Raw genomic sequence first — 72,089 nt, forward strand, 5'->3', positions numbered from 1 at the left:
TGAGAGCAAGCAGGCTATCCGTGCCCAAGCGCATACGTGCACCCAAACACAGGACAACTTCTTCGATGCCGCAGCGTGCAGAGTTTTGTACACGAAGTGAAAGACATCCAGCGCAAATATCTCCGCGCGATGACGGCAAATGACGAGCGCACAAGCGTACACAACACAGCGGCAAATTCGGAACCTTGCCAATTCGAACGTGCCGAGACCCAAGCAGCGTAACCATCCATCGTTTCTGTTCTTCGCTCCCGATGCGTCAATCTCTCTTCCTTGGGGTCTTGCTCCACTCTTGAGTACAAATCAAGAGATATTTACGGCGAATTAACAACATTTACAACACGACTCGAGAAATGCCGGCTGACTACACATGTGCAGCTCCGTCCGCCACTCCTAACGGACGCGCAGCGCGCACTGCCCCCACTCTGAGCGCGGAGAACCGAACAGAATCGTTTTCGTTTTCGCATTTGTGCTCTAGTCTACAATGAAATGCAAAGCAGTGCACTGCGATGCGTCCATAAGGTCTAGTACAGGGATAATTTGGGCTGGTTGGTGCATGTAATGAACGCGTAAATAATGAGTTGTGTCATAACATTACCCATGCATAAAGCACATGGAACTAATGGTGTTGCATTCTAGGTCAAAAAGAAATAAAGCTTGAATCGTTACATCTCGACACCGGGCATTCTTTCTTTCCGTATTATTTTTTTCTTCTTTTTGACAGTATACACAGTACTAGCACGGTAATAGGTCCTTCATCATCAGTCGCCTTCCAGTAGTTTACACACATGTCGGTGCATGTTCGCGTTCTTTATTCTACCGTACAAGAACGAGCGCGCTTACCGGTCTTGTTTCAAGATGAAGCGCCAAATGTTTGCGATTACATCTTATCGCAAGAATTAACACATGAACAGTGAAGATTATGCGTAATCGATTTGTCTCAATGAATGGGCAGTTATTGTCAGAGACGAGATGTTTTGTAAATATCAAGGGAATAAGTTCAACCAACTACATTACAGTTCAGCAGTGCCCTTTGACACTTGGGTTAATTGCTTGCCGCATTCGAAAATTTCCTCCGACCGTTGAACTTGGATCTATAGGCCACCAGTCCCCTTCGAGACCATTTATTGCCAAATGTAAACGCAGTTACGGTCATTATACCACTCCCTGCGTTTCGGTACTGATTTAGAGTGCGCACAATTTTCGGCGTATAGAGCACCCATGTCATTCCCAGTGCACCAGCACCTGAGTGCCGCAAGCTTCTTTACGTATGCACGTATGTCCCCGGCTCTTCAGTCACTTAAACATATATGCTGTGTTATTAACTACAAAGCGCTTAATTTGAGAACATTACGAGAACACGCATATATTTGCGCATATGATCAGCGTTACAAAGCCCATATGCGCGGCAAACTGCGACCGGAATAGAAGATGCGTATATATATTTATACGATCTGTTATTGCAGCTTTTGGTACAAGGCTAGCTCTCACATTTTGTACGCATCATCATAATGCGTACAGTTTGCGTGTTCAATAAAGTATTGTTAGCTGAAACTTTATGAGTACGAGCGCTCATTCAGACAGCTTAAATTTTCTCACAATGTACGGATGTTCACATAAAAAAATACGGAATTCTCTCTGTTTCGTCCAAAACAGTGTATAGCCGTTATATGGTTACAGTGAAAATGTCCGTAAAGCTGAATACGGAGAGCACTTTCCGTATATTAACGGCAGATTTTGCCGTATTTTTGAAATATGACATACGTTCCATATTTTTATCTGCAGTTATCCGTATAATGACAGAAATCCTCCGTAAACTTACGGAAATTTTTTACAGTGTACTTTCAGCTAACATTGTATAATTAGCAATTATTGTGTATAAGCTCATGATTTATTTCCTTATTATTTGTTGTATAACCCACTCCCCTCTCTAATGCCGAAAGGCCCTGAGCGTAAGTAAATAAATAAATAAATAAATAAATAAATAAATAAATAAATAAATAAATAAATAAATAAATAAATAAATAAAAATAAATATGAATTGTAACGACTACAATTTATTAGAAATGACTAAAAATGCGTATTAATGACCAGTAATGACCTAATAATCACTGAAATGACTTGTAGTGACTACTGATTACTCTGACGTGACCAATATGTCTAACAACGACTTGTAATGACCACAATTGATTGCAAATGACTAAAGATGCTTCGTAGTGAGCAGTGATAACTAAATGAAAGAAGTGAAAGAGAAGAGGCAAAGAGAACGAGGTGAATGATAGGGTGATATAGAGCAGGCTTTCGCCGTCCTCTTCTTAAGAGAGATCTTTAGTTACCCTGTAATTTTTTGCGATTGTTTGTTGTCGTATAATGTGTGCTTTGAAATGGCTCACCATCGCGCTTGCGCAAGCTGCGCTAGTTGGCATACATATTCGTACGTCGTCAAAAAAGTTGAAAAGCCATGCAGTGTGTGTTATCGCTCGTCCTCGTCCTCTATTCCTACTGTTCATTTCAGCATCTGCGTGAATAACCTTAGGGAGGGCAAAATAATGACGGCAAGCAGGTTAGAAGACTTCGGCGTCTCCATAAACGTAGTGTTAGGGTGTTGTCTGTCCACTGCCGCGTTTTGATTTCTCTTCTCCGTTCTCTATGTATTTTACCTAAAGCGGATGTAAATAACTCATTCGAGATATGTGTTTCTTTAACACCTTGGGAAGAAAACACACTTGTCGGGAACCTAAACGACCGGATAATAGTAAATATAGTTCGGTATTCATAACAGGTGGTGTCTTTATTACTAACTATATCGCACACTAAATTTGTAAACGTGGAAATTTCAATTATCCGCTTTATGAAGTGTTTTTATTTGAGAGAAGCATATTATTGTGGGCAAGGAAAACCGCACTAGCTTTGCTACTAACATTATGCAACCTCTCCTTTATATGGCGAGCAATATCACAATTTACATCGCAAGAAGGTGATAGGCGAAAAAAGTAAGATCTATAAAAACCATTGGTAACGCTGGCAATTCTTGTCTAAAGCTGCATTTAATTAGTGCGACATGTACTCAATTTATTACAGGAAATTTTATGTGCTTCTACTGGATGGCCTTCAGCAGCTTGGTACAAAACCATACGAAATGTGAAGATGCATTCTTCAAAAAATGCAGTGGTATAAAAGGATCGTTGTATAGCTACCCGTCTGTAAATTACCGCTTCAACTGTAGCTTTTCGAACACTATTTGAATAAAGATATTCGGTATAACAACCGTTTGGGAGGAGGCGTACATCTTGAAGTACAACAGCTACAATGATCGATTACAACCTCAAAACACAGCAGAAAATAGCTAAACCAGACTCGTATCAAACAAAATTGGTGAAACTGTGCCATCCTACTATGGGTGGCTGCGTTTCCGTTACGTGAAGAAAGAGGCGAAAATTTTCCAGGTAAAGCTCTCTTCGTGAAAAGTGTTTTGCAATGAGGTGGTATAAACTTCATGTGCAATATGATTTGCAGGGCCGATCCTAACTTTATTGGGGAGTAAAACTTCAAGCAGCGCAAAGACGAGATGAACCAAATCAAACAGGTCGAGCGCTTGAGTTTCACTCAAAATGAACCAAGTCGCTCAAAACGAAGTTGTTGCTGTATTGGAGAGTTAGTTGGTCTCTGAGTGTCTTATTCATAATGCCGCGCGTGTCACCATTTTTTTTTATTTACAGAATACTGTAGGCCAACATGCGGCCCTCGTGGGAGAACCTTTGTAATTTAGGCGGTGTTGATAAAAAATACAAACATTACAAAGGAAAAAACGAGCGTTGACAAAGTAAAAAGAACAATGTACAATGGAAGGGCTGACGTGAGGTACAACACAATCAATGAGCGTTTCTCGCGGAAAAAAGCGGAGTGAAAAAAGAATTTTGATGCAAGTAATGCAGTCTTTTCAAGCGCAACGCTGGGAGGATAGACAGTACTGGTCTTTTTTTAGCGCAGATTAACATGTTTTAGGGCCAACACACCAACGCAGGTTTATTACAAATCCAGTTTTTCAATGACATATGGTACATTGTTGGAAAGGTATACACCGGCGGGCAGGGTGTTCTATTCATTGATTGGTCATGGATAAAAGGAACAAAAAAAACAATTTGTTTGTGAGAATGGAGGTTTTCTTGATGTGGTGGCAACTACTGATAGGCCTGGCTGATAGTGGCGAAAGAGAGAATGAATGATCAAGTTTCAGTTCACGTTTCTGGAGGCGGAAAACAACCCGAGAATCCCAACGATGTTTCTTTGGGATTCTCGGGTGCAAATATTATCTTCAGACATTAAATGAGGTAGGGAGTCACAACGTTCATAACAATTAAATGCGAAGACGACAGCATGTTGCTATCAGCTCCAGTTAACTATGTTGCTTTGTTGACGGGTCACAAACGACGCAACATATTTTAAGCGTGGTCTTACCATTATTTACCACTAGAAGTTTCCCGGATGGAGGTGAGTGTTTCAGCCTCTGTCATTGAAGACAGATTTTACGCCAAGCAGACGCACAAATATTATTCATCTGTTGCAACCGGCTAAAGCAGTTCATTTTTGCACTTAAATATTTAAAAGAGTCTGCTTCAGGGACTGTTGATTGTTTGTGTATTCATATGCGACATGATGTTTAATTTGTTGACAATGCACATAAAATCGTTTTTTACGGCGAAGCTGTTTATGGCTAGGGTTCGCAGGATTTGTCGTGTTGGCCAACAAATCCGTGTGCGCAAAAACTCAGCACCCGAATTTTATGCAAAATTGCTTCTTGTTATGCATAAACTAATACGTCTCATCACGTGGATATGCATTTCGAGTGGCTTAGTTATCAAAAGGTAATATTTTTAAGGTCAGTAGACTCTCAGGAAGTTACTTATTTATTGTTTCTTTCATGGGCGGCTTTGATCCATTCATTGTCTTACGTGACGAACAGATTTCTCGTTGGGTGGGTTGAAAAATGGGGGTATGAGCCATTGCATTGCTGAATGAAAGTGTTCCACGCCAGCTCTCTGAATTTTCACTAATTGCGCCGATTATTCAACTCGGATCTTCATGAAAGTGCATCTATCGGATGTATCAACCTACGTGGACCACCGGGATACCCAATTCCGAGGTAGGGCTCCATTTCTTCGGTAATTATATCCGATTTTATGATCCACGAGGAGCGCCCACTGGCATCGGCTTCAGCCGAGGGAAGCGGTAGGCCTACCCTGAAGCCGCATCGAGCCGCAACTAATTACAGACCAATCGCTAACTTGGCAAGCGGACACTGACCGAATATGTCAACCGCTATGAGAATTGAGGAAGATGGCGAGGAAATTTTGTCGGATCAGCTCACGAGAGCCCAGGGGTGGAAAACCTCCGGCAAGCAGTTGAAGCAAAGGAGCAACGCAAGCCAAGATGGCGCCAAACCCGCAGTTGATGTCAGCAACACAGGTGGCGGTATAGCCTCCGTCACAGGATGAAGCGAGTAAGCAAGGACAAGCTGCTCAAGGGCGCCAGAATGCCAGACTTCCCGCGCGAAGACGTGAAGATGGTAATGCGGCCACGCGGTGGGCTTCAAGTGAGCGATGTGGCCCGGGTCAAAATCAGCCGAGCCATTACTTGGGCGGCGCAAGTCGATGCAATTGCAGCAAGAGAAGATAGTATTTGTCCAAACCATCAGCAGAACATAGTCGTCGTGAGTACCTCGAAGAGGGAACATGCCGACAAGTACGCCATGGTGAAACGCATCGACATTCGAGAGACGTTCTACGAGGTGAGAGCTGATGAAACGGTGCCTCACGCATCCCGCTAGAGGACACCGCCCAAAAAATTCAAGACCTAGTGGTGCACAAGCAAAACCCGATGACGTTGCAGCCAAACCAGATTGGCAAGACCAGCTCCACGGTGATCGCCTTCGAGGGACCCAAGGTTCCCAACTACGTGCGTTACGGGAACATGCTCGTTGAGCGCTCTTTGCACCGCAAGGAGATCGACGTCTGCTACCACTGCGGCCGCGTCGGACGCCGAATGGACGTGTGCCCTAATCCACAATATCACATCTGCCGGGGGTGCGGCATCGCGAACCCGGACAAAGAGCATGCATGCGTGCCCAAGTGCGGCCTGTACGGCGTCAAGCACCTCACCGGCGACCGGGCCTGCAAGGCAAAATTTAAGACGGTCACCTCGTGCGGCGCCGTTCTCCTAGAGTCCTTCCCTAGAGGACTCTAGGGAAGGACTCTAGGGAAGGACTTCCCTAGAGCGAGCGATGGTCTTCCGTCGCTCTAGGGAAGGACAGAGAGTTCTTACCCCTCAACCCTACCCCACCTCCCTCCTCTAACCAAAATGCCGCAACACGTAAAGAGTGCGGCGAATGTACAGAACTCAAAAGACTGATCGAAAGGTAAAACGCTCAGATTCAGCAACAGAACGTGCATATCAGAGCACTCATGAGTAAAATAGATGCACTAGCTAGCGGAAGCTCGGCGACTAAAATAAATAAACGAGCGCGGCACCCGAAGACGCTAACGAGAAACGCAAGGTGCCTTGGAGGGCCTCTCCTCGCCCCGCCAAGAGCGTAGAGGAGAGACGCAGCCCATGCAACAAGCATTGAATGTTCAAGTGGCGTTGGACGCTGAAACCACCGCTGCCTGCGAGACGACAGCAGCGGCACCACACACGTCACATCAACAACAGCAACTGCCGCAAGCGGGCAAACTGGCAGCGATACTCGCAGCCATCAGTCAAATCAAGGAGAAACTCGGCAATATGAATGCCAGGCTAGAGGCCTTAGAAGGTCAAATAAAGATCTTGTCAGTCAAGCAAGAACGATTGGTGGCGATGATAGCAACGATAACTGCGAAGAACAAGTTCGCAGCTCTAAAGAAAGAAGGCGCCAATGAAGTCCAGGAATCGATTGCGTGCAGGCACGGTCGCATCGAAGCGCCAAAGGCGGATGACGCAGACGCCGTACAGTAAGAAGCAAATCCGCAGTGGGGAAACAACGATCATTTACCAGCGGAATTGCAGGGGCGTCCGCACCAATGAGGCCGAGTTACAACTTCACACAGATGGGCTCGACTAGAAAGCGGATAAGATTGCGTTTCAAGAGGCGCACGGCAGAGCTAGACTCCCTGGATATGAGACCTACACGGATCCGACGGAAGGCGGGACGGCGTTACGAGTGCGCACAACATTGCAGCCACCCAGCACCTCGCGGCACAAAAGGGCTGGGAACACACGCTGGTCGAGGTTCACACAAGGACGATTGGCAGTGCCGGAAACCTGTTTGTGATGAGCGTATACTGCAGGCCGTCACAAAGGCAGAACGACTTTGAAACAACAGTGAGCCAGGCGAAGAGGTTGGCGGGGAACAGGACGCTCCTGGTCCTAGGCGACTTCAACGCTCCTCACATTAAATGGTATTACAAATACCAATCTAAACGATTCAAGGCTCTAGGAAAGGCAATGGAGGACTAAGAAATGGCGTTTTTTAATTAACCAGGCGTCGTCACCCGAAAGGGAAGCAGGGTCAACGGTGACACCACACCGGACCTGTAGTGGATGGCGGGTTCCCTAGAAGTAGCCTGGCGGAACGAAGACGTAGACCTGGGCTCCGACCACAGCATCATAAGTATAACGATGAAGGGACCAAGGTTCCGGGCAGCCCTCGGCAAAGCCCGGATCACCGGCTGGGACCGAATGCGCAAGCACACGGACGAAGAAAACGAGACCTCCGGAGAAAACGTGGAGGATGGCAGACATCAAACCTACGCACAATGGGCGCGAGAAAAAACGATCGCGCTCGACAGATGTATTCAAAAAGCAGTGACAACGATGGAGACGCCCTTCGTCGACGCCAAGCTAGCACACATGTGGGCGGCGCGGCACTCGCTCACGCGAAGATGTAAGCGTCAACATCGAAACAAGAAGCACGTCAAGCGCATCGCGCTCCTCAACAAACAGATCGCTGAATACGCAACCAAGCCGTGCCGAGAGAACTGGATGAGTACGTGCGACGGGCTGCAGGAAAAGCTGTCGACGCGCAAGGCCTAGTGTCTGCATAGACATCTGATCGACCTGTTGAGCAGCAAGACCGCAACCAACCGCAACCTCACATAAGTTCTGAACGCTTACGATGGCAACGACCAAAGGCTCATTGAAGACCTCAAGGCGATCTACCTCAAGACGGAGAGATGGCGATTTCCGATACCGGAGGAGTACGGGGGATCAGAAAATCCGGCATTGGATGAACTGTCCCCAATCACGGGGTTATTAACAGCCATAGACGTAGGTAATAAGACGAGCGCACCCTGAACGGGTGCCATTACATACAAGTGACTCAACAATATGAGCGATGCGGCGGCATGCGGGCACCTGGGTCGCATCAACCGAACCTGGGAAAGCTCGAAGTTGCCTGCAAAATAGAAAGAGACCGAGGTACGGTTCACACCGATACCCGGCGAACCTCTGACGATCGAGAACATTCGCCCGATCTTGCTCGCGTCCTGTGTGGGCAAGGTCATGGAACGTATGGTTCTCAGCAGACTTCAAGCACACCTGGACGAGACGAGTCAGATGCCGGCGACCATGTATGGGCTCCGCCAGCACCTAAGCACCCAAAAAATCCTGATCCAATTACACGAACTAGTGATTAAGAAAGCGACGAGGTACGCGCCCCGCGGTGTACTGCCTTTGGACCTAAAGGGGGCCTTCGTCAACGTGTACCACGCCAGCGTGCTGTAGCACTTGCGCAAGACGGGGTGCGGCCGCAAGAACTACGGCTATATTAAAGAGTTCCTAACCAATATAACAGCGACTATACCGATAGGAAAGGAACGGTCCCACCCTATGCAGCTCGGATACAGGGGTACCCCACAGGGGTCGGTCCGGTCGCCTCTGCTTTTCAACCTGGCCCTTCTGCCCCTGCTCGAACAACTCAGTCAGATCGAGAGCGACAACTGCCATCCATGACTATGCCACGGCCTGCGGCCCGAGCGGCGCTCCACAGAAATCGGAGCTGCTCATGGCACAGCCCGGAAGGCCACAGTAAGAGCCGCCGCCGATCATAATTATCACCGTTGACGGCAGAGAGGTTAAGCCAACGCAGCAGACCCGGATACTGGGTTTGCATTTGCGCAGCGATGGCAAGGCGCACGCAGCCGTCAACAAAAGCAAAACCACATCAGAGCAGGTCTTGCACATAATCCGAAGAGTCGACAACCGGAACAGAGGGATCAAAGAAGAAGACGCACTGTGCCTGGTGCAGGCATTCGTCGTGTCACGCGTAACGCACACCGCCCCGCACCTCCAGCTTACGAAAGTGAACCGCGAGACGCTGAACACGAGGATGAGGAAAGCAGTCAAGTTCACCATGGGCATCCCAATCTACACGTCAACGCAGAAGCTACTGGACATGGGTGCCCACTACTCGGTGAAAGAGTTCTTGAAGCACACCAATCCCACCAGGGAGTAAGGCTGAGGCGCACAGAGCACGGCCGGGCCGTCCCACGCAAGCTAGTATGGCAAACTGAACAGCAACCGACAACGGAGCCGCTCCCCACAACGTGGAGAGACATTATTAAGACCAAGCCCCTCCCCCGGAACATGCAGCCGGGGAGGAACGACGATAGATGCTCTGCGCGGGCCAAGGCACTAGCTCGACACCTGGAAGAGGACCCCGAGGTTCTCTACGTGGACGCCTCGCTTCCCAAGCACGACACCAGGGCAACGGCCGACGTCACCACCATCGTTAAACTGGTAACAGGCGCGTCGATACGGACGACGTATACAGCCGAAGGAGAAGAAGTGACCGTGGCCCTCGCACTCGCACAACTGGGGGCGAGGACCGTGGTCACAGACTGCAAGACCGCCTACGCCAGCTATCGTAAGGAGAACATCTCTGCCGCGGCACTAGCGCTCCCCACCAAACTCAGATCACCGGGACGGGCCGTTGAGCTTGTGTGGGTCCCGGCTCACTCGCAAGTTGAAGGCAACGCACTCGCCGACCACTATGCCCGAGAACTGTCAATCCGGGCCGAGGACGAGCCAGGGCTACCGCACCCCGTGACAAATTAGAAATACATAACCGAAATGTACAGAAGCAGCAGATGTAGGCTTCCCTGTCCGCATCCGCAACTCAGCCGAAGGCAGCAAATGATCGTGCGACACGATCGGCAGCACGCGATCGTGCGATCGCGCAAGCGGGGTGGCTAGCGCATCCCGTGCGCTTGCACAAGATGTTCGCAGCAGCGCATGACACTTCATGCGAGTTTTGCAGACAATCAGAAAGCACTCTTGCACACATGTTTGCAGAGTATACTAAGCTCAAGAACCCCCCACCATCCCTACCCCGCCCCTCCCCAGCCCCAACCCCCCCCCCCTTCTTCGAGCGATAGGAGACCTTGTTGTCCGGCTCTGGCCGTGACCTACCGACCCAGCTCGCGGTGGCGGCTCGTGGCCAAAAACTGCTGGACGCATATGAGACCTGAGAAGAAGGTTCCACCCCGTCTGGTGCCAGCGCGCACCAACCTTTACTAAGGGCTCAATAAAAGTTGATTCGCTCTCTCTCTCTCTAGAAATGCTTACGCACTTATTAACAGAGGTGATACGAGAATATATGTGCATTCCTATTGTCATAATGATCGCCGATTACGACACACTATCTGTCCGTGCCTCCATTCCAAATTCTGTGCCACCTGTGTGTAGTGTGCTAAACAGCTTCGCTGATAATCGCCTTTCACAGAGTGGAATGGCTCATGTTTTTTTTTTTACAGCGGAGCGGTTTCATGCTAAGCTTTCAGCGTTTCGTGATGTGCGTGTGCAAAAACTATCATCATGTGGGCCCCGTTTACGGCGGTGTGAGCCTGTAGGGGAGCCTGTAGAAGAGCCTTCTCTCCACCTTGCGGATTTCCGCAAAACTATTAAGTCAGAGCCCGTAGGGGGTATGACTATAGGTGAACGACGTAGATATCACGGATATCTTTCATCACGGTAAAACTTTCATGAATTATCTTTCAACAATGATATCAATGTTGCCGTACGGTTTTTTGAGAATATTGTTGAAACCTGTATTAACCAATTTGTTCCCCTGAAAACAAAAAAAGAAAACTATTAATTCACCATGGATGACAAGAGGACTACTGCATTTATCTCGTCGTGTTTCGCGATTGCGCAAATCTAAGAGAAATGGTAATCCTGACAAAATTACTGAGTTCAATGATGCCAAGAAGGAACTGCGCCAGAGACTAACATCTGCCAAGGATTTCTACTATGCTGTTACTTTGCCAAAATTTATGAAAACAAACCCTCGTATGTTCTGGAAATCGATAATGCCAAGTAACAGCACAACTAACAGTTTAGTTGTTCAGGACGTGGCAGTTTCAGATTCACTCGCGATTGCTTCCGCTTTTAACACGTATTTTCATTCCGTGTTCACACAGGATAACTCTTCACTTCCACCTTTTAGCTGTGACTCATACCCTCCTATTGAAGACATCGTCGTCTGTAGCTCAGGTGTTCTGAACATGATCCTCCATTTAGATACTAAAAAGAGCTGTGGCCCAGATGACATACCCAGTTCTTTCCTCGTTCGCTACTCCCTTTGGACAAGCAGATACCTCTCCGTTATCTTCCGTAAATCATTATCAACCTCCACTGTTCCCCAATCCTGGAAGCTTGCTACGGTCATTCCGATATACAAATCCGGTAACGCTCAACTTCTGCAGAACTACAGACCCATTTCATTAACTGCCCACTCATGCAAGTTACTCGAACATATAATTTTTAAACACATCACGGAATCTCTTGAAAGCCACAATATCCTATCCAATTACCAACATGGTTTCCGTCGCGGATATAGCACCACTACCCAACTGATCTAATTCACGCACGGTATTTGTCAGTCACTAGATTTAGGCGGACAGATTGACGGCATTTTTGTTGATTTATCCAAAGCTTTCGACACCGTCCCACACCCAAAACTCCTCTACAAGCTTAACTCCATTCTAAATAACCCTTCTCTGGTTGGTTGGATACATAGCTTCCTAACCCAGCGTTCTCAGTCTGTGCAATTTAACGGCTCTCTTTCCTCTCCTGTCAGTGTTTCATCCGGCGTCCCACAAGGTTCCGTTTTAGGCCCACTTCTTTTCTTATTATATATTAATGACTTGCCGCATTGCGAGTCCGTTAGTATTCGTCTTTACGCTGATGATTGCGTCCTCTATCATAGTATTAACACACCAATGGATCATGATTAACTTAATGACTCCTTTGCAAAATTTTGTAGGTGGTGCATGGAATGGCAAATGAACATTAATTTCTCTAAAACTGTTTCCATGTCCTTCTCCAGACGCCCATCTCCATCACTTTTCACGTACACTTTCCATAGTCAAGATTTAAAAAGAGTAACCGAATTTAAATACCTTGGTCTTCATTTCTCCCATGACATGTCATGGTCGAAACACATTGACATCATATGTAACAAAGCTTTTAGACGTCTCGGTTACCTCCATCGTTCACTACGTAAGGCTCCAAAGGATACCAAACTGATGACGTATAAAACACTTATCCGACCTATTCTTGATTATGGCTGCATCATATGGAATCCTCATAAGAAATCCGATATTAAAAAGTTAGAATCAGTCCAAAAGAAATCAGTGCGCTTCATTTTTCGCAACTATAGCCGAGATTTTCGCCCTTCTTCCCATTATACAGCTACAGGTCTTACAGTTCTTTCATCTCGTCGCCGCTTAGAATGCATAAAATTTTTACACACGCTTATTCATTCTGAGCGCCTTGATACACTAAATAATTATTTGAACTTTAGTCCACCTTCTATCATTAGGAGTTCTCATAATCTCAACCTTATCCCTTTCTTTTGCCGAACGGAGATGTTCAAGCACAGCTTCTTTCCACTGGCCATTGAACACTGGAATGCACTGCTTGGAAGCATCCGCTCTTTACCTATGCAAGAATTTTTGAAAGCAATTACATATACTTGATATTCATATTTATTTTTGGGCGTGTATCTCGTTTTCTTGCTTTCCTTTTTTTTCACTACCCACTCCTGCAATAGCCTCCCCGAGGCTGCAGTATGTATAAATAAATAAATAAATAAATAAAATAAAAAAGTACGGCGAGCCGTTCGGTGGTGTGCACACCATATTAGGCGGCGAACTGCCGTAACTGCCTCTGGTTCATGCTAACAAGGTGCTTAAGCGTGCACGTGGTCACAAGGTGTTCAGCTCAGAGGTCAAGTAGCATCCCTTCTCCTACGTCTAGTTGCGGCAGCTTGTGCGTCAGAAGACCGTTGTGTTCTTGACCATCTTCACGAATGCCCTCCAACTGAAAGAGGCGCGTCATCAAGATTGAGTTCGCCAGCGCCGATCGAACATTGGTCGTTGCACCCGGTGCTGTGCGACTCTTCTACTCTAACCATGACGTTGATGCGTTCAATACCAATGTTGCCATACAGGATGTGGGAGACGCACACCAGGCCAGAGCAGTTCAGGTGTACCTCGGATAGAGGTCCGACGAAGTGTGCGTTCGCGCACAGGTCAAGGTGGCCGGAATGACGGATGTCGAAATTGGTAATTTATCCCATACGATACTGCTCACTCGGGGCAAGCCCTACATGGTGACGTTCAATATCGACGCGAAGGACTGACTCGTGAACGCTGCCATCAGCGTACTCGAGACCCAGTACAGGGAAGGCGACGGCGCGATGCAGTGCTCATTTGGGTTATGTCTGATGTACCATGCACACACCGCCGTCTGGCTCCGATGAAAGTCAAAGCCCTCGCGCATGCTGCTCTGAGACGGGGGATCAAGATCATGTCCGATTGGGCGCCCATCGAATTGCGTACCTTCACCCTAACCATAGATACAAAGACTGGGCTGATTTGCCAATGAAGAATGTAACCGGTGGTTCAAGCTAGTGCGGTCACCGTACAGACAGGGGACGTAATCCTTTTTTCCACCGTATACGTTGATCCCGGAATATCAACAAGGGACCTTGAAGAATTTATGAACGACGCATTTGGGTGGACCCTCCCTGTGGACCCCAATCCCATCGTCATAGTGGGTGAATTCAAGTCGATATGTCTCGTCCCGAAGGAACGCGGTTCTTGGCGTCTCTCTTGGGAAGGTTCGACCTCCAAGGTTACACCAAGGGCAACGTCTCCACGACGGGTCATCGGTTTTGCATAGACCTAAAGTTCCCTAAGATCTCCAGTGTCGTCCCATAGCCCATGGCCGTCTATTATAGCGACCATAAAACAATAATTACTGTGGTCTCGAGATAAACATTAACACAAATAAACACAAAAAGCGCCTAATTGTGCAGTATTCTTTTGTTGTTTTACTTTATTGGATGTATAGTGATATACAGCTGCACTAGTGATACACTTCCATGTAGTGTAATGGCTCTGAATTTTATTCACTAAGTTTCATTTCACAGGTATCGCACAAGTATAATCGCAGTAAGACTTTTGTCCAATATTACTTGGTCATTACCATCGTTGATTACATTGCAAAGTAAGCAGTGATCCTCGAACAATTTTATACTTGAACTTCTGGTAATGTATGCTGTTATGTATTCAATGTGCATTGGGAAAAGCACCGGTCCAAGAACGCTTCCTTGCGAAATTCTGGAGTTCAACGGGGCCTTCAACATCGACGTGTTGTCTGCGCATGCTCAAATATGCAGATATATAATTGCTAGATTAGGTGCAAAGCCGTACTAGCATAGTTTTCTTATCAAACCAATATTATAGACTCTATCGAAGGTTCTACTAAAATCGAGGAATATAACATCCACCTTGACGCTTTTATCAAGAACTGGGTCAAGAGCACGAACGGTGGAGAAAAGCTGAGTTGTAGGCCGCCCCTTGGCAAAGACATGTCGGAGTGAGGAAAACGTGTCATGTTTCTCAAGGAATACTGTCATGTAGTCTGAGATAATATGCTCTAGAAGCTTGAATGATGTAACCTTTATTGATATTAGGCTATAGTTTCGTAATAATGCGGGGTCCCCTTTGTTAAGTACGCGCACAAGACGAATGGACCGCCAATATAATGAAACGAGGCCGAAAGATAAAGATCAGCGTAAAATTACAAGGAAAAAATGACCAAGCCACTAGCATAACAGCAACGACAAGCATTAGGAATACCATCAGGACCGCACGCCGTTATAAAGTGAAACTGTTAGCCTCCAGTGGGTCGGGATTTGTTGTGGCGTACTTGCTACAAAAACGGCATCTGAAAACTAAGGGTTGTGTTTGACTTTCCGCGTAACATGATTATGTTTTCTCGAAGAATCGAATCACAATCCGATGCTAATATGTCTGTAGGTTGTCTGCAAGTCCTACTTTACCAACTTTTTGACATATTTCTATTTAACAAATTCAGTTCATTGAGCAACGCACTTGCGCCAGGCGGACGGCGCCACAACAAACGGCAGCTGGTAGCTTTTGCGTCCGAATTTCCGCGTGCGAGAATTGCTTTGTCGTATATTCTGTGGAGATGGGTTTGCGCAAGGCAAACTCTACGAGCGAATGTCAGAAAAGGGGACGATGCTCTTCCACTACGTCACGCACAAAGGTACTACGCAGCGTTCCTCGACTCTCTCACACGGAATAGAGGAAGACCCAGAGTGACATCGCAAACTTAAACGGATTTAATGACCCAGTATTCAGCCCATTGCGAGTCATGACACTTACAGGCAAAGGCTCACCGCAAGATTGATCAAACTAGGGCAAACTGGGAAGTAGCCCACCAAGCGCGAGAACGAGAAGTCGCAGAAGCGAAAGTTCCACGTAATCACCTCGTTGCAGGCATGTGGTGCATCTGCAGCGGCGATGAAGCCCTAAGCGAAGAGCTCACGGGTGGAGAGGGCGCCCGGGAGCTGCAACTCGGGAGGCCAATAAGGGCCCGACTCACTGACACTTGCTCGCGTGGTGACTCCCCCTGAAAAGGGGGAAGCACGGTTTGCGCGGGAAGCACGGTTTGCGCGCTAGCCTTTTCCGTGATGTTGCCGTTACGGCGGCGGTTCCCGGAAATCGAGCTGAGCACAAAGCGCGAGCTGGTGGACGAGGCGCGGAAAGGCACCTGGATCCACACAAATCGCATTACAATCCGATACTAACATATCTACACCTTGTGTATAACTCGTACTTTACGAATTTCACATTGGTAAATTGAATTAGTTCAATGACGCACTTGCACTAGGATGAGTGCCTACATTGATGAGGATGTATGCTGTGCTGACGGTACCGCCACCTAGTGGCCGCGCCCACCCCGAGAGACCTCGAACGGCCGCTGGAAAAGGGCTTTGTCTTTCAGCTTCGACGTAACAGAGTAGTTTTTTTTTTCGTATATTCCAATAACCCCAGGATGTCATGGCTGCAGCTTGTGTGTAAGTCGGACTTCGGGCATTTTCTGATGCAATTTACTTTTAAGCATTATTTTAGTACAGAAGGCACTTGCGCTTGCCGGAAAGTCTAGAAAAAATTACGATGTATGCTGTACTTCCACACACGTCGGTGCGTGCATGACGTACCTACATCGCTTGTGGTGCTAGTGCTTGTGTAACGTCGTTGAACGTCAGTTTTTGTGGTGGTAGTTGTCTAGCGTCCAACACCAGTTTCGCTGTACATCCACTTTTACGTGGTGGAATGGAGGCGAAATTTTTTTGTTTAAGATTTAAAAGTATAGAAAATACATATTCGTATGTTATAAAATCAGACCTAACGTTTTCCATATTGCCAGCAACAACTTTAGAGTACCATTTAGACTCGGAGAAGATAGAATGAAACTAATAATGAAGTTCGGATTCCTGTTGGCGCTTATCCCGAATTATCCGTCCAAGAATCTTCAAGTGATCAATAGGGAGGCTCTTCTGAGGGTTAAAGTGGCTCCATAATTTTTTGAGGGTAAGTTTCAATAAATTTTATGATGCGTGGTAGAAATAAAATTGCGCACATGCTCTGGTTTTTTCATTGTTTATTTGAGCTCTTCGAATATAGGACGACTTTTGAAGCTTTTGGCAACTTTTGGCAACGAGGTTGATTATATTCTAATTAATCGAATAATCTTTCATTGAACCTTCTTAATTTTGTTTGTAATTAATTTTTTATACAAGAAGTGGAAAATGTATTTCAATTTTGCCCAACAATAGTTTACGTAATCGCCAGAGAAGACATCCAGCTCATTCATGACAATCGTAAACCGACTCGTCATCTGTTTAAGAATAATATTGGACATATTTGTATTCTTTGGGGGTGCTATTGTAATAAAGACCAGTTGGACATGTGAAACACACAAACTGATGACCAAATATCCCCTCCTGAACAGTTATGTCCACGTCTCTTTGAGACGTGGACATAACTGCTAAGATATTCCCTGGAGCTGGTGGTACCTATCATCAGCTACAGGGAATATCTCGGCATCTTGCGATACCGCCTTTGCTATAAAAGCAGACTACCAGCCACCCGTCCTTTCACTTGGCAGTGGTGACCACGCTGCTTGGCACCCAGTTAAAGGTTACTGCGTGTTCTTACCACAGGTTAGTTCCCATTCTACATATACATTTGCATTTATATTCATACAGTGTCGTCGCCACTGCTAAGCTTGAGTGTGTATTTGCTTGTTTCGCGCATCAATTGCTGTATATTAGGATTGCCGATAGGGCTAAGGAACTCGCAAAGCTGAAGGAAGAGATAAGAGCTGAAGTGCTCAACGAAATTAAACAAGAATTCAAAGCTTTCAAATATGCATCAGAACGTGACCTTAGGAACAAGATCCGCAAGGTGCGCTATGAGCAACGCCAAATGAGTAAGAGTATTGACTTTTTGCATGAGTCAATCGAGGAAATGAGATAAAAGCTTGATTCTGAGCTCTCAAAGAATGCAAGTCAGGCAAAGGAAAATGACGAACTGTGCGCTAAATGAGCTGTTTAGGAAGAAAAAGCAGGTGAACTTTTAATGAGACTCACGCATTCGGAGCAGTACTCACGAAACGCTAATCTGGAAATACAGGGCGTTGTAAAGAAAGAAAATGAGGACATTCCTACTATTTTGTCTAATATAGGCACTGCAATGCATGAGACAACCAATTCATCTGACGTTGAGTGTTCTCACCGTGTTCCAACACGCAACCCGGATAGAACGAACATTGTCATTCAGTTTAAATCTAGAGCTAAACATGACGCCACCTTGAAAAAAGCTAAGAAGACAAGAATCACGAACACAGACCTACGATTGGAATCTACATGTCCCGTTTACGTGAACGAACATTTGTGCCCAGTGCTAAAGAGGCTGCTTGGCATGGCAGTGAATAGGAAATATGAGCATAAATGGAAATCTGTGTGTACCAGCAACGGGAAAATCTCTGCAAGGGAAAGTGATACCTCTGATGCTGTGCAAATATCGGAAGAACGTGATCTTGCTAGGATGACGTCTGCTGTTTCTGACCTGACTGGGAATGCTCACTAAATATTGCCATGGAATATCATGATTTCATCTTACCGCATTGTCTACAATTATAATCTAACTCTAGCATTCCCGTTCTACACTTGAATGCTCGATCAGCAGTCAACAAACAAGAAATTATTATTAATTTTTAAAATCCTTTTTCTTTCAAGTACGATATCACTATGCTAACCGAAACATGGTATCATGACAGCAGAGGTCGGCTGTGCCTTGATGGCTATGCTGATTGCGTTTTAAATCGAACTGATAGGCGAGAGGGGGTGTAGCAATCTATGTCTCGTCGGGATGGAACTGTGAAGAAGTATAAGAATTTTGTAAAACAACAAACGACTATGAAATTTTAACACTTAGACATTTAAACATTACTCCGATATAATTTCAGTCATATATCGCCCGCTAAATGGAAATATTTTTGGCTTTCTAAATTTGTTTGATTATTTACTGGAATATGTATCTGCTAACGAATTTCGACTTGCCTGCGGGAGAGACTATAACCTAAATCTTCTTGAAAATACTGCTGCTACACTGGATATCACTAATAGACTTAGCTGTACGGGATTTGTAAACCTAATTAGCACACCAACTCATGTTACTTTTTCTTTGTCTACATGTCTTGACATTCTTATCACGAATATTGACACTGTTGTAGAGCATACTGGAACAGTAACGTCGGACGTCAGTGATCATTGTCCTGTGTTTATGGCATATCGTGTCAATGCGAGAAAATGTTGTTCAGAGTCAAGTGTGTTTACTATACAAGATATAACTGATAGAAATATGGATATTTTAGAACCCACAGTTTGCAATTATGACTGGTCTTTCCTATACGAAATAAGTTATGTAAATGCCGCGTATTCCAAGTTTATGTCAGCGTTTATACAAATCTACAGCACACATTTTGCTTGCAAGAAGATTAAGCAATCCACAAAAATAAGAAAACCCTAGATTACACAGGAACTTCATAAAATGATAAAACACAAAGATAAACTGTACCATAGATTTCTTACAACACGTTCACCTGAAATGCTGACACTGTTTAAAAAGCAGAGAAACAAACTAAATATGGAACTTTGACGCGCTAAGGATGCTTATCGTGAGCATCTGTTTGCAAACGCCACTGGTAAACATCCTGAAACCTTGTGTAGCAGTATCAATAAGGTTCTTGGCCGCCAAAAGCAGTCTACCTCACCAGACAAGATAATCTATATTAACAATGAAATTTCAGACTTTAGCACTCGCAAACCATGTAAATAAGCATTTTCCAAGTATAACCGTGCCACAGCAAACTCGGCTTAATACGTCATCGTTTCTTCCAGTTTCTAACAGCTTATTTTTCAATCTCACTAGTGAATTTCAGGTATTTAGCACTACCATGAACCTAGTAACCTCTTGACATTGATGATATTCAAATAAAACCTATAAAGTATGTTTTAGAATACATCACTCCCGATTTAACGCATATATTTATTCGAGCTTTGCAGTCTGGGGTGTTTCCAGAAAAGATGAAAATCATCAGGGTAACTGTACTTTTTAAATGAGGCAACAGAAACGACATGTCAATCTCAATCATTCCAGTATTTTCCAAAGGATTAGAAAAGATTAGTTTTTCTCGCTTATCAAACTTTTTCGTCAGACACAACACTCTATCTAGTGCTCTGTTCGGCTTTCGTAAAGGCCGGTCAACAGAAACTGCTTTGCTCACACTTAAGGAACATGTACTAAAAACATAGAAAGAAATCTCTTCACATTGTCATTATTCATTGATTTCAGTAAGGCATTCGATTGCAGAAATCATAAAACTTTGCTATGGAAATTATCACAGAATGGCAATAGAGGTACTCCATTAGCATTAGTTGAGTCTTACTTTACTAATCGAAAAAAATCAGTATGCATAAAACACGAGAATCATGTTTTGTTCCTTTACTAAATGGCGTGCCAGAAGGGAGCGTACTAGGTCTTATGCTTTTTAACCTCTACATTAACGACATTACTAATATTAATACAAATGTAAAATTTATCGTGTATGCCGATCACACTAATCTTCTCATTTCTGGTTCAAATTCCCGAGAGGTAATGGAAAAATGTAACTTTCAACTTACTAAGCTATCTGAATAATCAGTCGCTAATTGCCTAAAAATAAACCCTATGAAAACTAAAGTAATGTTATTTCGCGAAAAAATAAAGTTATTACTACTAATAAATCATGAGTAATAACTTAATAACTCATGATCATGAGACTGAAATAATCAGAAGAATAAGAATGTGCTGGGGTGCGTTTGGCAGGCATTCTCAGGTTATGAACAGCAGGTTGCCATTATCCCCCAACAAAAAAGTGTATAGCAGCTGTGTCTTACCAGTATTCATGTACCGGGCAGAAACCTGGAGGCTTAGGAAAAGGGTTCAACTTAAATTGAGGACGACGCAACGAGCTATGGAAAGAAGAATGATGAGTGTAACGTTAAGGGATAAGAAAAGAGCAGATTCGGGGAGGGAACAAAGGGGAGTTAATGACATCTTAGTTGAAATCAAGAAAAATAAATGGGCATGGGCAGGACATGTAATGAGGAGGGAAGATAACAGATGGTCATTAAGGGTTACGGACTGGATTCCAAGGGAAGGGAAGCGTAACAGTGGGCGGCAGAAAGTTAGGTGGGCGGATGAGATGAAGGCGTTTGCAGGGACTACATGGCCACAATTAGTATATGACCGGGGTATTTGGAGAAGTATGGGAGAGGCCTTTGCCATGCTGTGGGCGTAACAAGGCTGATGATGATGACATAGCAAAACCACGATCTGATTATGAGGCACGCCGTAGAGGGGACTCCGGAACTTTGGACCACCTGGGGTTACTTACCAGGCACCAAAATTTAAATACATGGGTGTTTTTGCGTTTCACCCCCATCGAAATGCGGCCGCCCTGGCCGGCATCCGATCCCACGACCTCCATGCTTAGCAGCCCAACACAATATTCACTAAGCAATAACAGCAGATAAATACGAGGAAAAGACAGTGCTCGCTCTGCTCATGGCACTTGCGCCGTCCACTGTCAAGTGGCTTTTGTACGAAATATAATGTACTACGGAAGCACACATTGACAAGCTCTAATAACTTGTTTTCTTCACTTTCATCTATCAGGGACTGTTCTTCCGCTCCTACAGTCGGCACAGCCTTCCACCATGACAGAGTTGGCGTAGTCCCTTGCTCTGAAGTGGTCCGATCAAAGGCCGTAGCCGTTATACACCTGCTGCAATGTAAGCCCTGCCAGGACTCCCCACTAGCATCAATTGGCCTGATGTGCATCTGAAAAATAGGCCAAACACCGCGTGGCGATGATTAAAGAAGACTTAAAAGCGAAAACAAAAATGAGAGTATGAAGAAGTGACTTAAAAATTTTGACTTTCTACGCAAATGTTAAAAAGGGAAGCGAACCTATGTCGTCACACAGCCCAGTCCAACTTCGTGTCATTCAAAACGCAAACGTCTTTTGTTTTTTTACTTTGCTGTGTGCAGGACCGTATAAACGTGGTAACGTATTAACAAAAAAACTGGTCACCTGACTGTTTTCCAGCGTAACCAGTTTGTGCAGCAAGCATTCAAATACCCCCGCGAGATATGTATTGATAGTCTTCTACGCGTGAAAGATATTAACAGTGACCGCTAGCATACCAAAGCAAAATTTCCGTTCACATGTGAGCTAGCATCAATCGGCCAAATAAGTTCAGTTTCCTACAACACCACAGCAAAATGCTCGACGCCAAGCCAAAAAGGATATTCACTTATAAACAAGCGCGGAGCATATGTAGGTTCCTCCTATACTTGTTTTGATAAGCACGCCGCTTCTTTTTTCATAACGACTGCAGAAAAAGTGTGCTTCGTCCGTTGGGAAATGGAACAATTTCGCCCCTATGTTGCTCCCCGAATCGCCGCATCACACAGCCACGCAGCAAGCCTTTTACCCTTTCCTCAGCTTTTCGACATTGCTGAAAAATTCGCAGGCACAGAGAGAAAGTTTTAAACTGCAGGGAATACAAAGCACCTTGCACGAGACAGACAATGAAAATGCAGGCGAAGCGATAAGAGCGAAAACGCCACCCGTTTGTAGATATGGTTATGTAGTTTGAAAAGATAGGGCCACATATGCAAAAGTTATAGAGTTTCCCTTTGCCTGCCGTTGTCATGGCGACTATTTATTACCAGTGCTTAAGCTTACCCTACTGTCTACCCACTGATACTGTCGCCGAAAGTCATCGTCGCAGAATAGCTACGCGGCTCGAACTTTAGTCGTCCTCTTGTTCTACAGCTGCCTACGGCGACGCTCACCTTGTCAGAGTTCCATAATACTCCTTCCTCTGCGAAGGCCATGACAGGACTTGCCCGCTGACAAGCGGTGCAGCAATTTCGGTCTGAAATTATTTGTCTGAATATATCGCGAAATGAAAACACGTATTCAGCTTTACAATACTGAATTAGGCAGTATCGTAATGGTCGGACATTTTTTCGTACAGTAATCATGAACATCAGACTCATGATCAACGCAGTGTAGAATGAAGATCCACTGATGATCAAGTCATAGAAATTCACATAGCTGTGTCACTGATGTTGGTTTTGATGACCTTGTATAAAAAGACAGCTGCTGCCACAAATGAAGGTGCACAATTTGTGTATTACTGATACATCGTGCGTCGCACAATACCTTTTCTATTATATCAGTAGAGGTGCAAAACACCTAGGAAGGAGCATTTAATAAAAGGCATATTATTTGGATCGTTCAGAAAATCTACTGAAGTACTGGTGCAATGTCTTGCTGATGAAAAAAAGGAGGAAATAAAACACGTTGCTACTCGTAGCCAGGGCAAGTCTTGAGGCGTGAATTTGTTCACTTGGCTCTTGTAGCTACTATTGAGTCAAACATGTCAGCCCACGGCCTCCATCCCCAGGTTTCCAACATTGATTACAACGATCCCATATAAGTGAAGTAAAAGTTATTGCATCTCTTTTCACTGCGGAGAACATGTGAAGTGACCTAAACTATTAGCTTGTTAACTGATTTAATATCTCCTCCGGCCATAGCCCTTTTATGGGGCTGCAGTATGTAAACAAAAATTGTTGGCCTTCTGATGCTCAAAAGGATGCTGCAAAAGGATATGTGCTTCAGTGGAGCACGTTTATTTAGAGAAGCTGCAGAGGCAAGCGAAATTGCGAATAGTTGGTAAAGTCGTTATGTGAAAGCAATGTGTCTCCTGCCTAAGCTCGCTGGTGCTCGTAAGTTCAGGGTAGCTTTAAGGAAATGAGTGCTTCGCCCCTGTCCCTCCTCGGTGTAGCGTCTGCTGCATTTTACGAATTTTAATGCTGCTAAGTTTGGAGGAATCAATATTCACATAAATATCAAAATAAGAACAGAATGAGATGCATCACAGCATTTTAACTTTAGAAATTAACGTTTTTTTTTACCGCCTCACTCAACACATCAATACATCGCAAGGCTGAGTAGGTGGAAATAAAAATATGGCGCTAACGCAAGAAGCAGAAGCCAATTTTTCCTTATATAGCACTATAACGTGCAGCACTCATAGAATTCAAGCACTGAGGAAATCTTTCCAGAGGATGGACAAATGCCGATAAACTTGACGGTCGTGGAAAATTGACGTCTACAAAACCCACTTGTATTTGAAACTTACAAATTTTTGCGCAGATATTGAGTAAACTCCATTTTGTTTACCCGTACATGGTCCTATGAAATCCAATTTAGAGTTTCGTAAAACAAATGCGTTAAAATCCTTTATCTTTCATGGACAGCTTGAATTAAACTTGTGGTAAAGGTCGGCGCCTCGTCGTTTACTTGTCCTCCCATTTTTGTCGTCCTTTGCGCTGTTACAATGTCATAAAAAAATAAAAGCCCCTTGGTAAAGAAAGATACTTGAGCGCAAAGCTTTCCCTCAAGCAAACCGAATGAAAATCAAAGTCCAAAGCTTAAGACCACGCAACAAACCCAAGAAATGGTGAGCGACCCTATGCTATGCATACGTGATGTGATTGCTTGTTACGAATTGTACTTTTTGAACGTGGAAGTTCATTGAAGACACATTTTATTAAGTTGCATACCCTTTATTTTAGGTAATGTAGTCGTTGATTACATGCACACACTCACACTTTCACGGACGACTCTACACTTACACATTACTGCCTTTTGATCGCTGTGTTACACGGTCAGAGGCTCTACCATCGTAACGTGACACAGCCTACTGAGGAACGCGAGATCAATGCAGGAACGGTGCTGTGTCGTGGGTCTCTTCAGTGTCGTCACTTTCAACGAGTAGCGATCTAGCAGGAAACTCTGTATCTAGTTGCCATGCTCGTTCGTCATATCGATGTTAAAATCACTGTGCACGAGGATCAGCGAAACTGTCCTTTATATAGACTCAGTATTGAATGAAGAAAGTGTTACTCCTTATAAATCAACACACTGTTATAAACGGCTATCTAATGCGATGTTTTAGATCAATTCGTTTTTCATTGCATTTCTTTCCAGGTTTTTTATTGGTAGCCCGTCGCGGCAGCGTGACGATAGTGCACGCGCGAGATAACGCCGTAGGCGCACAGCGAAGCATGGATAAACGCCTCCGCTGCATGAATGGAACGCGCGGAGTGATACATTTTCGTCACTGAACTTCTTGCGTAGCTTCCAGGGCGTTGTACCTGGTGTCTCAAACGGAGTATAGATTATATCGACAACGCCTACCGTTTTTTGTGCACAAGGAGTGGTGTAACGTAAAGCTATTGCCAACTATTTTTATGCCATTTATGCAATAATCCCTTACCATTGCCCCCCCCCCCAAAATTTAAGGCTAACAGCACGCTTCACCTGTCTGTCACGGGCCGTTACGATAATCGTGGAAACTCCCCATATCGGATATGAAGTGTGCACCTTGATTGTGCATGATTAGATTGAACAAAGAAAAATAATTATTCCTGAGTACACAATTTTTCGCCATTTTCCGTATGCTCTTTAGTCAGAAATTTTCGTGCTAAGCCCACTTCGCCTTTCTGTCACGTTACGTCACAAACCCGCGGCAACTCAGTCCGTCAAAGCGGCGTGTAATCATGAAACATGCATTAATGTAGTACAAAAAAACTTATTTTTTTCGAATAGTCGGAGGCTGCCCCGGTCCGAAAAGGATAGAAGACCGCAGCATACCGATCGCGCTGGTAAAGGCTACTCACAGACACACGGGAGAACAGATTTATTTGCATTTAACAAAATTTTTACGTGGCAACATAACATTGTCGAGTTCTTTCTGTACGTATACCACATCGCCCTGCCAACTATCTTTCGCTGATGACCAGTTTTAGGGTATTTTCAACATTCCTTTTCACGCTGCCGCTATTTTCTACCAGTCACCGCAAGCTATGCACTATAAAAACTAAGGGAAGAATCGCAGTACAAAAGGGGCCGAGTTACTCTTCCAAGCAGTGTTTTAGTCTCGCAAAAGGTCGAGTGGAGTGAAATGCATTGGTCACTCCGTCAGCAAGAAGAGAGTGAAGTGTTCTTTTTACTCTGCCCTTCTGAGAGAGAGTTGAATGCCCGTTTAACTCTTGCGGCGGTAGAGTACAAAACATAGCGTAAGCTGTTGCTTTAACTGTATGGGGCCCCTTCCCCTTCATTTGGGGGTTTCAAGCGTAATATGTGCATTTTGCTGTTGCATGGTAGATCAAAATGAGTTGGTTGCCTTAATATCTTTGGTAAAGAAATCGAGTATCAAAATAAAACTTTGCCTTTATTACGCGTTACCAGTCGTCTGTCATAAACAAAACAAACTAATAACTATGGTCTGAGTGCAACTTTTACATGATTTCAAAAATGTAATATGCTAGATTTGAAGCAGCAGCAATAGTCGAATCTGTCAAAGATGACTTCCATTGCGTACCTCATAAATGAAAATAAGTTCATGCCTTATAGTAAGCTTAGATGCAGGCCGCAGGGAACTGTTTTTTCTTAGCCTTGAAATGTGGGTAAGCTTGCAATAACAAGCCTTGTTGCCCATTCTTGTAGGCACACCCAGTAATATTCATTGAAATAGAGAAACATATTTTCATCCCTACTGAGCATCATGTTTGCAGATATGATCCTCAAATAATTGTTTCAGCAGTGCTACAACAAGAGTTGATGGGGGGGGCTACACTGGACACGTACTTAGGATGTGTCACAACGGGTGTTTACGACGCACCAGACTAATAAGACACTTATGACAGCTCACATTGACCTATATTCGTGGCAGTATTGTAACATTGGTGCTGGACGAGGATGAACTGTTGGTTATTTCTTTTTCTTCAACTATAAAAATTGAAGTTATTCAAGCAGTTTACTAGCGTAGTCACTTAGATGTTTCGCATGCATTTCAGTAGGAAGACTAAGAGCTAAGGCTTTCTTTTAGTGCAGACACCATTTCTTGACTGTCTTGACGTTCTTTTGCACCATGTCCTCGCGTTGACTTCTGCACAGGAGATCTTTCAGGCACTCGCTCTATATAACGCAAGAAGGCAGTTGCAAGGAAACAAGGATATCAAAGAGCCAGCCCAGCACAACTCCACATGGTGCAGAGAAGTGCACTGCAATGTATCTGCAACTTGGCACTGCAACTTGGCATGCAAGTTGGACGACAAGACTAGAATGTTGGTGTATTGGGTCTACCATTTGACTGAATCTCATAAAAACTTTTAAAAGACAGTATGTCACAACGACATGAAAATTCTCACGTGCTCTATATAGTCATCTAGACATCGTATTTTTTGTAAGGTCTCTGATGGGAAATTGAATATTCAGTGTGCTCTCTGGATTCAAACACTCAGGAGCAAGTGTCAAATAAAAGTTAGAAATGTGTTTTAAACAAAAGCTCATTAGCTTTGGGAGAACTTTGGGAGAACTGACCGCTTTTTGTCTTGTTTTTCAACAGATATATCTATGTTACAAAAAATAGTGGTACAATAACATAGACGACTTGCTTATTGACATAATAAGTACTTGCAGAGAGCACAACGTCTGTGTTGACTATAAAAAGAAAGAAAAGCTCATGCTTGGTTAGCTGCTGACATAATTTAACAGCACATAAAAGCAAGGGTGCAAATACAAACCATTGTCATTCTGCATTTCAAACGCTGACATTAAGCAGGCAAATTATAACGTCTTCTTTTTTATCTATAGTTACACCTAATTTTAGATATCAGGCTTGCTCCTAACTTCCAGAAAAGGCAGGCATTGGGGGTAGAGTACCTCAGGTTTAAGAAGTCATCGTTTACGTACATGCTCACGGAACCAGTTCATTAGAACCTCTCGCGGCTCCCGAAGCGGGAGCAAAGAGCGATGCCTTTAAATATGTACACTGTGGTTGGCACCTTACGTCTTAATTAGAAGCCACAGAGTCGCTCGCAATTGAAACAATATCTTGGCGCATACAAAATTGTGGTTTCGCCTTCTGTGAAATAATCATATGTGTGCTTCTTGCAGGCATTTGAGATCTTTATTAGGGTGATCATATCTACTTGCCAGCCAAGTACGCAGTGGAGGCAGGGATGTGTTCAATGCAAAGAACTGAGAGTATCCTCGCACAACACTTGCTCATCAATCCGTGGATACGAACATATAGTGTTAATCAAGCAAAAAAAAACTTACATTGATGTCTTGTGCAGGCATAATTTTCATAAGGCAAACAATAAAGCAGTTTTCACGTAGTACACTTTTGAACTTAAGATATAGTGCACAGTGAGGCAGTGTATCAGTTTTCCCAGACATATATACTTGTTGCCAAACGAATATCCTGTAAAGCGCGCTAATTGTTCTTACTTTACTATGCGTAACTACTTCAGTAGGAAATAACATTTGGTTTCACGAAGTTGGTTCATTCCGCAAATATATGCATAGCTCATGCAAAACCTACGGGCATGGAAACAATATGTGAAACAGGATAGTGCCTTTCTCAATTTATGATTTGCTTCTCTCTCTTTTTCGTGCACTGCCTTGCCTGTACTTATGCTTATGTCGCCTTTGATGTGTCATATTCAGAACATTTGTCATGCAATGTCATGTAATTATTGTCATGCACTTTCATAATATATTGCTGTGTAATTACTGTCTCCCCCATTACTCAATGCCCTTCAATGGGCCTGTAAGGTAATGTGAATAAATAAATAAATGAGTTCTTATTTGGGTCACATCTGATGCCATGCTACACTTTACTTAGATTGCGTTTTCAAGTCGTCAAAATAATTGAACATGTCATTATTCAAGTTGCTCCTGAGAGGTATAGCATTCATACGGTAAGTCGCAATCAAATGCTACCATACATGGCAAGAAATGTGATGCGCAAGATTTTAAGGCCAGTGCTACTTGCAGTTTATACACATTTGCTACACACTGGATAATACTGTAAATTTAATTTTCTTTATTTGTGAGAAAATGCAACGGATCAATCCCAACAGCACCAGGAAACTACATTTGCGAGGACACCAACCGAAAAGTAAATATGATACGCCTCTGTACAGCTTTGAGATCGGGCAGGATATTGCTAGAGAAACGACAAGACACACGCTCAGCAACAATGGGGTGCAGTCCATACACAAACAACGTTATGTGAAATATTTATAACCAACACTAGACCTGCGGCCTCACATGACAATATACGACACGTTTCTAAACACACAGTACTCTCAGTCAGGAGCTTCTATATATTGTAGAGGACGTAAATAAATGAGCTTCTGTTTTTGAATACGGCCCAAACATGTTTCTTGCACAATTTATCTACCTTACCAGCCCCATGCTCAGCATCAGATCTGGTAACCTCTGCCATACAAGTGCATGCGTTTTCTGCTTGCTAGAAATGCGTGTGCTCGTCGGTAGCGTGGCGCATATTTCTCTTTCGTCGTAGTTTCAATGTTTCGTGAGTTTGCACACGTTTGTTCTATGTTTAACTTTTCATTGCAGACTATATTTTTGAAAAGATGGAGCCAATTGCAAGAAAAGAGATTTTTACACTACAATAACAATGAAACTTTAAAGCATCTACTTATGTTTTATTAAAAGATGTGTTCTAAAGGTAATGGGCATCATTGTAATCTAAGTTTATGTGTGTGCCAGTATGTTTCTCGAATTATTATTCAGTTTGTCTCGTGAGTGATCAATAAAGACTTTCACCTTTTAAGAGAAAAAAATCATTTGAGCAACTCGGCTACTGCAGATTACACGCAATTCACCAAAAATAAGTGCAGGAGCTGCTTATGAAGTAATCAATACTTTCCACATGTAAGTATTGTGAATCCCTTCTGACGTGACCATGGCTTTACATAGTGAGTGCTTTCACACTATTGGGATGAGGATTAGCGCTCTCTTCTGAAAGAGTAAAATCTCCCCATTTAGGAAGGGTATGAGTACTCTGCTTGGGGGAGTAGAAGTACTCAGTTTGGAGAAGTATTAGCCCTCGGTCTGGCTGAGTACTGTTACCCGCGTGAGAGAAGTATTAGCACTCAGGGGAAGAGAAGAGTACCATTACTCCCTCGCTGTGGAGTAATAAAACTCTGTCGGGGGAAGTTACTCTGCTCTCTCTCAAACGGGGTCGATCTACTCTGGAAAAGGGAGTGAAATATGGTACAAGCAGATACTACCTCAAAAACAGTTCCAGGAACTTTCTCTGTCTGTAGAGTGGATAAGCGAGGGCAAATGAGCCGATATCAGACACTGGCACAACTCTCCACACCTGTTTATGTATTTCCACTGCACACGCTCAGCCTAACCGAAACCCTTTCCATTTCAGCGGGCTCCTCACCTCTTCTGAGCCAATTAAATAAGACTAACGTGCCAAAGTAGGCAATGCTGTTCGCTTCAAAATCAAACTAAAGTGGCCGCCTACAAACGAGGAGTGCGTTTGATTGGATGGCGCAGACAACGCGGCGGCTCACAGCCCGATGCTTTCGCCGCGGTTATGTAAATTTCACGTCAGGAGATCGGAATAAAGACAGATTGCAATGTTTTCACGTTATAGAGCCCATGGTGTAGGTCTAGATGCATAGTACAAGTATATGCGAGTTTTACGTGTGTTTAAATTAAGGTTGTGGGACTTATAGAAGAAATCTCTAAACATGTAGAGGTGTGCGCAAGGTGTGACGCGCCGCGCTATAAGACGCGCGCCGCAGTAGGCACTAACTTCACCACGAGAGCAATGTGGGCACGGTGCGGTCACGCATGTCACGCCGACTGGCCCCCGTCATGGCGAGTTGCGCCCACGATCACCAAGCTACGGTTCGCGCCACCGGTAGCTCCTCTGCCTGCGCGTTTGTCGTCTCCTTCCACCGCTGGCTCCGGTGCCGTTCGTTATGCCGGTGTTCTCATAAAGTAAATGTGTTCACAATGCACACAACATGGTAGTAATGGGAAAACAGCTTAAAGGGTTCTAAAGTGAAACTTACAGCTCCATGAACCCAAACAGCAACAGGCGGCTTCGCGTAATGTCCATGTCGCTGTCTTTCTCATCAAGTAATTAAACAACAGGACGCCCCCTCCTCCCCCTTCCCTATTGCATACACATCCACACATAGTGCACCATGTGTCTCGCTTTGTTTCTTGCCTTGCTCAGCTTCGGAACTTAGCACGGTCGCTGTTTCGTTATTTTCGCGAAACTTGAGATACACGCTAGCAATGCACTGAACCAAGTCATCCTCGAGAGGCGTTTTCCCAACGAGAAAGGGAACCCCCTTCTCTCACTTAGCCTCCGTTTCATCGATCTGAAACCGGGCAGGAAGCATGGCGGCGCCCGTTCAAACGTGCCCCTCGGCAGAGACGATGTAGAACGCCGCGAAAACGCATCCTATACACAGCGCTGATCGAAGCGTAGCCACCATCACATTTCTAGTGTGCAGCAGGGCTATTCTCTCGGGTTGAATATGAAGCATCAAACGCAGCTGACGAAAGGTATGTCGTTGTCTGGTTGAGCGAGAAATGCCTTCGCTCTCATCACTAACGCATCCAACCTCTACGCCTGCCGATGCCCTAAGAATTGTGTGGCAGTGTGCCCACGGGCTCTGATCTTGCGTTTCCTTGTGGTCTGGCTTTAGCATGCAGATTTCCTGCAGCATGCGGCATAGACAGCTTGGCGTTGAAGCAGACGCATGAATAATGCTGAAATTTGGAAACGTAGTTTTTAGTTACTGATGTGATATGCGCTGGCGGTTTATAAACTGAGGTGATAATTGACTATAGGTTTTGACTTTCGGAGCTTAAATTATAAATACTGCACAGTGCCCCATTTAGGTTTCCTCATACCAATTTTCTTCTTCGGATTTGGCGTTGTGCCAGCACCTACAATTTGACATGGTTCTTATTGACGTCCCTGTTATACCTCTGCGAGTTACTCTAGAACGCTTATGCAAAATTCGTCTTCAAGTCAACATAGCTTAACTGTTACAAGTTACTATTTCACATCGGAGGTTGTCATGCGCCGCCAAATGTTGTATCCGAAACGCCTTGAAAATAAATAGTGCAACCAACAGATATTATAATTAAAACAAACCGAACGCATAGCAAATGCCGGATCTAAATGATTCAAGAATTGGTGCTTCCAATTCCTAAGAGCTATTCGGAAGTGCAGTTCCTGTAAATGGCCCACGTAGAGCCCAACAATGCGGCATCTATTCCTCACCGTCTAAGGCGCATTCCAATGGGTACGAAATGTAACAGCGCTTGCGTGCAGGAGTTTTATGCTAAATAATGTTATTTAGCTGCTCAAAATAAGCGTGGTGGTTTCCGCTACATTTTGGCTCGTACTGACTTTGCTTCTATGAGACGTCGAACTGCACAAGCAATCGGTCAGGCAATTGGTAATGACCTCATGGTACCCGATGTTTCAACGTGGCCTTGTACGCGCGACTAATTAGTTGCACTCTCTTCATGTCAGTGCTCACCCAGAATTTTTTTCGCGAAATCAATGTTCCAGTAAATAACATTGTTACTTCTGCTGCGATACGCGACTGTTCATTAAGAATCCACATATGAAACGTACATACTATATTGTATTGTATTTCCTGCAATCGCAAATTTAACTCCGTGACTTGGAATATTCAATAAGAAGATTGACTTTCAAAACACTGATACACTGCAGTGTCACCTAAATTGTTTTATCAGTTTATATTGATGTTAACGTTAGGTGCGCCGAAGTGAACAAACTAATAAATTTGAAATATTTTGTGGAATACGTATCCTATTTCCCCTATAGTCGTTATTTGCAGAGGTAGGTGCTACAATCGTATAACCACGGACGTCTATAAATACATTATGATATGTTTTATTCCATGTATACTAATGTGCATATCGCAGCATTGATACCACGATATCGCTGGCACAGAGTTTCCTGGAAGCAGCTGCTGCAAAAGTACGAACAGCTGGGAACGGCCTTCGCGTCTTTTGGCACTGAAGTTCAGTACCCGCTGTGGTGCACTCCAAGAAAAACCTAGAACATGAAAGCGTTTGTTCATACAATTAACACGCAAACCATTTGCTTGTGTTAAAGAAAAAAAGTAAAACCTTAGCTCCTTAACGGAAATTGTTCCAAATGTGTGTAGCTTGTGGTCGTTGGTAACACTAACGCCCTGCGGTGTGTTGCGCACGGCTTTACCGAATGGCTTGGCCGCAGCGCTTGCTCTCCTGGACCGCCCGCTATTTTTATCTCCGTAGAATTCTCCTCGACACATACAACGGCGCCGCGCCTATACCCAGACACCGCCCACGCGTGCATAGCGACGTCGCTTGGTGTCTTCGATACTGTCACGTTGCCGCCACATTAAAGATAAGGTAGCACAGGCACCCCTAAATGACCCTGCTAGGCCAGATTTCTCATAAATGTACTTTGGCGCACTGGGACCATTTTAGCATGCCTTTACGCCCATATCTGGCTCCTAGGCCCCGAACTGCTCTCCTAAGAGGCGTTTTGAACATTATTGACAGCTTTAACTCGTTATAGAAAATTAACGAGAACACTTTGAAATGGAAAACTTGCATATTGCATTCCTCAGATGTTAAATAGAATGAGCTTTTTGGTTGCTCTTGGTACGCTAAACTTGTCCTTTTGACGATGGCCCAAAAACCTCTTCGGGAACGCGGTGTGAGTAGCCGTGTATTGTTTGGAAAGAAAGGTCAACCATTTCACAACGTATAGGTTTCCGTCTTATTAAAAACATATTCGGTATTTCCCTGGAATACTGGCAGCACTTAACCCTGAATGTCGCGCCAGGAGGATAGAAGACATTTGAAACGGGCTGAGAAAATAGTATTTCAACGTGTAGGACAGCATAATTTTTTTTTCGTTGCACTCACCGCATGCGATATGAATTTTATGAGGAAATCTAGAAGCATAGGTGAAAAGTAGAGGACTACCACGTCTATGAGGGCATTATGATGAGAGAGAAATGATGGCTGTCTGATGTTGGCGTATTGCGGGTAACTCCTTTTCCACATTATTGGCTCATATGCACGGGGTGGACGGCTTGCACTGTATACTGACCTGTGCTGACGATGTGAATAGATAATGTTGAAAATCTCAAGTGCTTTGAATTGACACAGCGAAAAGCACCGTCTGCCGTCTTGTCTAAACACCGCAAAAACAAAACCGCTCACTCCACATCATAATTATGCGCATAGGTGCTGATTTTACAGAGTGCTCCCTTGGCTGTTCTTTGCTAGATGAGAAGCAAGGATATCGCGGCAATGCTAGCAAGATGCAAGGCTTCTTCCTTCTTTTTGACATCATGAGCAACAAAAGTCAGCGAGTGAAATAAAATCTGCATTCTAAGCAGTGGTCAAGTTAGACAACGTTTTAAATCCCCGTATTTGTTTACGCAATTTTACCAAAAGAGCACGTCTTCACCCTCCTAAAGATCAGTCAGAAACTCCTTTGGAAGTTGTCCGATGTGTGCATAAGCATTTTACCACTTGCTCTTTTCCACGCAACCCGGTGTCATTATGAATGTTCTGGAACTTGGTCCGGCCAGTATAAACGCTCATCAATCCTGATCGATTGTTAGCTTATCACGTTAATAGCGAACAAGATAAAGTAAGTTTCATTAAAACAGAGTTCATTATAGCACTCGTACCCACTAGCATTGGGGTTAATCATGGTGATGTTATTAGCCACAGCGAATTAGGATACAGTGAGTTGGAATATTATAGCCCACGACCTTTGGTGTGATTCGAACCCACGGCCTTTGGTGTTAAGGTGAATTACGGGTAATTTAGGAGAGCTGAGGCGAAACCACCCCTACATTTGCAGAAGGGGGTATGCAATGCTTTATTGATGGTCCAGATGCTTCTTTTCACCTTGTTCTTTATTGAAAATTATTTGCACTGCGTTTTCTATGGGTGATTCCAATGAATGTATGCGATGTCAGCTTCCATTTGCTGAGCACATGTAGCCTCTGCTTTAGGTGGGTATGGGCCACTGCATTTTTTTTGCTTGCTTACGGGAGTGTGAGGGATTCATTGTCTTAGGTGAAGGACAGATTTTTCGTTGGGTAGGCATAGAAATGCTTACGCAATTAAAAATAAAAAAGCATACTTTTTTTTTCACCACCTCACCTCGCTTATTAACGCACAAAACTATGCCTCCTTCCAGAGTACAAATTATTCGGGAAAGAGAAAGCCTGTTTAGGATCTATGAGCACAACTATCCTGGTTTTATTTTGACGTGAAGGCAATGCGATTTTATGGACAGCGCACTCATATACGTTTAAGCACTTTTAAAATTACCAGGCGAAAAAGAAATGGTTCGCAAAAGGAACGAATAAATGTCTGTGCATACTGACGCACAAATCTTCGTTTTAATATTTTCCGGGTGTAGTGAAAATGGTGCCACCTTCTAAGAAAAGAGGGGACCAAAACAAAGCAAATTTCATTTTGATTCGTACTATGAAAATTCTGGTAGAGACCAGCTAAGGATCACTGTCAATGTCAATTCGACTAGTAATGAAGAAATCTAGCGTCACACGGTATGGAAACGCGTCACGAATGAGCCGTGTAGAGCAGCGGAGCTCCTATCTTGCGCTTCTTTATGTACACACTGCGCCATCCGGCGACGGCGCGGTCAAAATCTCGGGTGGCGCGTGTCTGAATTCAGGCAAGATTGTCTGATAATAAATGGCTCGGGTTCGATTCCAACCCGTACCGGGTAAATTTTAAAGGACTTTTCTTTTTGATTGAAAAACGGCTCCTAATTTGCGTTACACACCCATTGCTCCAAGTTAGCGTTAAAGCGATTCATTGAGGAGCAGCAAATACCCAGTAGTATACGCCCGCTGATTCACATTGCAGTCAAATAGGTTCATTTGGGAGCGCCACATACGCAGTGGCACATACGCAGTGATCCAAGTTGGTGGGAGAGGATGTTCTTGAAGAGCAGCGCATACACATGCTGTTATATACACTGAGACCGAACGGGGCACCAAAAGGCTCTATGCGAAGAGACGGACATACAAAAACGGGCGTGGAGTTCCCAAATAGTGCTGATGGAGCTATATTTGGGAACACCCAGATGCATCTTTTATTCTGTCCATTATTCCAGGTAGCTCAGAAGTACAGGTAGCTCAGAAAAAAGACATTGGTTTGTGCTAGTTGGTTTACTTTGTAAGTATATGACGGGCACAACACGAAAGACGCACAAACAACGGACATGTGAACAGGACTAGTAGAGACTTCCAATAGAATTTTAAAACAAAACAGACGCGATGTAAACACACATCTATGCGATGTGTGACACCCGTTTGATGGTCTGTATGGCATCTGCATGCTGTTTCTCTCTGGCCAATACAACTAGAGCCCTTACCTCTTCTGTGCCACAAGACAGTGCTTCGAGATGACATTCCTTCTTAGTGTGATTGCAAGACATGCGGAACGGTGCAAAATCTTCGAGTTGAGCTAGTTACAATGACAGAAGCAATCAACCCACAAAGGTGTGCAGTATCCGTGGGAGCAGTCGGGCGCAACATGTCAAACAGATGTGTTTTAATAATGCATCTGTTTTGAGTTCTTCAGGCATAGCTCGAAGTCAACGCCCGTCATGTTCACGTGTCGCTGTTTTTCTGTGCCAACAGTTAAGTGCTCGAAACAGTTTGTCTGGTCCGTCCGTCTATCCATTCTGGTACGCACGTCATCAAGACGACACACAACGATGATTTGTTTTGTCGTCATGCCACTTCGTCATCCCCATACTTGCCAGTGCCACAGGGCGAAGAACAGGACAAGAAGTGCGCTCAACACTTACGACGCCGAAGAAAAGACCAACACGAGCCCTTACCCGCAACTAACTGTTTGTTGAAAAGAACCCAAGTACATAAAATAAACTGAACTCAGCCACCTCTAAGCTTAACAAACGCTTCTCCTCGCATGTCAATATTCAAAATAATCAAGTCCCCAAAAAAGGGAGCATGACACACACGTCAAAACGGTAAATATGAACGAAATCAGAAATTCAGTCATCTTCCCGTCTCTAGAAAATCAATTTCCGCGATAAGGCTACAGAAAGAACACTAATGCACGTATCGCCTGCACTCAAAATGAAAAGCGCTTCGATTATTTGATGTGCCAAATTGTTCTTATGGCGATAGAAAACAGTGGTCTGATGAAATAAGTCAAACAGTTGCTGGACTGAGAGTGATAATTTCTTGCGAGTAAGGACTGGTGTTGTTTTTTTGGCTTAGTATGTGCTGATTCAGCTCGTCCACTTCACTGTTAAGTAATAATTACTCATTTGGACAATTGTTTATTTATTTCCGGGGCTCTACGTGCCAAAACCACGAGTCGATTATAAGATACATTGTAGTGGAGGACTCCCGAATTATTTTCACCACCAGGGGATCTTTAAGGTGCCACGAATGAGCGGGACACGGGCATTTTTGCATTTTGTGCCATTGAAAAGCGGCCACTGCAGTCGGGATTTGATCCCGCGACCTCGTGCTTAGCAGCGCAACACAATAGCCGCTAAGGCACAGCGGTGGGTCCCACTTCACCATGAAACTGAAACGAACGTGATCAACCAAGATTAGCTGAGTGAAATATATTTGAAAAGCAAAACGTCGTTGCCCTGCGAAAGAAAAAAAAACAAAACATTCGCATAGGTTTCGGCCAAACAACAACGCAATATATGTTTTGTAAAGCCATGCGTTTTAACAAACTAAACAGCTACAGTGTGACAGCGCTGCAGTGTGCCAGCCTACGCAATTCGAATTCTACAAAACTGCATTACTATGCTACAGAAGTCAGGCTGGGTGCATCGCAAAGAAGAAAAGGTCAGAACTGCTCTAGTCCAGAACGTTCTTTTTATCATGTTGTGTGTATTGAGAATTAAATTTCAAATATCATAACTATTTTCATGGTACTTTACATTACATTTATTATATGACCGCATCTTCTCCCTTCACAACCTGCCCTATAATCCCTAGGTTGCTGCACAGTTTTGTGTAGCGCTGGAACACAATTATGTGAGGAAGACACAGGCAACCAGTGCAAATAGACTAACATGGTGGCTTTCACTGTAAACGAATGCTGCTGTGGCAATAAATTATTTATGAGCCGTACTAATAGCCAAAGCCCACGCGGTCTCTTTCTGGCCGTTTTTTTGCACTCAGCTCTGCCAAATACACTGGGTCAGGCTCTGCCATACGATAAAAGATGGAAGAGTGCGTACGACGTCCGTAGGCATCATTCTACTCATCTTTGCATCAGCTGAAACAAAGGCAGAGAGAGAGAGAGAGAGTTAAAGTCGTGCGCGCTTTATCATCAAGCTGTTGCGTCTCCGCCCAGTGCACTCTTGGTTAGCCCGGCATGTTGTTGGGCTAGTCGGTTCATAGACTGAATAAAATTTTAAACTGCTCGAGGAAGGCAGGACACGAACAGGAATATAGATTCACATACAAAGCGCTTTGGTTAGAATGTCCGTTTGTTTTTCCTACTTCTGCTTGACACTCAATTACTGTTCGCTTTTTGTTTTCGCCTCGGTATGAGGTGTGGGGAATGGTTGTTGAGACGTCGTTGTTGGCAGTTACCCTGTAAATGGTTTCGACGTTGCTGTTCAATACTTGCCGCATTTTCGACTGTGAGCATGTGCCATGCCCATAGTCATCAACCTCAAGCTCGTCATTATCATTGCCTACTAAACCTCTGTTGTGCTGTCTAGGCTCCTTTCACGAGCAAGACCACGATGAATTGCACCCTGACATGCTCGTCACCTAATGAAAAACAAATCGTGTGCGATTGCACATAATGTCCTCCTGGCCTCTTAAAGGCATGCAGAGACACTGCCAGGCTCATTGCCTTGGTGGAGCGCCATACTTGCCACTATTTGGCCGTCGTTATAGTGTGCCATTGGGCTCACGGCTGCGCTCACGCTAACCACAATACGTGACAAGGGTGGTGAGCGCACCCGAGTAAGAACGCGAATCACGGCTGAGAAAAAGGGCTGGAACCTAGTTGTGGTGGCTGTGAGCACCGTATTTTAATTCCCTGCTCGACAGCAACCTTGAAATTCGGAATGACGAGTCATCCTGGTCAGTGCCGAAGTAATTTCAATAAACGATGAGTTTGCCGCCAGTGTAATGGAATAGATAGACGGACGCAATAGGCAAACCCAGTCTATAAGTACTTAATTGCTGGCACTCTAAAATACATCACCATTACATGCTTTGTTGCAGGTCTTATTTATTTTGTGTCATTTGGCCACTAGAGAAGTTGCTGTTAGGAAAAAACAACTACGAAGCATAATCTCGTTTGACAGCTCGGTTCCCAGAAAACGTGTGTTAAATTAATGAAAGACTTTTCAGTCTTCCGCTGCGGGCCAGAATTCAAGATGTGAAGTGGCACATGTGGTCACTTCACATTCTGCAGATGTTATGCCTGCAAAAGAAGTTTTCCAGTGATAATAGGATTTGGCTTCACACCATTTGTGCATACACGATTGCCTGCAAGCAAAATAAACACATTAGTGGACCGTTTTCACACCTTTCGAATACCGCGGAGCTTTACCATTCAACTGATTGAATGCGCAGTTCTCTGCCTCACAATAAAAAAAAACTCACATGCATGATGCGAGAGCGTGTTGCCTGTAGATGAGATATGAATTATTCAGGAAACTGAGAGACGCTATTTAGACACTATTTATTTATTGAACATACCTTACAGGCCCCTTCACAGTGCATTGAGTAAGGGGGGTAATAAAAAGTACAAAGTAACTTGTCAGTCTACAAACGTACGGCTCAAAGATGTCAATGACTGTTAGTCATTCCGGCATAGGGTTACGTTACTGAAACATGGCTTTGAAATTGGCGGTGCGGCACAGCGTTAATTTTCAGTCAATCAATTAATCAATCATTTTTATTAGGACTACGTCTGAGACTAATTATAGCGTAGACGATATACAGGAGAGGGCCCCAAGTTACAAGAATGCAACGGAACTGTCGGCTAAGGTGGCTTACAAATAAACGTAATAGAAAGATCAGCAGTAATGCGAACAAAAATATCAATACCTCAAGTAACATATAACACTGCACATACTTGAATAAAGATGTATCGATTTAGCAGGAACACAGAGACAGAGAGAAATTTATACAATAATATGCAAACGTATCTGGCGGAGTGTGTAAAGTCAACTACTTACACTCTAAACTCGGACCAGCGTGAGGCATCAGCAAGAGCAGACGACGGTATGCTCATGATGTCTATGACATGTCCTCGCGTGTCACGTTTTTCACGGTGCATTCCAACAGGGAAATTACAATACCGTAGTGTGAATGCCCGCTTAAGACATCATTGCCCATAAATGCACGACGGCGTGGGATGAATGGCTGAGTCGTGACGTATTTGGTCCCGGTACTTTTGCGCCTTGTGCGCAATCCTTGCGCCCTCGAGTACCAAAAGCATCATCGTTCATGACAGTAATTGTTGTGCGGGTTGCTGCTTCTTCTAACCTGGAAGAAACATTGCATTGTTTCCAGCAATAATAATTATTGATTATGCTTTATGCTTCGTTCATATCGGGTGTCTCACGTAAATAAACAAAATTTTGAAAACTCCAAAGAAAACATTAGGCGCATAGGAAGAATGCTATAGTGTTTACAACTTATTTCAGTTATCGAAAATATTTTGAAGGTATGTTAGTTCGGCAATAGGTTAGGGTTACCATGCAATATTTCAAGTATAAATTTTAGGGCTAAGGCCATGCATGAGAGAAATTGGACAGTTCTGCGAAAGTGCAACTGAGATTGTTTCTTGACATTATCTGTTACACACTAAAAACGGTTTCCACGGATGGGATATATCGCCTGTCTTACAACAATGATTCTCTTCTGTCCAGGTATCGCGTTTTTTTTTAATTATGAGCTCTCTACACTTCTGTCAGAAATCCTGTGTCACACTGATACCTGGCATGCTGTTGCAAAAAGGAAAGGAACGCAAGATGGACGTTGATCACAGTTGAGAGGCAAATATACGTCCCAAAGCGTGCAAAGAGTTATTAGTGTGTGCAGTCCTCCACGACTGAAACCCGACACAGGGAGCGCGTGGCTCCTGATACATTTGCCCCCTCCATATGGCTAGTTTTTGCATTAAATGAAAGCGTGGTCCTTTATGATGATGGATTATGACTGCATTCGGCAATCACCCATCATTCACCGGTCGCGCAAAGGCCGCCTTCCGCTATAGTTTCCTACAATTACTAGAGGGAACAGTGACGCTGCGATCGTTGAGCCACCATAGGAGTGGCGCGTAGTACATGGAATTACATAAACTTCGTGTTTGGGACTTACAAGTTCTTGTGGTTTCGTTTATTTCGCGTTATGTCGGCTTAAATTCGACTAAATGTCAACGCCATTGATGCCTTTTTTAATGCAGAAGATAACAAGGCTCTGCAAGCATGCAGAATAACTTCTAATTGCAGTGGTTCAGCTTGTGCATACGTCCGTGGCATAATGGTTTCAATATCGGGCTTCTGTGTTAGAGTTACTGTGCTCGTTTCGTACCGTCGGACAATTTTACTAATGTTTACGCAAATATTTAAGACGGAGTACTACGTAATTAATTATAGCGGAGTACTGCTTAGAAATGGTAACTATGCAATTTCACAAAGCCACTCAAAGCTAGAAGGACAATGTCTATTCGCAAATCCACGCATTACCCATCGTTCTCGCACTGGCTAACCAACCCTGCTTGGGGGCTTCGTAGACACTAGCGCTCTGGCTAGTGTCTGCGCAACAAAAGAGCGAGGAAGCAGCACCGGCAAGCGCTTGTATACTCGCGAACAACTTTATGTGGCTATGAAGGGAAAGCTGCGGAGGCGTGGCTGGTGCACATATGTTACCGTGCCAAGCAGTCGGGCAGCGCTTGACAGTGCTTTTCGTTGCTCGGAGCAGCATATAGCTAAATAGACGCAGCTTCATGTGCGATCGTTTCGCGTTTGCGCAGACGCGACAGGGAGAAGCTGCAAAATAAGTAAACCTTTGCACCCAGTGATGTTTTCTGGCTTAGCTGTTGCTGTTAAAGTGTCTATGATTTCCTCTTCCCGAGCCTAAACTAACGTGGATTAAAGTGCGGACCATCTTCAGAAGCGCTCTCACTTGTCGTAGCTTTCCCCTCATAGCCAAAGAAACTGGCCCGCGAGTCATGGAGTTTCATACGATAATTACTAGAGGGAACTCTGACGCTAGCGTCTACGGGAGCTGCAATTGGAGTGGTTCTACCAAGAGCATGGGAAGTATATAGGATTTGCCTTAACTTCGTCCTTTTGACTTCAAACGGTTTCTGACTTTGTAAACTCGTCATTTTTAACAATGAACTGCGTAATTGATAATTAAATACACATCTTTAAAAGTGTGTGATGGCCGGATTTCAACACAGTAACTCTAGCACAGAAGCCTGATGTTGAAAGCATTAAGACAGGGACGCATGTATTGACAAGAGAATGAAACGCCCTTATGAATTTATCGTGGGCGTGTCAGTGCCTTGAGCCGCTTGGCAGGTTTCGATTTGGCCACCTGGACAAGCTGAATTGTTGCAATCAATCGCAATTGTGCGTCTTTTCGGTGTCTTCTGCACTTCGAAGCGTATAAACCACGCTGAAATTTACGGCCATAAGATTTATATACCGTAATATAGAAAGACACAAGAACGTGTAAATCCACAAGCACAAAGATCAGACAAATCCATGTACTCCCCATCATTCCCATGGTGATACAACGACTGCAGCGCCAGAGTTCCCTCTAGTGATTGTTGTATGAAACTCTATGCCGAGCATAACACCTAAGAAATGAGGGGAGCGGGCAGACACACGACCCCTGCGTTGACTTCTGAGAGAGAGGGTGATTAGTGCCGTGGCCATACCGTCTCTCCAACGTAACACCTCGCACGCTACAGCGGCAGAAGGTGGTCCTTCTCACCCGCTTTTCGTCCAGGCATCCTTGTCGCGTGGCTTCGCAGTCAATGAGAACCACCTCATGGCGCGCTCGTGATGTGGTGTCGCAGCTAGTGAGGATTCAGGTGCCGTTTAGCTCCTACAGACTACAGAGGCCGGTTTTCTCGCTCAAAGGATCATTTGACACTTTCGCATCACAAATTACGTCACTGCACTATTGTGCGTCTTTACGGTAGCCGGTCAAGTGCCAGGGCTTTCAATTTTGCTTCGAAATAATAAGCCCACCATTCACAGGGCCAACGAAAGTATGTGAGGTGCCATGGTGTCCAGCGTGCATCTTACTCTTTCTTTTGGAGATAGAAATCCGCTAGGGTTGCAAATGTGTTATTTGGAACCCTAATAATGTGTTATTTGGAACTCAAAATGATGTTATAGAATATTGGAAGCTTCCTAGACTTTTTAGAATCAAGCCGAAAATTGAATAACCCTGTTTGCATTGAGTTGTGAATATGCGCTGTTTCCACGTCTTAGGTTCAGCTCGGCAAAAAGAAAATAATCTTAGAATAGAACAATGTAATAACATGAGATCCTTCCGTGTGACCCAGATATGCTGTCCTCCTGCGATGCCTGGTTCCGCCTCTCCAACGGTGTAATGGCACTGTTCTTTGCAATGGCATCGTGCGTACAGCTCAACGACCCCGACGCCATGCTTTGGATTGTAAGTGCAGCGTTCGTCTTACCTGTTTCGGTGTATAGCATGCCTACATGGTAGATAAGGCGACGTGCTTACGATGTGACTCCGTAGTTTCTTTTTTTGACTCACTAGATTCGCGCTCTATGTGAATAACAAACCCACAGGGATGGAACGCTATCAAGGCGATAGTGAATTGTATTGGGTACAGAGAAAAGCACTGTCGGGGTCCGCAGAAAAAAACAAAGGTATTAAGCCTAAAAGTACAACTTAAGTAATTATGAGAAGCTCACGTGGTGTTGGCACAGTTCCGCTGAGATTATACGCTCACAGTACGTATGCAATGCCCATACAACTCGCAAGAAACGCAGGTGCAAACTCATGGAACACAATAATGTTGTACAGAATCCACTTCTATTAAGTGTAAAGAGTGCGAATGTCGCAGCAGATGCGACCATACTTGCGAGACCGAGAGCAGCTGCCTGATATTTGATCCAGTTTCAACCTTTGCGCAGCGGCGAGTGAGATCATTTGTTTTGTTTCATTTTTTTCGTCACGGGACTTCCCCTGCTCCCGGGACTTCCCATGACTGGCACGGTTGGCCCGCTGAATCGCCAGGCCTTTGAGAGCAGCGCCTAATGCACAGTCGTGCTGATTCTGCTTGCGTGGTCATTTGCGCCCATGCGCCTCATCGGCGCTCGCATTTCTGGATATGTGGTCTGTCCGTAAGATATATGACAGACAAGCGATTGCTAACGCGAACGACCGCAGTAATTTTACAAACGTGGCGATTAAGCGACCAACCTACGAAATATTTCAGTCGGTCTCATCAATCCGGCCAAAAGCAAGAACACATAACAGCACAACACGCAAAAAAAAAAAACACCCGCCGTGGTTGCTCAGTGGCTATGGTGTTAGGCTGCTGAGCACGAGCTCGCGGGATCGAATCCCGGCCACGGCGGCCGCACTTCGATAGGGGCGAAATGCGAAAACACCCGTGTACTTAGATTTAGGTGCACGTTAAAGAACCCCAGGTGGTCGAAATTTCCGGAGTCCTCCACTACCGCGTGCCTCATAATCAGAAAGTGGTTTTGGCACGTAAAACCCCATAATTCAATTCAGTACGCAAAAAAAATCATTCATAACCATCCGACCATGGACGCACAAGTTATCCAAGAGCTGATAGACCGATACGTAGGACCTCAACCTACTACACCCGCTCCAGCATACGCTGGCCCCGCTAATGATCACCTGGACGAGCCTATACAAGCAGCAAAGGTACGCGAAGCCATCCTCGCACTGAGCCCTAACTCGGCCCCGGGACCTGATGGCATTACTAATAAAATGCTTCGCAGCCTAGATGAGGATTCTATACTAGCCCTCACAGCTTAATTTAACGTGTACTGGAAACCTCCCCTCACAATGGAAAGAAGCCAAAATTATTATGATTCCGAAACCAGGGAAGCGCCTCCTACTCGAGAACTTCCACCCTATCTCCCTTACTTCATGTGTCGGGATGGTCCTCGGACACGTCATCCTCAAGTAGAACTCTTGCTTGGGCTAGTTGGTTCAAGCTTGAATTAGTAAATGCAAGGCGCAGAAGACCAGGACTCAAGAAGAACACAAACGACAGGACCGGCGCCACTCACAACTAAGTTTATTTCCGCAACAAGCCTGCCTCATGTAGGTTAATCAAGCCGAATCACACACGAAACTTTAGAAGCAAAATACAGCAATCTATCGACCACTCAGGAATCATATCTGGCACAATATATCAAGTGAGCAAGCAAGAACCACACGTGGAGCAGCACGGGAAGCACTTCATCGAGCGTAGTCTTTTCCAAGCCAACGGCTAGCAAAAACGAGACATAAAAAGTACCGTCATGAGATTGTGGAAGCCTATTTCATCAAGAGGGAAACAAATGCGTCAGCCTCGTCCATTGTGCTTAGTGACAAGGAGACTACTCTTTTAGAAGGTTTCATTGAGGCCTCATATTAGAGTGATTTCATTTAGGATTTTCCGTCTGTCTTCCTTTTATTTATCTAGATTTTATTTTGTTGACGATTTTCTAGTGGCTCTTAAGCTTTTGTTGCGTTCTTTTTCTTTCGCTTTGACGCAGACACTGTTCTTTCGACCCTTTCTCGTTCGCAGGGAAGGAGTTTCGGGGTGTTGATGGGATACATACAAACTGGGATACATAGCGCAAGAATGACACAGAGACAAGCACGAACACGACACGAGCGTTTATCGTTCTACTGTTCTGTCCGTTTCATTGTTTGTCACATGGTTCATTTTTCGAGCGGTCACACGTTTCATCAATTTTTTTAGGTGAGTGACTAAGAGATTTTAGTTTTCACGCAGACGCTGTACTTAGACGCCTCTATTCATATTTTTTCCGTGTTATTCGTTGCTCATTATTCCCATAGTCGTGCGGGTTTTATCACTGCCTGGGCCTTGCGCGTTTGAAGTGTGTTATGTTATGGATAGTTTGACAGTGAAGCGTAGGCGGCACTTTTTATGCCTCGTTTTTTCCTCCCCGTTGGCTTGCAAAAGACTACGCTCGATGAATTGCTTCCCGTGCTTCTCCACGTGTGGTTCTTGTTTGCTCATTTGATATTTTGTGCCAGATATTATTTCTGAGTGCTCGATAGATTGCTGTATTTTACTTCTAAAGTTTCATGTGTGACTCGGCTTGATTAACCTACATAAGCAGGCTTGTTGCGGAAATAAACTTAGTTGTGAGTGGCGCCGGTCCCGTCGTTTGTGTTCTTGGTCCTGGTCCTGGTCCTGGTCCTGGTCTTCTGCGCCTTGCCTTTACTAATTCACGTCATCCTCACACGCTTACACAGACATATGAACAAAAACAACCTTTTCCCTAATACCCTGGTTGGCTTCCGCCCGAAACGTTCTGCTCAAGATATTATGAATCAGCTCAAGCACCAAATTATCGATGGCAATAAAAGCTCCAAGCTGTACACCAGAGCAATCTTGGGGCTAGACCTAACGAAGGCCTTCGATAACGTCACGCATGAGGCCATACTGAACCAACTGGCACAACTCCAAGTTGGACATCGAACATATAACTACGCGAAGAATTTCTCGCAGGTCGCATGGCCACCATTACCAAGGGAGGGTTGCAGTCGCCAATTATTCACTTCGACAGCAAAGGCACGCCGCAAGGATTGGTTCTGTCCCCTTTTCTGTTTAACGTAGCCTTGCTCGGGCTACCGCCTGCATTAGCTAGCATCCCCAACCTCAAGCATAGCTTCTACGCAGACGATATCACCCTGTCGGTTACCGGGAACACCGAAGGGGACATCCAGGACACGCTGCAGCAAGCCATCAACGAGGTCTTTGCATACGTAAAACCGCGCGGCCTAGCGTGCTCCCCACAAACATCGGAGCTCCTTCTGTGCAAGCCTAATTGGGGAGGTTGACGCCCAGACCCTCGCCCGCCCGAGATAGAACTCCACGTGCAGCAGCAACGCATACCTACTGTACCTAGAATCCGTATCCTTGGCTTACGCATCCAACAAAACGGCAGAAATACGGAGATACTCAAGCAATTAGATACTCATGTACACCAAACCACTCGCCTCATAGCACGCATTGCAATTTGACATCACGGCATGAAATAAAACAAGCTTATACGCCTGGTAACCACCAACGCCCTGAGCAGGATCGCCTGTGTCGCCCCGTGCCTCAGCCTCAATGCAGCCCACAAGCTCAAACTCAATACCATGATCAAGAGGGCCTATAAACAAGCCCTACATCTTCCCATCTCCACCTCTAACAATAAACTGGACGACCTCAGCATTCACGACACCATAGACAAGCTTATAGAAGCACAGCGCATTAGCCAATAGGAACGACTCGCCAATTCCACCACGGACAGGCACATTCTAGGCACCCTAGGCTTACCCTACACCACCCATTTCGGACCAAAAATACCCATCCCTCCAAACATTCGCTCTCAGCTAGTTATGCCTCCCATACCTTGCAATATGACCCTGAACACAATCCGGAGCGACATGCAGAAAGATCTAAACAACCACAAAGGCACTATCACCAAGCTTCTGACGTAGCCTACGTGCATACAGCGGAATACCCCCACCAAAACGCCATGGTGGTCGTCGTAGTCGCGGGCTTGCAGTACCGCCTCACGGGGGCCGCATCAATACTCACCACGCAACCCGAAGAAGAAGAGGAAACGATCATCGCTTTGGCCTACGGGGCTACCAATGCACACAGCATCATCAGCGACTCAAAAGCGGCCATTCGCAACTATACAAAAGGATTGATAGCGCCCCAAGCGCAGAAGATTCTCTCTGGCACTCCTCCCTCAAGGCAACGCCGCGTCCAGATCATCTGGGCCCCCGGTCACTCGGGTCTGGCTGGAAACGAAGCCGTCCACGATGCCGCCCGAGCTTTCGCACACTGAGCGCATCATCCTTCTCCTGAGTCTTCCGATCCCGACCAGCCCTCGGATTTGCATCGCGGTCCCGCGTGGGACCGAATGGTCACGTTCAGAGAAATTCTCCTCCACTACCGCAGAGAGTGGTTAAGCTACCCCCAGCACACAAAACACTGAATAAATATCAATCCACCACTTGGCTACTCCTTCAGACGCGAACTTTGCCGAACCCCGTGCTTGACAACTGGATTTACCCCGATGCATACTCCCCACTCTGCAAAGCGTGCGAGGCCCGCGCTGACCTCGATCACATTATCTGGCAATGCACGAAAGCCTCACCCACCAACACCTACCGCACTAACACACGCATCATAACTGCGTCCGAGCAGGGCGAGACTTTGCTGCTCAGCTTGGACCCAGAGGAGCAGCTCTGGTCCGTCCGAATGGCCGAAGACGCCGCCACAAAACAAGGACTGGTTGCCGACTGATGAAAGGGGGGGGGGGGGAGTGGGGGTTAGTCTCCCGCCCCCCGCCACCACTGAACTCCATCAAGTACATAATAAAGTTACCTTTCTCTCTCGGTTGGGCGTAAGGCGACGCGTTCCATAAAAAAGCAACGAAAGAATAAAGACATTTAAAAAAAATAAGTCTTTGGAAAAACCATGGCGGGGGTGACCTTTGAACCTGCGACTTCATGCCTCCAAGCAGCGTGTCTTACCCAGTGGGCTTAGCACTCTCGTTATTTTTTTTTTGTTACATGGGAGCAGAATTTTGTTGCCAAAGAAGAAAAAGAAAACGCTATAGGAATTTAAAGTGACTGAGAACGTATTCGAAAATCAGGGAAGCACGTTAAAGCGTTCGATAAAAGTAATCAGTACGGTGGTGTTTCTTGTGCAACGTCCACGCTACAAACGTAGACAGCAGATGCTCGAATGAATGACCAAGTGCTTCGTGGTAGTTCACTGGTCTAAACACCCATGTTTGCTGAAGGTGAATCTACCTGAACCATTAAAAGTGTTGTACACTATTGTCTGTGTTGTCACGCAACACAGGTAGATGAGCAGTCAATCACTTTATGAGGATTAGAAGGGGTGATGAGGGATTATATGGGTCTGATCACGTTGATAATGGTTCGACGCAGACAGATAATGTGCTAAAGAGTGATAAGGGCTTATATTGGTCTGAACAATTCTGATACGTTTGATAAGCATCGCTGAGGATATATATATGTGTTTGATCGACTCTGATAAGGTTGATAACACTGGATAAGTGTTGATAAGGGTTCACATTGGTCGAATCAAGAGCCGAAACAGCGAATAGGGTCTATAAAGCATACATTGTATGAACCGTCTACTGCTTTGTTCATCGTGTTATACAACATAAGTCGCGTCGTATGCGTGGAGATGAGCTAGCGACACAACACTTACACATACTTATGCAACTCCAATGGAGTTTCTGCTTACGTTTTTCTTTGCTGCTCATAGACATTTATGTGTCTCTACATCGAGTGACGCTGCCCGGCATGTGCTTATCATAAGTGCAGCTTTGCACACCCTGATTGTGCTTTTTCCTACGTTGTCATTTTACGCGCATATAGTGCTTTGGCATTCATATATTGTATTTGCGTAGCCTTCGGTAGAAAGCCCACGTAGAATGGCCCCACTATATATTGAATAACCGGCCATTTTAATTATGCCGTTACAAACGTAAAGAACCAGAAGATTCTATTAACACAGTGCTGCTAACACCCATGATGATGAACACGGCAAATGCACGCTTTAAAAATGTTAAGACCTAAGTATCAAGGTAGCAATATACTACGACAAATGGGACGAATGCTTACTTTGGAAAAGCTATGACCTGCCGTAAAAACGTAGCCACTGGCACTTCGTGTTGCCCACCACTCGCCAGCGGTGCAGTTCATGAACATACGCTACCAAGGTACAGATTCGGCACACTTTCCTGCAACACCCTTGCAGCACTCTGCGGCAAGGGTGTTGCATACCCATCTGCCACGTGCTCTGCAAATCACAGCTCTTGCTTCCAATGTTTTGTTGAGCATTCTTTAGTTCTATTCCCGTTTCTTGCGTAACATACATGGCAGTCAAGAGGATTCGGAGACGAGGACAAGAACAAGTGCATTGACTAGCTATATATGCAGTCGCAATGATAATTTTGTACGAGTGCGCATTTTGGAAATACTTGATAAGGAAGAGGAAGAGGACTGGAGGTTTGACGAACAGTTTTGAGCGCGTTCTGATCGGCCGTCTCCACTAGCGTTAAACGTCTCATCAGGTAAAGGGGCTGGTTGTTACAATAACGAATGCGATTGACGAAGGACAGAGTGATTCCTTTTTTGCGGTGGGTGTGGCATCGGTATAATAGTGACAGTTACCATCATTCTGTGCTAAGACAAATACTATCATATACATATATCGGCAATAAAAACACGTTGTATGTCGTGTCGCGCTCATTTTGACAATCAGTTTGCTTTGATATAACACCGCCATTTTTAACTATCGGATGCTATCCTATAATCTTACTAAATGCAAATGGCTGACTACTTCTTAATTTAGCCAACGCACTAAAGCTTTCGAAGCCAGTTTGTTTTATAGCAGATGGTTGTACCTGGCATTTACAAGCCACTGCAAAGTTCTCTGGCGAGTATCTCGTCTTCATAGTTAACTCTCTAGAATCCATTTGGTCCTACCCTCATGCCTGGTGCTGCTATCTATCTCCAGCGTCACAGATGCAGAGATAACATATCTTTGTGAATCAAAAAATCCCATCTCACGTGAGGCCCGACCACGCTAAAGGCGTCAGCGTTACTTTGAGTGAACCTGTGGAAAAAGTGCAACTGTCTGTGGTTGTTATAAGTAAGCCAGCAAGAAGCGACTTATGCTGGCCGCACCGCTGACGGCTTGCTCCTGAACAACACCTTACAACGGGGGCTAATAAAGAAAGAACACAACAGGAGAAAGCATAGCGCAAGAATTGTATAGAGGCACCTCTATTTGGTATCATTACAGTACTTAAGCACAGGCTGCTTTCGCTAAATATAGGACATTATGCAGCGCATGCCTTGAATGTATGCTGTCAAGTTAGCATTGTGACGACGCACCGTAGTAGATACAGTGAGATTCCTCATGGTGTCATTACTGATGTTTGAAAGATTCACAACAATATTCATGAGTCAGTGTGAAAGCTTTTTCGGAAGCCTTTGTGTGCTTCACTCTATCTCTCTATCGTTGTTGATTCGCGCCAACATCAATGTATCATGCTTCCAGAAACGCACACAATTTACCCTCGCCTCCCTCAACGTCACAGGCGCGTACCCTGATATTTGGCCCTTGTAGAGCTGGATGCCACAGGCACGTCGCTTCTGAGAGGCTTGTATAATAAGCGGGTACATAAGTCCCGTGAGAGGAAAGAAATAACAGCTTTAATATTTCAAGTGCTTATGTTATGTACACTATCACAGTAGTTCCTTGCAGCACTGTGAAAGCTGCAGGATTCCTTTGCTAAAATGAACGCTGAATGCCCCTGAAGACGTGTTTATTGTTCCGCATCGTCTGCAGAGTGTCTGCTTTTCATCCTATCGGTACATGCCCTACGATTGGCGGAGCGACCGAGCAAATAAACTGATGTTGTTTAGGCTGCTTTGACATGAACTCCACAGCGCAGCTTCGCTTCATCTACAAGCTTTCTCTGGAACTCATTCCAGCTTCGTTATAGTAAAAAGTATGGGTGAACGCCTTAATAAACGTTCGTGCGTGCTGCATAGTATGCTCGGCGTCTATTTGGCGTTTGGCGCCACCGTCATCGCGTACCATACTACACTACAGCGGAGTAGTCGTTACTTACGCAGTAAAGAATGAGGCCTTCATAGTGTTACGCACCGCCAACGCATCGCCGTCGCTAACGCTGTGGCGTCATCCGCTTAGTAGAATTCCGAACACCTTTACCGCTCGGTTCTACCTCCGTAGCATTGCCAGCGTAAAAAAACAACGACAAAAAGTTCATCTCAGTATACTAACAATATAACATATCTAATGTTTTGCCCTCTGCGTGACAGGACAGTAGGCTATGACAGATTTCACCACCCATTTGTTGCAGTCAGGGCGGCACCCAGTAACGTGTGCGAAGTCGGATTGAAGCGGGTGGTAAGCGCTATAAGGGTGCTGCCACGTTGATGCGTAATAAAGGCTATGGTAGCATTACGGCTACCGTTGGCAAACAACAGAGTAATTAGCGGTGTGCGATGTCTTTGCGCAAAGCATAGATTATTTTCCAACAATTTGTATAGCAAACACTATCCGTGTCAAGAAAAAGAAAGCTCTGTAATCCCGCCGGTAATCAGACAGTTACGCCCGGAACTACGTTGAGTTGAACAAGAATATTGCCGGTGTGCACCCCGTACCTTCATTAGTGCTCCAATTAGCTGTGAGATAGAGTATGAGGCTTCGCTTTACTCCAATAATGGTAGCTCATTCTCGTGCAAGATGACACCAAGGCTAGGTTGGTTCATGTCATCGTCCAGAGCAAACCTTAATCAGTATATAGCCTTAGCACTAAAGTAGCGAGCACCTCATGTTAGTAAATGGCAGGTGCTGATCTTGTCTTTTGGTTCCGAATTCTTTCTAGAGCTGTTGCCGCACAACGCTCACCACGCAAGAACGAATGCAGCTGCTAAAGTAAGAAGCCCTCATAGCAAAAGTGTTCGAAACATTGGAATAACGTCAGAGTTTCATTCAGTGGCGAAATTTCTGTGCGGGTGAAAAATATTAGGTTCAGTTTGTAAGAATATTGGCAATAGTGCTTCTCGTCGAACTATACCATTGTTCTCATGTACAAGATCAATTAGTTATACATTATTTTCATAGGAAAAGCAAACTACCTTATTATATCAAACTTATCAGCAGTTGGATTGTTTGTTCCTGCGTTTCAATTTTATGTCACCAATTTATTTGGATGGCTATAGGACGTATATGCACAGCTTGGATGGTAACAGGGCTGCTTCGGAGGGATATCATAGGCTAACGTGAATCCGGTCCTTCTAACGTCGAAATTACTTTTTCACTTCCCCCCTCCCCACTTGATTATCCTATGTAATCAAGTCCCCAAAATAAGCTCGAATTCATGCTAACTTCTCGCCCTTCTTGCAGGTGGCGTACGCTCTTCCTTGCTTTGCCAGTGTCGGCGAAGTCCTGCAAGCTTCCTGGTGGTCCCGAAAACGTCGTATTCTCTTGACAAGCGCTGCCGCTATACTCTCCGGCAGCCTGCTAGTGGTGAGCGTCTGGTTTTGGCTCCGAGACGCCACCTGCGTTGGATTCAACCCAGTTGTCTGCGAGTATGGACGTGAATCCGGCGGTTCGGCGATTGCACTCATCTGGCTGCTGCTGCTACGAAGAGACTCCGAACACGTCGGTTGGAAAAGAGCTACATTATCAGCATCGTTAAGCCTTCTTCCCGTGGCCATATGGATAGCGCTTTCAATGGGCGACGGAATCGCATATTTGTGCAACCGTGCCACCACATAACAGTGACCAATATGACGAAATGAGAAAACAGTTATGAAATATTAAGTTAGTGTTTTTGTTCGTTAATATATACATGACGCTGTTTCGAGACGTACTTGTTACTGAATACTTCATTGTTGCAAAATCTTTAGTTATTAGCGAACGTCTGAATAATAATTGGAGGACATGCACCGTACGCGGATTTATTTATTAATTTGTTCGTTTGATTATTCATTCATCTATTTTAGTAAAGCTTTTCAGGCCAGGGGCCTTACGTATATGATTTGTTACAGCATTTCAAAAAGCTATATGATTTTAGCTGAGTGCAGTAATTACAAACTAAAAGATACATATATCATTGTCAACAGCGCTTTGGCGAGTTCTCAGTTTTCTTTGTTACAAGAGAGACACAAATGTACACCGAGGCATTTGTGCCTGTACTGTATATGAAGCCCTTTTCTGATAGTTATTAATATAGTGTAATGTAATGTAGCTTTTATTTCCGCTGGCGTTGATATAGATTACCTTTTCTGATAGTGATAGCATTCAGTCTGATTATCGGCTATTCAAGGTGGTCTATCTTACCAAGTTCTAGTGTGCTCCCATGTGCTTGCGTGTGTTTGTACGTGTGTGCAGTTTTTCGTGTAGCCTTATACATACCTTCCTAGTAAGTGTTCTTTTCGTTTCCGTGAGTTTCTCCCATACATGGCTTGAATAAGAAGTTTGTGAAGTTTGAGTGTTTGTTTTATATTATCAATTTAGTGGGGAGCCTTTTAATGGTATTAGGGTTACTGTAGACCCTTTTTACCGACTAGCTCACTCACTACCATAATATGACGCTTCCGGTGCGTCCACATTTCTTTTCTGAAGCATTGAATTTCTATTCCCGGCGCACGCGTGACAATAGGGGTGCAATGAATTAATGCTTCCGCTGGGTACGACCGCGGGGAAATCGAGTCACGAGGCAAAACCGGTCCCTTTATGTTGGCCGCGCATATTTTCAAGCTGGAAAATAAGAGTGCTTCAATATTTCGTCGAAAGATGGCGCTACTCATTTACATTGTTTGGTTGGACAACTGCTTTGATGCGTCAGAGTACACCGAAGATAAAGAAATGCCAAATGAGTGCCTTTGGCTTAATATCCCCCTCTATAGAAGCTTTCTATCAGCTTAAAGGCACTCACTTACCTTGGTGGGTGTCTACAACCTTCTTGGTACTTTGCAGTGGGATCGAAAGTTGTTTTATTTCTGCCCTTCACACTAACTAGGCGTATGTAAAATATAAACGGGACGGCTTTATTTCTCACCGTAATAAAATTATCCGAGTAAGAGAGGGGAACAACGCACTTAGAACCACTCAAAAGGTCTAAAATAAATTATATACAAAGCATTCTCACTTGGCGCGCTCGATATTTGATTTATTTATTTATTTATTTATTTATTTATCTATCTATTCATACTGCAGGCCAACGTACTGGCCCATGCAGGAGCAGTAATACCGGCGACAAGGTAATAACAATGCAACAAAGATAATAAAAAAATGTATATATAAACAGTCCATGAAAATGATGCAGCCCATAGCCACGTTACAAAAATCACAATGCTTGCCTTAGCACAGTAAATACAATGAAAAGAATCGCACATTTGAATTTATATGTCGATAAAAACGCTGTGCCAAATAACAATCGAGCACTAAACATAAGAAAATACAGAAAATTTCACATAAAGAAAACGAGAAAAATAGTAAAAAATACTGCTTATGGTTGTGACACGTGTAGTCGTTTGTCTTTATCGGGCGACATGTTTCACCGTCTAACAAATTTTATCGCACAGCGCAGGACGCGCCTGCAGGTATTGGAAGTTTCCGGAATGTTATCGATAGTTCCATCCGCTGTGTGTCACCAAACCTTGTGTAATCTGTTTGCATGTATGGGCGACCCGAATAGTGTAGAACTTTGTGGAAGACACGCGGGTCCCAGCGATTAGTCTGGAACATTCGACGATTGATGTATAAAAGCCGATGCGCTTGACCCGTAGATCAGATTTTCGACGATCGCCGACTGTGTTCGCCGCTCTCATTGTGCTTTAAGTGTAGCCTGTTTTGTGGGCACAGGTTCACCCAATAAAAGCTAGTTTTGCCTTTCACAGTATTGATACTGTGTTCTTTGACGTCACGACCACGTGACAGTTCTGTTATTTTGTGTGAGAAATAGTTTTCCAACGCATTTGCGAAGTTCCCTTATTGAACACACATCAACAGGAAGACAATTCCATTCCTTTATAGTACGCGGAGAAAAACTATTCATTTGCGAGTTTGTTTTAGCAAATAATGACGTAAGGAATAACTGAGCATGTTTCTGAGCTTGTTGTTTTGATTCTTGACAGCAGGTATTTATTCCTGTGTGAAAAAATAAAACGTTCAGTTGTTAGTGCGCCTACGTGGTTGTCTCGTGTCTGTTTCCTTCGTCCGTTGTTTAAATTGGCGCCTTAGTTGTAATCAGTAAGGGAAAGGTTGTGTTTATGTCTTGTTTTTCGTTCATAATGAGGCATTTGAAGCCCTATTTTTCCATGTATGATGATATGTAAAAACTGGAGACGACTAACTTTACGCCTGTGTTCTAGTGAAGTGATTTTATTTCTAAGCATTAGTAAGGAAGGGGAATCCTCTCTTTTATATTTTACAAAGAGAAATCTAATGGCCTTCCTTTGCATACGTTCCAAGTTCATGATGTCCTTTTTGGTATGAGAATCTCATACAACCACTGCATATTCAAGTTTCGATCGCACGAATGTGTTATATGTTAAAATATTGGTGTTTACCGTTGCCTTTTTAAGTTTCCTTTTTAAGAACCACAATTTGCGCAAAGCTGCTGAACATGTTAGGGAAATATGGTCTGACCAGGAGAATCTGTTAGTGAATGTGACGCCTAAGTATTTGTATTGTTCAACATCAGTTATTTTTGTGTCGTTTAGAACATAATGAAATATACTAGGTTCCTTTTTCTTTTTACTCGCAGCAAGGCCGTTTTATGTAAATTTAATTCCAGGCCGCAAAGTTTACACCAATTGGAAATTGCAATAACCGACTTCTGCAAGCATGCGTGATCGTTTCGTGAAGCTATTTTTATAAATATGACACAGTCATCCACATATAAATTAACATGCACATCATCGGGGATTTCATCTATTATATCATTATTATAGATGAAAAATACAAGTGGTCCTAATACGCTGCCTTGCGGCACGCCCGAAATTACCTGACGCACACTTGAGGAACATTTATTAATTTCTACGTACTGCGGCATGTGTCGGAGATAGGCTTGGATCCAAGATATAATATTTAATGGAAGACCAATGCACTCGAGCTTGTAGATTAATTTTCCGTGGGGTATCTTACTGAACGCTTCGCTAAAATCTAAAAAGAGCATGCCAAGCTGTCCGGACGAGTCAAGTACTTCACAGATTTCATGAACAACTGACACAAGCTGAATTTAAGTCGATAATTCTTTTCTGCAACCATGCTGTACAGGAGATAGGACATTGTGATCTTTCAAATACGGACGAATAAAGCATGCGACAATGTGTTCAAATAATTTGTTGCATGTGCTTGTAATAGAAGCAGGACGATAATTTGACACTGTGAGGTGATCGCCCTTTTTATGAGTTGGGACAACTCTTGCCTTACGCCAATCTCATGGTATCTCTCCAAAATGGGAGGACAATTTGAAAATCTGTCAAGAATGCACATATATGTTCCACATACCTTCGTAAAAACGCATTCAGAAGCTTGTCAGGGCCTGCATATTTCCTACAGTTGATATTAAGGAGCATTTCCAAGACACCTTGTCGGGGAATCGTTATATCACTTAAGACAGACCTATTTGTATTGGACCGTTCGAATTCATCTAGGTCAGAGAACGCACTACCTAAGTAATCATTAAAATGCTCAGCACTAACGTGGGCGTCTTCAATAATTTTACCACTGCAGTTTATCTTATGTTGGGCCTCTTTTTATTGACTTCAATAGCGCCAAAACTTTTCTGGAGCCTTTGAAATAAGATCAGCAAGGCTATGACTGAAGAATATTCCTCGTGCAGCTTTAACTTTTCCCAGTTTTTCATTTTTTAATTGTGTGACGTGTGAACTCCTTATTTTTTTACGTCTTCGTTTTATTCTTTTCAGCTTCCGCCTAGTTTGGATGATATCTCTGTTGATCCAAGGGTTTGATGAAGGTTTTTTGACCTCTTCCAATGGAATACATTTTTCAATACGAAAAGTAACAGTCTCCCTGAACCTTTGCCATGAAAGCTCGACATAATCCTGGACAATGTTAAGGTGCTGGTCCAAGTAATCACTAATCGATTCATCATCTGCTTTAGCATAATCCCTAATCTAAATTTTTTCCGGGGTAGTCTGACAATATTCACGGGCATCAATGACGAAAAAGCAATAAGTTTATGGTTGGAAATGCCCGTTTTAATTTCGACGGTTCTTTCACCAAAAATTTCGCTGAGGAATATGAGGTCAAGAATATTCTCTCCCGAGTACATACACTGACAACCTGCTGAAGACTGAAAGTTAATGATATCAATGAGTAAGTCGGAGGAAAGACTGTGTCCATAACTCCAATTTTGTCATTTTATTTGTGGAAAATATAAAATCACCAGTAATTATTAAGCTTTTTCCTCTATATTTCAAAAAATCATCATATATTTGCTGCATAAAGTGATCATTTGGTGTCCGATACACACACACACATAATGTGAATGGCACACCCCAAATAGACACACTCAAAAAGAAGCTTTCATGATTATCTGTATGATCTAATTGCCTTACAACAACACTTTGCAATAACTGCGACGCCGCCGCCTCAGAAGGACCTATCTTTTCTGAACAGCTGGTGGTTTGGCGAAGCCATTTCATCATCTTGTACCCCATCGTGCAACCAAGTTTCAGATATAACACACACACGAGGACCGTATACTAGTAAAGTATCTTGCAGTCCCTCTATTTTGCTGACTAGATTTGGGGCATTTAGTGAAAGCATCCAAAACTGCTGGGAGTGTGACTCATAGTCGGTGTGGTTTGATCGCAATTCTGAGCTCTCTTTTTTTCTTTGCAATGAGTTTCCGCGTGTGCTGTACGTCATCCCAAAAGAAGAAGTCGTCATCAACGCGAATCTTATCATGAATAAGCCTAACTTTGCTGCCGATGCCTTTTTCTTCTTTCGCACTGCTCCAAAGCAGACGGCGCTGGCGCAGGGTGTCTGCCCAGTAATCGTTTTGCAACGATATGCCTGTTCCCTTGAATTTGCGCACGTTTTTCAAGAAAGCTTGTTTTTCAGAATAATCTTGTAAGAACGCAATGACTGACCTTCGTGTGGGTGCTTTCCCAAGTCTGTGAATTCGTGCCACAGATGTGCAGTTTATTTCTAACTAATCTTGAAAGACATCCCGGACAACCTTATCCCGCACTACCGCTTCTGTTTCATTCGGTTCCTCAGAAACTCCGAAAATAACCAAATTCGAACGGTGGCTGCGGTTTTCCAAATCAGTAAGTTCTTCTTGTTGAGTTTTAAGTATTTCCTGTACTGCAGTCGCAGTCGCAATTACTTCTTCGTTCTCGTTGTTTTTTCATTCAATCATACTGCCTTCCAAGTTGTTTCAACGCTTTTGAAAACCATGTATCACTTTCTCCGTCGACTCAACGCGTTCTTTCAAAGAAGCAATGTCTTCTCTAATTGCCCGTTGGCCACTCATTAATGACTGGAACATTGCCTCGACGGTTAATATCCTTTTGTCTAGGGTGGTCTCAACGTGTAAGAGGAAAGGATCCGGGGCATGTTGGGTCTAAGGTGACAACACACACACACACACACGCGCGCGCGCGCGCGCGCACGCACGCACGTACGCACAGGCACACACCGGGGCACGCACACACACACACTAGAAGTTGTCCGAGAACAGACGAACTCCACTGTTGCGGTGACAGAACCTTTCGCTGTGCAGAGAGAATTTCTGTGGAAGCGTGTACCTATATAGGTAGTGACATAGTGCAAAGACTTTATAAGAAAACGTTGGGATCTAAACTAAGTGACTTTTCACACAGGCATAAAATAGAGCTCGCTGATGGCATTTTCAGCATGGAGAGGTTCTTGTCTGGCCTTACGTGCAACAAGGCCAAGCTGACTTTGGTAAAGACTGGACCGCGCCCCCCCCCCCCCCCCCCTCCGAAGAGCGCTACAAAAAGCATACAAGAGACTGTACACTCAATGCCTAAGCCCGCGAAAAAAAAAAGTGTTCTACCATGTACGGCGCTCACGTCAAAGAGAGTTGGGGATGTTTAGCTTTTAGTTTGTAAGAAGTTATGTAGTAGATATTCCAGGCTTTATGTGGAGTGAAATAGAGCTCGCTGATGGCATTTTGAGCATGGAGAGGTTCTTGTTTGGCCTTACGTGCAACAAGGCCAAGCTGACTTTGGTAAAGACTGGACCGCCCCCCCCCCCCCCCCCCTCCGAAGAGCGCTACAAAAAGCATACAAGAGACTGTACACTCAATGCCTAAGCCCGCGAAAAAAAAAGTGTTCTACCATGTACGGCGCTCACGCCAAAGAGAATTGGGGTTGTTTAGTTTTTAGTTTGTAAGAAGTTATGCAGTAGATATTCCAGGCTTTATGTGGAGTCAGTGCAAGAGATGCAGCTAGTGGATCGAGAAGCCCACCGAGTGGACTACAAGTAGCTTGCAAGAGAGGACTAAGTTATTTTCCCAAAAGTTTGTTCAATGTTCCCCAGGGGTTGGTGCAAAACCAGTCATTTTTGAATTTTTGAAAATAATATTTATTTGTTCTGTTTATGGCAGGGACCTCATTTTTTCTCATCAGAAAGACGCCGACCAAAAGAAGGTTTCTGATTCCCTCTCTTCATTTCGAACAAAAGCAAAAGTCGGCACCAGCTTTCATTTTTTCGTGCATTGTATTCCGCCTTACCCTGCTTAGAATAAATGCACATTGAAGAGCACCAGAGCGGAAGAGAGAGAGAAATCACCTTTAATGGCAGAGAGGTGGAGAGGTCGGCCTGAGTGATCTGCCTCTAGCCTGATGCTGCACACTAGGGATGGGGCTTGCGGGAATAACAGATAAAAGGTGTGAAGAGGAAGGAGGATGTTGGTATGGTGAATATGATGACGATGAGTGCTCCACAGCCTACTGTATATGTGCAACGCGAACGTGCACACATTACAGCACGGCACCGTCATCATCGCGGCAACGGTGGAAGTTACTGTGCGATGGCAGCTACATGTCCAAGTGATGCTCGCCTTCGCCGCCGCATGGTGGCTCACGCAAAAAGCCGCGTTTCTACCAGAAAGCTCGCCTTCGTGCATAGCGTTCGCCACGCGCGTTTCCCGGTGAACGTCACGGTTACGCAAGCAGCAGTTGCCAGGAAGCGTGAGAACCAGTAAGGGATCTCCGAATGATTTCGCGTTCCACTTGGAAAGGCGAAGCCTAAGCGTCCTCCAAATTGTCAACCTGACTAAATCAAGGTGTCTAGTGACTACGTCATCACCGCGTTTATAATATGATGCTAATAAACTATCAGGGATGATTACCACAACATCATGCCACTTGCTTTGCTATGCGAGATGAGCACCACGTGGCGTATATACGTGCGCCCTATGCAAAGCAGTTCTTTATTATTACACCCTGTGGCACGCCATGTAGGAGTTGCATAAGTAACGGTACAAGGTCGCTAGAAAAGTCTTGAGGAAGAAAAAGAAGATAACAAAGCAGTATAAATAGTGGCCTAATAAAAAACATGTATGATATACCTGATTACTTCAAGCAGGCTGGGTGACTCTTTGTCACCGTCCCCTTTCAATGGGAATGCCATTTTGTCATCAGCATCATTATTAGCATCGTATCGTACCAGCGGGCACGCGATGTGACACGTGTGCCTCTTAGCGTCTATACGTACAAACTTTGCATTGCAGTTCCGTTATATTCCACCGGCTGTCCGGACATAGAGCAGTTGCATGTTGCAGTAGCATGCCGCATGTAGCTGGACCTGGTTAACTCAAGCAGGCTAGGTGACTAATTGTCGCCATCCTGTCTCGAAGGGGGTGCCAGTAAACCTTAATTATAATCGTCAACAACAACAACGAAACGGTCCACAGGTGAGGAGATGTGACATGTTGCGACACGTAGTCTGGATACGTGTATTTACTCTTGGGTGCCTTGCAAAGTACGAACGGCTGCGGATGAAGCGAGCCGCAGATTTGCGCGAACGGCTGCAACCAGGCAACATCGGCTTCACCAGACCGTTGTGCAGAGAGAAGGAGAAGTCACAGCACAAGCCGTAGCTGGGCGTCGACGCTGGGCGGACATTTCAGATCATTCTCGTGAAAACTATGCGAAGAGACCTCCGCAAAGAACCTGCTGTGCGTGGTGCCGAAAATGGAGCTTCTGTGGAACCGCTCCACCAGCTTACACTTTAACTGTGCTGCGTGTGCCGCCCAGGCGTGTGTCTTCTAAAGGGATGTTGTCTATGGCTACCCTCAGGATATATCGTGGCGGCGAACTAAAGACACCTTGCGGCCAATCCAACTTTCTACTAAATGCTCTGTAGCTGTCAATCTAACATAGCCACATTCAAAAAGATTACATCGAAAGTGGCTGCTAATATGACCCTATCATTACGCCGAGTTTCATTTACATGTCTTATTTAGTTAGTTCGCAGTGAAGTTGTAAACTTTATAGAATTCCCGTGTGCTGTCAATAAATGGACATCCACGGCTGTAACTCTTGGGTCGAAAGTATCCCTAAACGAATTATATGACAATTAGCCGCCAAGACGACACGCCGAGTTTCATTTACTTTTCATATTTATGTAGTTCACTTACATGATCTAAATATTGAGGAATTCCCGTCTGCTGCCAAAACATGGGCTTCTAGGAGAGGTATATGGAAAGCCCAATGTTTGTCCGATAGAATCACCCTCTAGTCCTTCCAGGTTTCTTTCGGGTAATAAACTAGGAAGTTTGCTCATTTGCAAATTATAAACAAACGTGTTTTGTTTCGTGCACTCCTTTAAACTGCGCCCCATTCAACGCAAATCGTCGCTCATGTCGAGGCTCGGTTTAACGGCCACCTGCGCCTAAACGGCGCTCGGTCGCAGCTGCGTCTACAACACCTGCGACTTTAGAGCGGCTTCGTAAAAGCCCTTCGGTGGTAGCTCTGTGCATGTATGGCGTAGTGCGGGACGTAATGCGCGCCTGATTAGGCGACCACGGGGAATATCGGTATCATTTCGCTCCACCATGCGCTATGGGAAGGCCACGCTGGTCCGTGCGCCTGAAGAGCAGCGTCTCTGCGATGAGCGATGGCCGTCGAGAGCAGCGGCGTGAGGCAGACCGTCGACGTTGATATTCTCGTGGCTCTCTCCAACCGACGACACGCCCGTCATCGTGGTGGGCGATTTGAAGGTCGACATTTCGCAGCCCGATGGCAAGTGGCTGCTGTCGTTTTTGCTTGAACAGTCCAGTGTACTGTGTTACAGTGACCCCAAAGTGCCCACGACGACGCATCAACGGTCGTGTATAGACCGGGCCGACGACAGCCGAGAGCCCAATCTGCGTCGTCACAGAGCTATTGGCAGTGTATCACAGGGACCACAAGGTCATCATCACTTACATGACAAGTAAAAGATAAAGAGGAAAGAGATAAGACAACAAATGATTGTATATTTCTTTGTGTTTCGTATAAATCACATGTACATAACTGTGAGTACAGTTACACACCAACAAAATCCTATAGCCACATTATTTCTACCACCATAGCAGCTTCACTGGTCCTCCATATTGACAAGGTGAAGAGGCTCCTACGTTTATTTTTCTGGCTACCTATATTTAAGAATAAAAGTTCATATTTATTGCTTCTGCGCTCATTAATCTCTATACTTCAGTGAGTGCGAAGTATGTCTCTAGCGTTTCGGCCCCACACAGAATCCATGAGCCATGCTAGTACATCCCAATAGCATGCTCATTCAAAAGCGCCACCCCAAAATCACAGTTCAAGATTGAGATTATTGGCATGTTATTTGATACAAATTCTATGTTTACGGATCACCTAAATAATCTCCGAAACGAATCAGACCCACTCGCCTCCCGCCTCATTCTCTTCCTTAAAATGATCTTATCTCAATTATCTTGAGATATCCGACTTCATTACAATCAGGTCATTCTCCCGTCTCCCGCTTATGCTTGAGATATATACCAATCAAGAGACGACGAACAGAGAAGAGACGGGACACACACACCAGTCGTTGTTTGTGCGGCGTCTCTTCTCCTTGCGTTGCTGTTTGACTTGTTTATCTCTCAAGAATATGTACCAAATGACACAAATCGCAAGTATCCCTTACGCCGCCCCTGTCTGATAGCCTTCCTTCCCCACTTGACAATTTAAAACTTAAATTACGCCTGTCCAACGAACCCTTCTCGTCACAATAAATGGCGCATTTTGCAAAATGCGAATTTTATCTCCGCAAGTTTTAGCCAACACTTTACCAGCTTCAATAGAACTGGATTGCCTCAGTGCTTAATTTACAGTATTCGCACTCAAAGAGCGAAATCTCTTGGACATAGAATATTCCTTGGGCCGCTGGGCTCACCTCTCATAAATATCGGTCCATCCCTGCCGGATATATCGTTTCAACTTCCATTGCCTCCGACATAATCAGATTCCTTTAGACGACTCCACATACGTTATTTTCAACCCGCACGGAGATCTTAAAAAATTGGTAGATACAAAGTCCTTAGCGCCACCAGCTCTTACTCCACAGAAATCATCGCGTTATTAGAAGCCCTTGCACACATCCGCCCATTACCTCAAACCACCTCTTTGCACGTTTACCTTGACGGTCTATCGCTCCTCAACGCGTTAGCCAATCTAAGAACAGTTTATTCCTACGTTTAGCAGATCAAACACTTTCTAATATCTATCACATCCCTGAGACACGTAGCACTATTTGATGCGCCTCAACATAAGGGTGCGGACGGAAATTAACTGGCAGATAATCTTGCAAACTCCGCAGAATCTAGAGGTATATGCCACATTATTGTAGCCTCACTAACTTCAAGCAAAGCAACGACGCGCGCTACATCCTACGCTCACTGATGCATGGCATGGACGAGGCATAACTAAGGTATTTATTTATTTATTTACAGATACTGCTGTCTCAATACATGAGACATAGCAGGAGTGGATACACCAGAGATTAGATCAACACAACATACAATGAACTTGAAACGTAATTACAAAATATGGTTAGACAATTCTTTCACAAACTCTTCATTAGGTTTTTCCCGCAAGGAACCAGCTAGGTTGTTCCAAATTTCAACAGTGCTTGGAAAAAACGAATACACAAAACAATTTACAAAAGACTGGAAAGGAACAATATTAAGTGGGTGTGAACGGCGCGTGGCACGCCCAGTGGGATGACTGAAGGAAATCGGGGCATTAATGCAACTTTGGCCGTGTACAATCTTGTGTAGCAAAGTGATACGTTCAAGTGAGCGTCGATGAGCCAAGGGTTCTATTGATAATGCGCATGCGTGAGATGAGGGAGAAAAGTTGCGGTCATATCGGCTAAAAATGAACCGTATTGCTCTCTTTTGTATAGCTTCAAGCTTACTAATGTCAAGTGCAGTGTATGGTGCCCAAACCACTGAGGCGTACTCTAGTAATGGTCTGACGAGGCATTTATAAGCTGTTAATTTGCAGTCCTTAGTTGAGCATTTGAGGGTTCGCTTTAAATATCCCAGTTTCCGAAGTGCCCTAGCGCAAATTGTTTCAATATGAAAATGCCATTTTAAGTTTTGAGTGAAGGTAACTCCAAGATATTTGAAGGTATTCACAGAATTTAGGTAGTGCCCATTACAGCTATAACTGAAATTGAATGGCTGCTTTTTATTAGTGAAAGTCATTTGTACAGTTTTTTTGGTAATTAATACTCATTTGCCACGCAGTAAGGAAGAAGAAGTGTATCTGTTCGGTCGCTGTTTTTATGTGGTGCTCTGAGTTTTCTGGTTTTTTGGATAGTTACGGTTACCTTTGACAACGATTGAAGATCGGGTGAAGTTCGGGTGAAGATTCGACGAGCCAGGCGCCTTACATGTACGACATTTCTTTTTTGAAGACCTGTCTATTACCCCGCCGCTACGGTGGTCGGAAGCCGAGAACATCGTCACGAGCCTTATGCTCGTCCAAACCTAACAAGCCATATGAATGACGCTACGGGCGGTAATGAAAAGACTGGAGCCTTGCAAGCGTCACAAAACTTCATAAAGCCGGCACGTTTGGTTCTCCCCAACTCAGAATCAACTTCAGCGAACTCAGGAATGATGGCTGATGGTGAAGCCGAGACCAAGAAACCTCGCCTAGATGACGGCAAGGACGATGATAGAACATCGACTTATGAGCTAAGTGATGATGAAGATATGGGTGAAGATGCGCCATTTACTGTGGTCACGTATAAGAAAAAGCGAGCCGAAGGCATTCCGGTTGTCTTTCGCCCAACAAATGAAGGTACTACTTTTTGGCAAGTAAATCCAAACCGAGTGTCTGCCGAAATAGTTTCTGCTGCCAAAGAGAAAGTACAGTCTTTCAGGACGACCAGAGATGGAAGTTTCAGTGTTAGCGTTGCTTCCTTAGCATCGGCGAAACGCCTTTTGATGCTCTCAAGTGTAGGTGGCCTGGAAGTCAAACCATTCATCCCAGAGTCGTACATGCGAAACGTTGGGAAAATAAAACATGTGCCTCTGCAGTACACAGACGATCAACTCCTAGACTTCTTGAAAGACGCAGGAATTATATCGGCACGCAGACAGATAAGGTATTCCCGCCAAGAAGATGGAGCAGTGAAGTCATATCCACTTCACACGGTAATCTTGACTTTCAGAGACGACCGCCCTATTCCTGGAAGAATTTACTTGGGTTTCACCAGCCACCCTGTCGAGGAATACCTAGGACCCGCACTTCGCTGCTATAATTGCCAGAGATTCGGGCACATGGCGAAAACCTGCCGTAGCACACGTAGATGCAAAATATGCTCAGAAGACCATGACCACAAGCAGTGCAAGTCACTTCTTCAACCTAAATGTGCGAACTGTGCGGGGAACCATGCCGCCTCCTTCTCAGGCTGCCCACAGAACAAAGCAGCGGCGCAAATGCGTAGACATGAACTAATTCATGGAAGACAACCGCGACGCAATGAACCCGCACCAAACCTCGAGATTGTTCATCCAGTGCCAGATCACCCACCTCAGCGGGCACCGGAACCACCACAGCCAAGAGCACCAACAAGATATCCCTCGTCTAGAGAACAACCAACAGTGCAATCAAGCGACCAATCAAGAGGATCAGAGTCAAGAGCCCAGTCCTATGCATCAATACTACGGAAACCCAGAGGACAACAGGCAGAAAGTAATACACAAGAAAGCTCCTGTACTCCCACACATTTCTCTCAGCGACCTTACGCATCGACTGCAGAAGTGACACCAGCTAATAGCGAACATACTACAGCATCGGTGACACAACTGATTTTGCCAATGCTTTTCGCAGCTCTTAAGGCAATCCTATCTGCTTTGCCGGAAGCAAACAACCTACCAGAAGTAAAAGCCTTGTTGCCTCTAGAAGCACTGTTGTGTCAACAATCCGGGCCGAAACTGCGGCAGGCACTACATGAATAACCGCTACAAAAATGTCTCCATATTTCAGTGGAATGCCAACAGTCTTCGAAGAAAGTGCGCTGACTTTCGTAAACTGCTTGTGCAATACAACTTCCCAATACTTTGCATTCAAGAGGCGGGAATCACTGACGACTTTCGCCTCTCGAATTATGTGATATATAAGACTTCTCGTCAAGGTGCTGTTAGCAGAGTGCTCCTGTGCGTCAGAAAGGACCTACCATCTTATCAAATTCAGTCCAGTGATTCAGACTTCCCGGAATTCATCGCATGTAAAGTATCCTTTGGCAAGCTCTGTATAACAGTGATTAATCTATATCTACAACCTTCAAACCGGATTTCAGTAGAAGCGCTAGTGGATATATTCAAAATAGCTCATTCTAATGTATTTATATGTGGCGACTTCAACGCACACAACATCATCTGGGGCAGTGATCACTGTGATGCACGGGGTAATGTTATTGAATGCGCCATAGATAAATGCAACTTGACTGTTTTAAACGATGGGTCGCCAACATTCCTTCGTGGATATAATTACTCAAGCTGCATAGATGTTACCCTGTGTTCACATGATCTAGTGAATGGTGTGGGATGGACAACAGATATGGAAACGCGCGGAAGTGATCATTTTCCCATTCTTGTTAACCACCCTAGCATGCGCTATGATATCAGGCGTTACAGCAGACTAACCAACTGGCAAGCTTTTCGATACCGCCTAACTGATCAAATTAACCAACATGCAACAGTGGAAAAATTTACAGAATTGTTGCAGGATAATATGAACATATGCACAAAGAAGGTCCCAATACCAAAAGACTATGCTGCAGTTGACGGAGAATATGAACACCTAAGAGCCATCCGACGCCGATCCGAAAGAGCTTACCGACGGAGCGGAAGTTTAGAAGCATACAGAAACGCTCAGAAAATACACAATGTAATGCGCAGACGAATGGAAAGCTTAGGCAAACGGCGCTGGCGCGATTTCTGCGGCACGCTGTCTCCTCACACGGCTGTCCCACGAATTTTTCTAGTAATTCGTTCTTTAAGCGGACCTGTAACACAAAGCTTCCCATTTCGTGCTCTCGCTGTAGCCAGGGACACGTGTGAAATATTAGTTGCAGATGAATTTTGTGAGCTAATTTCCAGATCTGCCTTTTCATCACAATGTGCAGAATTTGATATTTCAGTAGAGTTGGCTAAGCGAAAAATTACTGCTTGCTACTGGGCCCAACATCCTCAGTTAGATCACACTTTCACATTAAACGAGCTCCAATGTGCAATTGCATCATGTCGCCAAAAGTCCGCTGCTGGGCCGGACGGCATTACGTACAATATGCTAAGAAACCTCGGACCGACAGGTACAAATGCGCTCTTAGACATCTATAATAACTTATGGATAGAGGAAACTGTACCTGACTCTTGGAAAGTCGCTCGAATCATACCAATTTTAAAACCTGGTAAGACGCCCTTGTGCCTTGAATCCTTCCGCGCCGTTAGTTTGACAAGTTGTTTATGCAAAGTAATGGAGAAAATGATTGACGCGCGACTTCAATGGTGGTGTAATGAAACGAAGGTGTTGTCCAACTACTTAGTAGGTTTTAGAAAACATAGATGCACAATGGATGCAATATTAGATATAGTAACCTGTGTGGAGCACGAGCGTGCACGTGGAAACATGACGATAGCAGTATTCCTAGACATCAAGAGGGCATTTGACACCGTTAGTCACGTTCATGTTCTGCTAAGCATGTTGGAACTTGGTCTGTCTGGCCGGTCCTTGCGATGGATTTCTGAATTTTTATCAGGTCGCAAAATATTTGTTCAGACGGGTGAAGGAAAGAGTTCTGAACATATTGTCAAACAGGGAGTACCACAGGCAAGCGTACTCAGCCCCTTCCTTTTTAACTGCGTCATGGCTGATTTAACGCGAAGACTGCCATCACAGTTAAAGTTTTCACTGTATGCAGATGATGTGTGTATTTGGACATCTGGGTCTAAAGCTCAACTACTCCAGATGGCATTGCAAGACGGCATAAATATCATCAACCAATTTTTGAGAGAAAGAGGAATGGTACTATCACATGCAAAGACTGCTGTATTGCCCTTCACTCGGAAGGTGTTAAAAAATTTCACTCTTAATCTGGAAGGACACCCTCTAACGATTGTCACACAGCATCGATTTCTTGGCATAATACTTGATAGGCAGCTATCCTGGGCACCCCACTTAAAAAAAACTCGAAAACGAGGTCAATGCCATAGTGACTGTACTTCGCAGACTTGCAGGCACATCATGGGGCGGATCAGTATCGTCCATGCTGACTGTTTACAATGCATTAATACGACAAAAAATTGCATATTCCGCGCCCATCTTACACGGACTTTCCCACACGTCAGAAGAGAGACTTCAAAGACTTTTAGCTAGAGGACTACGCCTGTGTCTAGGAGTTCCACGAGCGACTTCGAGTTCTCTTGTAATAGCTGAGGCTCGCCAATCACCATTTCCAGTTATGCGAACTACAGAAACATGCCGGCATTATTTCCGCCTTCAAACCCAGCATAAAAACCACCCATTGGCTTTAGACATAATGAATCGAGATAGAAGTTATGTTCATATAGAAATTCAAGAAAATCTTCACATATTGCCAGAAAATGAATTTTGGAACTCAGACATCGAATATCCTCCATGGCTGCTTGCAGTTCCAAAAATTGAATTATCAGTAGAAGGGATATTTAGCAAAAGAGACATGTTCATTCAAGCTGCTCAACAACTAGCACTATACCAGATATATATGCGGTATTCAGGATACACACACGTCTATACAGACGGCTCCAGTACAGCAACCTCTTCAACTTCATCATTCATTATACCGCACCTCAACAAACAAGAATCATTTAAGTTATCTCGTGCGACTTCGTCCACAACGGCTGAACTGTTCGCAATCCTATGTGCGGTAAAATTTATATTGTCAGTAGCAGAAGCGCAAAAATGGGTAATTTTCAGCGATTCACAGGCGGCACTAACATCACTCTGCAGCACAAAGGGGAAAACATTCAGCGACAGTGTAATATATGAAACACTTAAATACCTCACAAAGGCAAGCGAAGCAAAACATGCAATAGCATTCCAGTGGATACCAGGGCATTGCAACATTCCTGGCAACACAGCAGCTGATGAAGCAGCACGACAAGCGCACCTGAAAGATGATACGGCTCCGCTCCCAATATCAAAGAATGAATTACGCTGCATTATAAGGACAACGTCTTTCAACATGTCTAGAAACACTTGGTTTGACCAGAATTCTAAGAGCTCTGACTTATATCATATTGATCCATTTATTGAATTCAAATTTTCATTGTCATTAGATAGAACTATGGAAACGCTTATTCATCGATTAAGGCTAGGCACTGCCTACACAAAGCATTTCTTACACAGAATTGGCCGAGCGGAAACCCCCGAATGTGATTGCGGATTTGTAGATGAAGATATATATCACCTCCTTCTTGATTGCCCACATCACGACACACCAAGATGCCGACTTAAATCAGCGCTAAGTAAATTAGACCGCAGACCTTTCAGTTTAAGGAAACTTTTGGGCCCTTGGCCAACAACGGCCTTGCAGAAGAGCGCTTTAAAAGCACTAAAGACTTTCTTTGAAGACAGCGGCATCGCTGGACGCTATTAGTGCTTTCATTGCTCTGTTCATTTCAATGTGACTCTATATATCCATCTGTTTGGGAATTATGTTATGTTGACTGCTTTGTTGTGACTGTGAATGATTGTTTACACGATGTATATACCACCCGCTGACTAGACAATGTGCTATTAGGCAACAGTATCGTTTGTACTTTTGATACTTTCGACTACATAAGTGTGGAGACATTTGCCATGTATACTGTATGTACCCGCTGATCCGCTGACTAGAAAATGTGTTATTAGGCGACAGTATCGTTTCTACTTTTGAGACTTTCGACTACATAGGTGTGGAGACATTTGCCATAGTCTTCCTGTGGAAACGTTGCTTTATAAGTCCTGGTGCTTGTGTGAAATGATTATTTGATATGTAACCGTGAACCCTGAATGATGTATGACGGAACCACCCAAGAGATAAGGAGTAGCCGGCGCCTTAAATTGCGCGCCAACATCTCCTTATATCATATCAATAAAAAAAATACATTGTTGAGAACCTCTTGATCTCGTTTGTTAGTTACTCTGGTATAGAGCACGCAGTCGTCGGCGTACAATCGCAGTTTCACTGGTGTGTCGTTAACATCGTAACATCGTTAATAGAAATGATGAACAGCAGGGGCCCGAGGACTGAGCCCTGTGGTACCCCGGAAGTAAATGTGGCCGACGATGACTGCGCGTGATTAAAAGTAACATACTGAGATCTTAAATGTAGCCAATCAGCTATCCAGCCAAGTATTTTATCATCGTTAATAATTTTACTGAGCCTAAGAAGAAGTTGTCTGTGGCACACCATATCAAACGCCTTGCTATAATCTATGAATATGGCATCAACCTGACCTCGATTATTTAGAGCCGAAGCGATGTCGTGAGTGAATTAAATGAGTGGAGTAGTTGTAGAAAAACCAGAGCGTAAACCGTGTTGATGCTGCGACAACACTATATTATTAGTCGTTAAATACTGATGGACATGTTTGTGAATTATGTGCTCTAAGAGTTTGCAACAAGTGATTGTTAACGAGATAAGCCTGTAGTTGGAAATTAGTTGCTTATTACCCGATTTGAATACAGGAATTACGTTGGCGATTTTCCACATGGCCGGTACAGTACATGTCTCTAATG

The sequence above is a fragment of the Dermacentor albipictus genome, chromosome 8 (genome assembly GCF_038994185.2).
Source record: "Dermacentor albipictus isolate Rhodes 1998 colony chromosome 8, USDA_Dalb.pri_finalv2, whole genome shotgun sequence".
NCBI classification, from domain to species: domain Eukaryota; kingdom Metazoa; phylum Arthropoda; class Arachnida; order Ixodida; family Ixodidae; genus Dermacentor; species Dermacentor albipictus.